The following is a 72,089-nucleotide window of genomic DNA, read 5'->3' as shown; positions in this document are numbered from 1 at the left end:
ATCATTTATTTTTTATCATCTATTTTTCATCTTGGATTTTCTCAATTTAGAATCCTTTTTTTTTTTTAAGATATTTTTTAGGCCTTTTTCAGCTTTATTGAACAGTATAGTATAGAGAGACAGGAAGAATGGGAGAGAGAGAGGGAAAGACATGCGATAAATGTCAGACGGTTGGATTCGAACCGCCGACGTCGCGGCTCGCAATGAGCATGCGGTCAGTGCTCTCCAGGCTGCGCCACCGAGACACCACAATTTAGAATACTTAACCACATTTGGAATCTTGTCTCATCAATGAAACGTGCTTCATGAATTTGAGAGTCGGGACAAGCTCACCTCCATCGGAGCTGCACAGTGATTGGGTGAGAGCCAGAGAGCCTCTCTGGGGGACACAGTGACCACTTACACTTTCTTGGTATGAACCTGCAGTGGCAAATTACATGTTTACATGACAACTGTCTTTAATGAAGCATTAACCACAGAAACCACTCAGACAGACTAGTTTTGTGGTTCTAATGTGCACAAGAGTATCCGTAGTTACAGAAGAGTACCGTAGAGATGGAGTAAATCCACCACCCAAATTCATTATGTGATTTCTGTTGCTTTGACACAGTGACAATATATTTATTTATATTTCCACCATTTACTTATGCAGAGTTGCCAACTCTCACATTTTGGCGTGAGACTCACGCCACCACGTTGTGATTTTTTACAGAGAGGGCAATGCATCTCATCTTTTAAGGGTAAGATCATAGTTTCAGACTTGGGTCAGGCAGAATCCTTTTGACCATACACTGCACACCACTGTGTCCTTTCTACAATTAACTAAAATGAATTGGAATACCATTTGATTTAACAAAACTTAAAATATTAGCAAGAACATGCCATTCAGCCCAGCATTGCTCGCAATGCTTTCTACCACTAAAGTGTACTGACTGATTAGTTTGCTTGACAGCTAAATAGTATCTAACACTGTATGAAGTCTGGTCTTGAAAACGCCCAGTGTTTTTTGCCTCCATTACATGTCCTGGTAAACTATACCACACCGTGACTACTCTCTGTGTGAAAATACTTCCTAATATCTGTGCAGAATTTATCCTTTGCCAATTTCCATTTATGCCCCCTCGTTCTGCTAACCAAACTCACCCTGAAGAATTGCCAGCAGTTCACTTTGTTAATCCTTTTATTGAATTCAAAAGCCTCAATGACATCCCCCTTAAGTCTTCTTTTACTAAGAGATTAAGTATCTTAAGTCTTTCCTCATAACTTTCATCTTTTATACATGGAATCAATCTGGTTGTCCTTCTCTGAACCTCTAGCGCCTCTATATATTTTTTATAGTGCGGTCCCCAAAACTGCACACAGTATTCGAAGTGTGGTCTAACAAGGAGATTGAAGGCAAGTATACAGTGGTGTGAAAAAGTGTTTGCCCCCTTCCTGATTTCTTATTTTTTTGCATGTTTGTCACACTTAAATGTTTCAGATCATCAAACAAATTTAAATATTAGTCAAAGACAACACAAGTAAACACAAAATGCAGGTTTTTATTAAGGGAGAAAAAAAATCCAAACCTACATGGCCCTGTGTGAAAAAGTGATTGCCCCCCCTGTTAAAACATAACTGTGGTTTATCAAACCTGACTTCAATTTCTCTAGCCACACCCAGGCCTGATTACTGCCACACCTGTTCTCAATCAAGAAATCACTTAAATAGGACCTGCCTGACAAAGTGAAGTAGACCAAATGATCCTCAAAAGCTACACATCATTCCGAGATCTAAAGAAATTCAGGAACAAATGAGAAAGAAAGTAATTGAGATCTATCAGTCTGGAAAAGGTTATAAAGCCATTTACAAAGCTTTGGGACTCCAGTGAACCACAGTGAGAGCCATTATCCACAAATGGCGAAAACATGGAACAGTGGTGAACCTTCCCAGGAGTGGCCGGCCGACCAAAATTACCCCAAGAGCGCAGCAACGACTCATCCAAGAGGTCACAAAAGACCCCACAACAACCTGGAAGACTTGCTGTGATAAATGGAACCATGAATTCTGCTGTCTACCAAAAAATCCTGAAGGAGAATGTCCGGCCATCTGTTCGTGACCTCAAGCTGAAACGAACTTGGGTTCTGCAGCAGGACAATGATCCAAAACACACCAGCAAGTCCACCTCTGTATGGCTGAAGAAAAACAAAATGAAGACTTTGGAGTGGCCTAGTCAAAGTCCTGACCTGAATCCTATTGAGATGCTGTGGCATGACCTTAAAAAGGCCGTTCATGCTCGAAAACCCTCCAATGTGGCTGAATTACAACAATTCTGCAAAGATGAGTAGGCCAAAATTCCTCCACAGCGCTGTAAGAGACTCATTGCAACTTATCGCAAACGCTTGATTGCAGTTGTTGCTGCTAAGGGTGGCCCAACCAGTTATTAGGTTTAGGGGGCAATCACTGTTTACTTGTATTGTCTTTGACTAATATTTCAATTTGTTTGATGATCTGAAACATTTAAGTGTGACAAACATGCAAAAAAATAAAAAATCAGGAAGGGGGCAAACAGTTTTTCACACCACTGTAGCTTCCTTAAATTCATACTCAATACACACGGCTATGTATCCTAGCATTCTGTTGGCTTTTTCCGCTGTGATCACACATTGACTAGACCTGAAAGGCACTGATCGACTTTACCCACGTCTGTATTCTGTTTAATTCTTTCTTGATTACTTTAGTAGATTTCAAACTCTGAGCTAAACCTCCTAGTTTTGTCTCATTGGGGGCTTGTCTGGGATATGAACCCCTCTTGCATTTGGATGAAACACCTTATTATAGAAGGCAGGAATTTGATGTTACCCTATGTAGTTACCGCCCACAGCTGGCACCTTTCACAGTCTGGATTTGTTCCGAGGCTGTGAGGGTCATCCATGTAGCATAGTGTGGTTCCTTAAACAAATCAGCAGCCACTAGCTGAACAATATTTGGCAATAGTGACAAAATCACTTATTTGCTTCTTATTGGGCAAAGATGGTTTTTCAAGGGTTCTGATTATCTGTATGTTTACACTAGGACTCAGAACTGTACTGTCCTCTCAGGTCCTCTTCGCACTTGTACTTGTGTTTGATTTGCACTTCGTTGTATGTCGCTCTGGATAAGAGCGTCTGCTAAATGCCATGTAATGTAATGTAAAAAAGAAAAGAAAAGATGTAAGCATGAAAGCACTCAGAATCAGGTACAGCACTTGTTTACCAAATTTGGTAAACATAGCATAGTGGACATAGCATTCAGGAGTTTTTGCAAAAAGTGGCATGCCCAAAACAATTGATTGACATGTCATAGACAAACGTGGTTTATGGTTTGCAGCATAAACAGTCTGCAGGTTTGCGACTTGAAAAATTTGGTGAAGATTGGAAGAAAAAAATAATGGCAGACAATTTTGGCAGGGACAATGAACATAAATATAAAACTGTTGACCACACTGTTCAGAAAACAAAAATGGTTGCGTTACTTGCGCCACTAGGTGTCATTGCAGCAATTGTATTAAATACAACTGTCAAGTTTCATATTACATTACATTTTATTCATCCAAAGCGACTAAACAAAAAGTGCATAATAAGGTTGTAGAACAAACAGAACAGGTCGGATAAGGTATAATAGCTTTTTTGCGGCAGATTCAGCTAAACTTCAATAAACATAAGAAAAACAATAGGATTGCAGCAGTTTCACTGCTTGGACCCCTAACACACAAAATAACATGAGTGTACTGGCTTACCTAAATCATCTACACAAGCAAGGAGCGTTCTGGCAGAATAAACGTAGGTCGGAGGAATTATTTATGGGGGTGCTTACGGATATTTCAATATCTGATAGCCTGTATCTGGTCTACCATTCCAGTAGGCTACACACACATTCAGTCCGAACCACCAGTAGCGGCACAAATGCAGCTAATGACCAAGTCTAATGTCATATGAGCGTTCAGTGTACAATGAATTAGTCTATACAACGCATCACGCGGACGCATAAATCATTCACTGTATTTAATCAAATATTCATCCGAAACACAGCGGATACAATACAGACTTAAAATGTGAAAACAAGAATGGGGACGAAATAGTTACAAGACCACTCTTATATCGTAAAATACCATGGCGGGTACAACTAAAATCTCAACTCACCCTGTCAGAGGCTCCATCTGTAAGCTTCAGCTGAAGGAAGCAGCATAATCTTCTCCTCATCCTTCCACTCTATGAACTTCAGCGAGGGCGCCTTTATGTAGCTGGATAAGGTTGGTATTGTGTTTTTACAGCAGGATTAGGTGAGGCTTACTTTTATGTAGCTAGCTATCTAGGAAAGTTGAATATTGCGTTTATACAACGCGTATGTGACGCTTGCTGCCCCAATGAAAACGTATCAACACAACGTATCAAACGTGTGGAAATGCAATTGCTTACAGTGCTTGAGGCCCTCAAAGTCAGAACAATCATAACATTGGTACAGCTTAATTTGAACTGGCAGAATGATGAGTGCTTATTATCCCTTGAGTTTTTGGGCGATAAACTGACAAACCGAAGGAAACTCGATAATTTGAGGTGTCATTCTCTCTATTTTCCTAACGCAAATACATTTCCCTATGTTATTGACTATTGAAGAATACTCAAGTCTTCTCCGTTTCAGTTTCTTCCAACGGTTTCGTCCAGCATAGCATACTTTCTTTGCAGAAACAGTCAGTGACGTATTTCCCAGCAAAAGGTATAGTGGGATTGAAGGGGGATTGTACCATTGCGTGATTTTTATTTTTGGAAATAGCAAGTAGGCAACACAAAAGCACAAATAGCCAGACCGATCAGGAGGAAATAAAGTGTCCGTTATCTCTGCATTCTGCGACCACAACGCATGTCTCCTATTGCTTACTGAATGCTGGACGGCACTACTATCACTTAGACATTGTAAGACCTCACCTGTGTCCCTGTATCATCTGCCTTTCAATCATCTATCTCCTGGTTGCTTACTGTGAGTAAAAACGTGTATCTTTAGCTAGTTCTTTTCGGAAGCAGTCCATTTGAGTTTTTCACCTAGTAAAAGTGGAAAACGTCCTTGCGTACACACGCATTTAAGCGAATTGGTTAGCTGGAAAAGAACAAATAGCCGTTCGCTGTTCTTACAGAAAAGTTAGCGCACATTGTGTATATGTGATGAACAAGTGATATTTTTCCGGCTAACGTTAACAAGCCATCGCTAGCTATGTTGTCTGTAATGTTAACAGTTTATGAGCTCGAACTTCTGTATTGAATTTTTCTCTCTATGTGGCGACAGCTGTGGTCAAAGCCAAAGAACAGTAAAGCCATCTTTGATGCTTTGGTGAGAGCGGAGCGCTCTCGACCACTAAACCAATGGAATTACGTTTACATTTTTTTTAGGCGGAGCCGGGAGGATTTAGGCGATGATTAGGATTAACCATTTGAACAGTAGCTAGGTTTTCTGGAATGATTCGAAATCTGTGTTCGAGAACTCCATTGCTTTCAGTAGATTACCAGTAGGGATTGTGTACATCAGCATTAAAATGTTCAGTTAAAAACATTCTAACCAAATTTGTGATCTCACACATCAATATCTAAAGCTTCATTCCATGTCTCGGCCCTTGAGTTGCTGATCCCTGCAATAGAGTTTTAGGTAGTGTTACAAAACTATTTGATACTGCTACGATACTATTTGATACGATATCTCAGCAACACTCAAATATCCAAGATGAATCAACCCCACAATATGTATGGCATACATACAGTATGTATGTATGTATGTATGTATGTACATAACAGTACAGGCTTGAATGCGTGACCCCATACAGTAGCTGTTATGCTGTAGGGTTTGGGTCCACTTAGAGGGTTGGGTCACTGCAAATCAATACCCACAATGAAATATTCTATCCAGATGGTCGCTTCCAGGATACCCCCATCCACAGGGAATGAGAATCACTGAATGGTTTGATGATCATGAGAATGTCAGTCACCAGATCTTAACCTAACTGAACACCTACGGAAGATTTCAGACTGATGTGTTGGAGTGCGCTCTCCACCACCATCACAATGGCCCAACACTTTAAAAAGACACTTTATGTTGGTTTTTCCTTTGTCACCCGTCTGTATGTGCAAAATAAAGAGCTGGTGAATACCTCTTATATATGACCTACAGTAATGGCGATTAGGCAAGTGAAAGTCTTAAGAGTAAAGCTAATCAATGCAATCTGTGTTCGCCTAGATCTCCCAGATTAATAATCTGAAAAGTGTAATTTAGGTTCCAGGGGTTTCTTACGTGGCCAAATCTCATTAAAATCTATGACGATGCATTCTACAAGTGTGTTAAATGGACATGTATTTACCAATCAACGCTGGCACCGAAAAGAAACCCTAAAAGAAAAGAAGTACCATTACTCTGGACTACAAGAGATGGATGGATTTAAAAAACCAAGAATCAATATACAATGAAATCAGTTTGTAAAACATGTATGCACATACAAATTACTCTGGAAGATATACATAAGATTAAGCTGGTGAAATCTGGATGAGGTATTCATTAGATGAACACTAAATCCACAAAACTGCTTTTGCAATCCTTTCTTATGGCCAACCAATAAAGTAAAGAAAGGCAGCATGTTGATTACTTCTTACCTATTAATTGAGTACATATTTCCTTATATGCTGATATGATTATCTGATTCACCCAATTACTGCTGTCATAATCCCTTTGTAATTCACTGAATAGACTGTTATAAATTATGTCAGTGTACTGAAACCAGAGCCCCTGCAAGGAAAACTAATGACTAATTTATCCAGGCAATCCGGACTGAAGGGAGACTGAAAACACATGAATTTGACAAGGAGTCCAGTGCTGCTGCTTGACACCAAGACTGAAAATCACTGTGTCACCCACATGTAACATGTTTCACTTTGTTACACCAAATTTCAGAAGTGTACCTGTGTACAGTTGCATCACTTGTTTACAGCAAATTTACATCAAGCACCAATGGCACGTTGCATCACTGCCAATCGGTGCGAACGCTGACGGGCTGCTACGTCACGCTATCCAAAGAATACCCTCTTCTGTCAATTCACTGCTCAAGGGTCAAAAATATTTTTAAATAAGATTTTCCTTTGCCATGTAATACCTGTGTAACTGTGTTCTTTTATGCAAAGCATTTATGGTCTGTAGCCATCACACTCCTCGGTAAACTGGAGGTGAGACATTGCCCCTGCTGGAAATTTGCCAAGCACCCCACCCTTTCTCCACTGTTCTGATTGGCCAGAGGCATGATCCCAGCAGTGCTGAAGTATCAGTGATGGGGTTTCCCTATATCTCTGTATTCCAGTCTCTGCTTCACTTCACACAGTCCATGTTCAAGCAGGACTTACCTGAGACAGCACGGATAATTTAGGACAAATTGCACCGCCTGCACTGGTAAGATTATTTTAAATGTCCTTTTTGCATGATGTTTATTTGTTATTCATTTCAATGAAAGAATATGGACCAAGAACTCAAGTTCAATGCATTGCTGTGGCTGTTAATACATTGAAAGTGTATTTGTGTACATCAAGTGCATTTGTGTAGAATAAGCCACAGCCACATTGTAAGAGTTTAAATCTACATGGGCAATTTTGTATCTATGAAGACATAACTCCTTGTAAATGGTGCTAGAACATATTGATTTTACACACTTTGGAATTCTGTCAGGAGAGGAGGTCACCATGGAGGCTTTAACATAAACGTTGTAAAACACAAAAACAGTACTTAAGAGAGACATGCCATACTGTATCATTCTAATCGCTGGTGAGCTTGGATTAAGATTAAGATACAAATGTAATTATTCTAAAAGCTAATGAGGTTATTTGAACTTTATTTAATATTAATTTTCAATTGACAGACATTGGAAGTGAACTCCCTTTAACATGGTATGAAGATAATGTTTTGAAGGCTTTGCGAATACTAATTCAGCAGATGCTCTTGTAGCCAGAGCAGTTCACTGTCGGAGAGCAGAAGTGCATTGACCTGATTCATACCTGCAGTCGTGCCAGACTTGGGAAGCAGCATTCCCAGACCAGCGATTATAGATCATAGAAAGTACAATTTCCAAGTACCTCAATGTAAATTACGACACAAATTGAATCTATAACAGTCATTCAGAGAAGAAACATAAAAACATAATAATATAACCTAAAGCCGTAAAAAGTACCATAACCTGAATTTAATAATGTTGGGACTGTGAGGGGGTAGGGATGTGTTTCTGAGATTCAGACTGAAGAAGTGGGTCTCCAGTCTGAAAATGATTCTGCTGACCACGTTTGAGCAGTTTGTTCCTCAAGGCCGCGGAACTAAGAGCTTTGGCAAGGGTATAGGGATTGAAAATTGATACAAGGAAAAGTTAACATCAGCTAGACGTGTGTAGCAGATACCGGTTTAACTTCAAACATGTTTTAAATAATTAGTCTACAATGTATTTATTAGTCTGTGCATTATCAATTTGTGTTACCACTCAAAAAATTTTCTTACCATCACCACTTAAAGTAAAACATTATCAAAAATAGAAGAATAGGTTTCAGCATCCATTAAAGCTGTCTCACCTGTACATTGTACGGATAATAAAATTTTCTGATTGGCTCAAATACATTCCAAAGACTCAAAAGTATTTTTCAGTTCTGAAGTTTCCCATTGCCTTTTGACCATGCGCTGTGCATCATCAGTTGCCCGTTGTTGCAACTTATGCCAGCAATTATTGCCCCAAATGTTGCCTTGTGTTGCATCGCCTTTATTCTCCTGTTTCTGTGAATGCTTTCCCTTCTCTCTCTGAGCAGAAGCCCCCCATTCTGCATCCCCTGGGAGCCCCATCTTCTGCCTGTTTTACCCTCATGGAGACCAGCTTCAACCCCTCCATCCACATCCATAAGCCATCGAACATCACCATTGGAGGCGGTGACGTTACCGTGTACGAAGGATGTAAGCACATGCCTGAGGTCCTGATCTTTTACTTGACCTTGCAGTTCATCAACATGTTCCTGGGGATCCCCGCTAACCTGATGGTGCTGTGGCTTCTGCACAAGAACAAGGGGGACTCCTCCACCTCCGACATCTTCATCCTCCACCTGGCCATCCTGGATATCTTCTTCTGCCTCATCCCACCCCTGGAACTGGCCAGTATAGTCTTCCTCACCACTGGCACCACCTGGTATGTACTGCGCTTCTTCTACGGAGTGAAAGACTCTTCTCCGCTCTTCCTCTCCTGCATCTGCCTGGACCGCTACATGGCCGTCCTGCACCCCATCACCTTCACCGAGCTGAAGGACCGAAGCCACCGCACGGTGTGTGTTGCTGTGGTGTGGCTGATCACCCTGGCCTACGCTTCAGCCAAGTGTGTGGGTAACATCCCCAACTTCGCAAAGGCCTTCACTGTCATGATCCTGGCAGCTTTTGCCATCATGCTCTTCTGCAATGTGGCCATCCTGCACGCACTTCGGCAATCAGGCCCTGGCCGTGATGAGATGCACCCAGTCAAGAAAAGGGCCTTCAAGATGGTGTTCATCATCCTGGGCATCATTGTCTTCAACTACTTCCCTCCTGTAGCATTGTTCCCCTTTAAGGAGTACTTCACCCCAGATGAGTTCAACTGCTATGTCTTCACTGTAGCCTTTGGCTTCATGGACATCAGCAGCAGCATTCAGCCTGTTCTCTACCTCTCCCGGGAGATTCCCAGTGTCCCTTGTTGCTGCTCTAAGGAGGTTTTTAATCAAAAATCTGGTGTGTAGCTTTGCTGTTTTATTCATTTTTGGAATGGATTTGAAGCAGTTATCTTTAATGAAGCTCCATCTAATATGAAATAAATATAACATATTTATCATGTATTGAATCAAAATGAAGGGAAATTGACTGAAATTGTAAGAGGTAACACTTACAAATGTACCAAAATCCATCAGTCTATAAATACAAGAGCAGTAACTTCATTTAGACACCTTGTTTGTTGTACAACACTTGCATTTGGGAAAATACCATTGTTTAAAACCTTTCTGGAAAGAGATGTTTAGGGTTCCACTGCAGAGTAAGGAAAACATACCAATAGCTTTTCCAAATATTGGTAACTTTTTGCCAATTTTGACACACAGATAGTACTGGCCATCCGTAACACAGACAAAAGAAATGGCATGAGTTGGTTATTTAGGGCGGAAATAATCATGTCCCAAAGTCAAACTCGTACAAACTCGTACAAACTTGGTATCTGTATCTGTATATCTGCTCATGCTTCACAATTTTGTTCAAGGACCCATACTCTCCACCTATGTAATTTAGATTTTTTGTAAATGACTTCAAAAGACAACTTCTAATGAACTGTACGTTGAATGATGCCAGATTTGCTATGTCTTGTCAAAAAAGTGATCAGACAAAAATGAGGGCAATATTCATGAAAACCAATCTACTGTCATTTGAAGTCTAATGGGTACATCGCTCTAAAATTCATGATATTCCTCCTTCATATGATCAATTATTGCTTTACCAAGCTAGAAGTTTGGATCAGCAAAGATGACAAAATAAAAGCCATTTCAATTAGTGGCTAGCAAAGAAATTCTCACTCAGCATCTGCTGAACAGCAGGAAAGAAAGTAGTTTAACTCTAAATAACTCCAGTCCATTTTCCCCACGCAGAATATGTATGTAGTTGTGTATGTATTAGGTCAGTGGTCTCCAACCCTGGTCCTGGAGAGCTACTGGGTCTGCAGGTTTTCATTTTCACCTTAAAATCAGCACCCCGTTGAGACCCAAGTAACCAGGTGAGGTGAGTTAACTGTGTAATCAACTGCTCTAATTAATTCATTAAAAGCAGAGTAGCAACGAAAACCACCAGACCCTGTAGCTCTCTAGGACCAGGGTTGGAGACCACTGTATTAGATACATTGAAGAATTTTTCATCAGTGAATGGGGATGAGGCACACCCATAGGACCCAGCTTACCAAAGCAGGTAAACATGCTGTGTAATAGATATTGCTTATGATTGTATGAATACATGTATAATAAATACACTTTAATCAAATCAGTTTCAGTCAATGTACAAATGTCAAGTCTATTTCTGCATTCTTAGCCCCACAGTTAAGCTAACATTGTACTTCCGTGAATAGTCTTAGTTATATAGCCAACAAAACATAATTCATTTCTATCATTTATTTTTCATCTTGAATTTTCTCAGTTTAGAATACTTAAGCACATTTGGAATTTTGTATCATCAATGAAACGTGCATCATGAATTTGAGCGAGTGGGGACAAGCTCACCTCCATCGGAGCCACACAGTGATTGGGTGAGAGCCAGCGGTCAGAGTGTACTGCATGTGCAGTTGGCCACTTGAACCAGAGGAATCACTCTTGCATGATTAAACAGAAAATCCAACTGACCCATAACTCCCTCTCAGGGGGACACAGTGACCACTTATACACTTTCTTGGTATGAACCTGCAGTAGCAAATTACATGTTACAAACTGTCCTTCAAGAAGCATTAACCACAGAACACAGACATTAAGACAAGCTAGTGAATTCTAATGTGCACAAGAGTATCCATAGGTACAGAAAAGTACCGTAGAGATGGAGTATCAATACAAAATGAGAACAGTATTGCTTTTGTTTGGCCAGACCATCCTGTCACTATTAAATAAATCCCTGATTCAGTATAAAAATGCATAAAACAGTATAAAACTATGTTCACATTATTTAAGCCCACAGGGTTTTAGAAATCATAGAACACTGCCAGTCATGTAATTTGGAGGTTAAAGGGTTAAGTACCAGAGTTGATTTTCCTTTGGGCCGAGATACATTAGGGTCTAGAACATTAATGAAAAAAGGCACACAACACATGCAAAACCAAAGGTCAGGGAAATGCACCTCCCAATTTCATTATGTGATTTCTGTTGCATTGACACACTGACAATTTATTTATTTGAATTGATTTCCACCATTTACTTGTGCAGAGTTGCAAACTCAAACATTTTTGGAGTGAGACTCACACTGTCAGGCACTGCCTCACGCCATCACGTTGTGATTTTTTACAGAGAGAGCAATGCATCTCACACTATTATATGATGTATTTTGGAGGGGAGCATTTCATCTCACACCAAGACAGCCCTGAAAGTTGGCAACTCTTATGTAAAGACAGGTTCTGAGAAACTTGAAAGAAATGTCTATGAGACTCAATTGGGTCAGATTGGGTTACAGGTCAGAAACCAGCCACCCTCACCAGGCACTGGTAATGTCACCCAACTGCATGGTGCTTCATGGTGAATAATTTCACTTAAATGTTTTTGTTTTGGGTCAGGCACAATCCTATACTGCGCACCACTATGTGTCCTTTCTCCAATTAATTAAAATGAATTGGGACACCATTTGATTTAACATAACATAATAATGAGAAGGGGCCATTCAGCCCAGCATTGCTTGCAATGCTTTCGACCACTAAAGTCTACTGACTGCTTAATTTGCTAAATAATATCTAACACTGCATGAAGTCTGGTCTTGAAAACCCCCAGTGTTTTTTGCCTCCATTGCATGTCCTGGCAAGCTATACAACACAGTGACCATATCTGTACAGAATTTATCCTTTGCCAATTTCCATTTATGCCCCCTCGTTCTGCAAATCAAACTCACCCTGAAGAATTGCCTGCAGTTCACTTTGTTAATCCCTTTAATGAATTTAAAAGCCTCAATAAACCCCCCCCCCCCGGAGTCTCCTTTTACTAAGCTTTAAAAGATTAAGCATTTTAAGTCTTTCCTCATAACTTTTAATATCTTTTATACATGGAATCAATCTGGTTGCCCTTCTCTGAACCTTTTCCAGTGCCACTATCTTTTTTATAGAGTGATCCCAAGAACTGCACACAGTATTCCAAGTGTGGTCTCACAAGGCTATTGTATAAAGCAAGAATAACTTCCTTAAATTTATACTCAAAACTCATGGCTACATATCCTAGCATCCTGTTGGCCTTTTTAACTGTGACCACACATTGACTAGAATCTGAAGGACATTGATGAACTATTACCCACATCTGGATTCTGTTTAAAGCTTCCTTGATTACTTTAGATTTCAAACTCTTAGCTAAACTTCCTAGTTTTGTTTCATTGGGGGCTCGTCTGGAATATGAACCCGGGACCTCTTGCATTTCGATGAAACACCTTATTATAGAAGGCAGGAATTTGAAGTTATCCTATGGAGTTATGGCCCACAGCTGGCACCTTTCACAGTCTGGATTCGATCCGAGGCTGTGAGGGATCTCCATGCACCACAGTGTGCTTCCCTAAACAAACAAGCCATTCAGCAGCCACTAGATGAACAATGTAAAGATTAGTGGAATTTCTGGCACAGGGCATTTGGAAGTACACTAGAGGGGTGCATTTCTTGAATACAATACAGAATATGATTGATGCGTGTCAGCGGACACAGTTCCTAGGCAACTGCCAAGTGATGAATCTTGACACAAGTTCAAAATGGAGTGTCAGACAAACAGTGAGTGTCATAGCAATCAGTCACACATGAAATTGAGTTACCGCCAAAATCAGTACTGTATTTCGTCACTACTGATAACCTCATATTCAATTTTCCGCAAAACGCGATATTCGCCGTGTTACACTGTCCTGTTTACTCCCTTTTTTTCCAAACCGCGACAAACGCCAGTCCCCATGGATTTATTGCATTTTCGGAAAAAAATAATCTGTTAAATAATCTTAAATAATAATCTTAAAATAAATCTTTAAATATAAAAATCTGGATTTGAATTTTTTATGTTATAATAACCTCAAGATGCTATATGAAAGTTTGAAACAGAAAATGGTGGTTTTCATCATACCACTTTCTTGGTTAAGAAAACACATTTTTACTCAAATTAATCAAAATTGATTTATAGTGTTTTGGAACCAAACTCTTCATATATATATATATATATATATATATATATATATATATATATATACAGTGGGAGCAATAATTATTTGATCCCTTGCTGATTTTGTAGGTTTGCCCACTTACAAAGAATGGAACTGTGTAGAATTTTAATCATAGGTACACTTTAACATTGAGACAGAATATCACAAAATAATCCACAATGACAACATCATATAAATTTTATAAATTTATTATCATATTTTTGCATGAAATAAGTATTTGATCCATAGAACAATAGGCCTTAATACTTGGTGGAAAAACCTTTGTTGGCAAGCACGGAGGTCAGATGTTTGTTGTAGTTTTTCACCAGGTTTGCACAGATCTTGGGAGGGATTTTGGTCAATTTACAATGTAAAGATATAGGCTGGTGTGAAAAAATGCTGTAAAGTCAGGGATTTTGCAGGCATATAATCAGGTGTGTGATTAACCAATTATACCAAACAGGAGCTAATGATCATCAATTTAATATGTAGGTTGAAACACAATCATTAACTGAAACAGAAACAGCTGTGGAGGAGGGTTAAAACTGGGTGAGGAACAGCCAAACTCTGCTTCCAAGGTGAGGTTGCTGAAGACCGTTTGTCAGAAGTCATACACCATCGCAAGACTGAGCACACAAGCAACAAGACACAAGGTAGTTAAACTGCATCAGCAAGGTCTCTCCTAGGCAGAAATTTCAAGGGAGACAGAGGTTTCCAGATGTGCTGTCCAAGCTCTGTTGAAGAAGCACAAAGAAATGGGCAACGTTGAGGGCCGTAGTCGGCCAAGGAAACTTTGTGCAGCAGATGAAAGACACATCATGCTTACTTCCCTTCGCAATCGGAAGATATCCAGCAGTACCATCAGCTCAGAATTGGCAGAAACCAGTGGGATCCAGGTACACCCATCTACTGTGGGTGTAACGGGGCGGCCTGTAGTGTAGTGGTTAAGGTAAATGACCGGGACACGCAATGTCGGTGGCTCTAATCCTGGTGTAGCCACAATATGATCCGCACAGCCGTTGGGCCCTTGAGCAAGGCCCTTAACCCTGCATTGCTCCAGGGGAGGATTGTCTCCTGCTTAGTCTAATCAACTGTATGTCGCTCTGGATAAGAACGTCTGCCAAATGCCAATAATGTAATGTAATGTACTGTGGAGAGAGGTCTGGTCAGAAGTGGTCTTCATGGAAGAATTGTGGCCAAAAAGCCTTACCTCCGAAGTGGAAACAAGGCCAAGTGACTCAACTATGCACGAAAACACAGGAACTGGGGTGCAGAAAAATGGAAGCACGTTCTCTGGACTGATGAGTCAAAATTTTTTATATTTGGCTGTAGCAGAAGGCAGTTTGTTCACCTGAAGGGCTAGAGAGAGGTACAAGAATGAGTGTCTGCAGGCAACAGTGAAACATGGTGGAGGTTCCTTGCAAGTTTGGGGCTGCATTTCTGCAAATGGGGATTTCTGCAAATGGGGATTTCTGCAAATTGGGGATTTGGTCAGAATGAATGGTCTCCTCAATACTGAGAAGTACAGGCAGATACTTATCCATCATGCAATACCATCAGGGAGGCATCTGATTGGCCCCAAATTTATTCTGCAGCAGGACAATGACCCCAAACATATAGCCAATGTCATGTGAACTATCTTCAGCATAAAAAAGAACAAGGAGTCCTGGAAGTGATGGTATGGCCCCCACAGAGCCCTGATCTCAACATTATCGAGTCTGTCTGGGACTACCTGAAGAGACAGAAGCATTTGAGGCTGCCTAATTCCACAGAAGAACTGTGCCTAGTTCTCCAAGATGTTTGGAACCTGGGATGTGAGTTCCTTCAAAAACTGCCTACAAGTATACCTAGAAGAATTGATGCTGTTTTGAAGGCAAAGAGTGATCACACCGAATATTGATTTGATTTAGATTTTTCTTCAGTTCATTCACTTCTTCTGTTCATGCATTTTGTTAAAAATAAACAATTAAAATGTCAATTTTTTAAAGCATTCTTATTTTACAGCATTTTTTCACACTTGCCTAAAACTTTTGCACAGTACTGTATATATAACTGTACGTCGCTCTGGATAAGAGCCAAATGCCATTAATGTAATGTAATTTAGTGGTACTACTGAGGGGTCTGCCATCAGACCCCTACAACTGATCCAGAATGCTGCAGCCCGTCTGGTATTCAATGTTCCCAGACATTCACATGTCACCCCCCTGCTCAGCACCTTATGGCTTGCATCAAATTTAAAACTTTGGTGCTCGCGTACCAGGCAGTTAAGGGATCAGCCCCTGTATATATTCAATCACTTATCAAGACCTATACACCAGCAAGACCCCTCCGTTCTGCCACTTCGTGCCGTCTGACGCCTCCCCCTCGCCACACCTGCACTTCTTGCTCACGACTGCTGTCTGTCCTGGTCCCACGGTGGTGGAATGACCTCTTTCAAGCGCAGACTGAAGACTCATCTCTTCAGGCTACACCTTTCCCTCCCTAACTCACCACCATGATTAGCCTTATATATGCCATAGACTGTCATGGCACTTATATAGTTGTATATATTGTTTTTTGTATTAGCTATTGTATTGTACTGTGGTATGCTAGTGTGGAAGTTGATGTATTCTTCAAGGGTTCCGATTGTATCTGTATGGTTACACTAGGACTAGGAACTACACTGTCCTCTAAGGTCCTCTTCGTACTTGTACTTGTGTTTGATCTGCACTTCGTTGTACGTCGCTCTGGATAAGAGTGTCTGCTAAATGCCTTGTAATGTAATGTAATGTAATGGGTCAAACAGTTGATGAATTATAGGCATTCAAATTATTTGCTTCTTATTGGGCAAAGATGTACGCATGTAAGCATTCTCAAAATCAGGCACAGCACTTGTTGACCAAATTTGGTTAAGATTAGGCATTCAGGAGTTTTTGCCACCCCCAAAATAATTGATTGACATGTCATGGAGGACAAACATGGTCTATGATTCGCAGCACAGTCTCCTTGAAAAATTTGGTGAGGATTGGATTTTTTTTTAAAAAAATTTTAAGGCATAATGGCAGACAATTTTGGCAGGGACAATGAATATGGGGGAAATATAAAACTGTTGACCCGGTTCAGGAGTTACGGGACAAAACAAAAATGGTTGCGTTACAGTGCTACCATGCGCCACTAGTTGTCATCGTCATTACCGTATTACAATAGGTACAAAGGTACAATCGGTAATTTCGGACTACTAACGGTCAAAAAAGGAATTGCAAGAACAGACAACCTCAGACCACAACACCGTTTAAGCTTCCCACAGTCTATGAATATAACGCGTAATTCATGCATTCATGCATTCATTCATTCATTCATTACCCTAACCCGCTTATCCTGAACAGTGTCACAGGGGGGCTGGAGCCTATCCCAGCATACATTGGGCGAAAGGCAAGAATACACCCTGGACAGGTCGCCAGTCCATCGCAGGGCACACACACCATTCACTCACACACTCATACCTATGGGCAATTTAGACTCTCCAATCAGCTTAACCTGCATGTCTTTGGACTGTGGGAGGAAACCGGAGTACCCGGAGGAAACCCACGGGGAGAACATGCAAACACCACACAGAGAGGCACCGGACCCCAGGACCTCCTTGCTGTGAGGCGTCCGTAATGGCGCGTAATATAAATCGTTATTACACAGTTGTGTTCTCGTGCACTGTTTTGGAAAGCTGACAGTGACAAACGAAACAGAGCCTGCCGTCTTTTCGTAGTGTTCTAGTAAGAAAATGTTCGCGGTGACTTTATGAGCTCTTGACTGAGCAACTGGTGTGCTACATAACACTATTCATCGTTTTCACTTTAGCTAACCAACTACATTGTGAGTAAGCAACTTATTTGGCTGCGTAACTAGCTGTATATATAACTAAGATATGATAGTCTACCACAAACGATGCAACTGCAATTTACAGTTTTAGAGAAATAAAGGTTGATGAACAGGTAAAGAGACCAAAGGAACGTGTACCTGCCAAATTGTACTCCAGACAAGCGATCACTGAAACTCTGTATACTATTGCTTATCTAGTTCGCTATAACAAGCAAATTAGCGATGACTAGTTAGCTTCCAGAATGTACAAATATCCACCTGAAGCACAACGCTTGTGTAATCGCTACTATGTTCGTACTGCCTATATTTTATCGTAAGTGGATATTTGTTAATTCGTCAAGCTAACTATAGCTAATTTGCTTGTTGCACATGAGTGTACTGGCTTACATGAATCATCTGCAGAAACAAGGAGCGTTCGCGCTGAATAAACATAGGTCGGGGTAATTATTTCTGGGGGGTGACGACGAATATTTGATAGCCTGTAACTGGTCGACCATTCCTAAACTTGATGCCCTTGTATGTCTTGAAAAAGAGATTTGATGATCCGATACAAGGACAGTAGGCTACACAGTCCGAACCACCAGTAGTTGCCAAAATGCAGCCTATGACCTAGGACTAATATCATATGAGCTTTCAGTGTACAATAAATTAGTCTATACAACGCATCACGCGGACGCATAAATCCTTCAAAGTATTTAATCAAATACTCAACCGAAACATACAGCGGGTGCAATAATACAGACTCAAAACGTGAACTCAACAATGGGGACGAAATACTTACAAGACCACACTTTTATCCTAAAATACCATGGCGGGTACAAGTAAAATCTCAGCTCACCCTGCCGAGGCTCCATCTGTATGCTACAGCTGAAGGAAGCAGCCTTATCTTCTCACCTCATCCTTCCACTCATCTATGAACTTCAGCGAGCTCACCTTTTGGTAGCTGTTTGTACAGCCGGATATGGTGAGCCTTGCATTTATGTAGCTTGCTGGAAAAGTTGGATCTTGCGTTTAAACAACGCGTCTGTGCCGCTTGCTTCCCCAATGAAAACGTTCGTGAGGGTGGAAATGCAATTCCTTACGGTGCTTGAGGCCCCCAAAATCAAGTAGTTTGTCAGAACAATCATAACGTTGGTGCAGACTGGTGAACTAGCAGACTGATGAGTGTGTGCTTGTTATTTCGGCGATAAACTGACAAATCGAAGGAAACTCCTCTAAGCTTTCCTAACGCAAACAAATTTCCTTATGTAAGTGTTTACAAAAGAATACTCAAGTCTTCTCCTTTCCAGTTTCTTCCAACGGTTTCCTCAAGCATAGCCGACTGTTGCGTGCGCCTTCTCTCAGAGTCTCACTGTTTCTTAGCACGAACAGTCACTGACGTATTTTCAAGGTGTAGTGGGTTTTTATTTTATTTAGTTCTTAAAGGAGAAATCGGACATCAGGGTAACCAGAATGCATGTATTTCACATTCTATCTGATTGGAAATAACATGTAGGCCACATAAAAGCACAAATAGCCAGACAGATCAGGAGGAAATAAAGTGTCCGTTATCTCTGCACTCGAATACGCGAATACAATGCATATCTCCTATTGCTTACCGAATGCTGGGCGGAACTGCTATAATCACTTAAGACATTGTTAGACCTCACCTATGTCCCTTCATCATCTGCCCCTAGCTTTCAATCATCTATCTCCTGGTTGCTTACTGTGATTTAAAACATGTATCTTTAGCTAGTTATTTTCGGAAGCAGTCTATTTGAATTATCAGTAGGCTATAGTAAACGTGGAATAGCGCGCACACGCATAAGCGAATCGTCGTTACAGTAAAGTTGACCGACAGTGTGTATATTTGCTGAACAAGTGGCATCTTTTTTCTGGCTAAGGTTAAATAGCTACAACTAGATATGTTGCCGTTGCATTGTGTTTACGAACTAAAACTTCTGTGCTGACTTTTTCTTTCGATGTGGCGACCGCTGCTATCAAAGTCAAAGAACAATAAACTCATGTTTGATGCTTTGGTGAGAGGAGACCCCTCTCAAGCGCTTAACCAATGGAATTACGTTTAGGATTTTTTTTGGGAGGAGCCGGGATGATTTAGACTATGATCAGAATTAACCCTTTCAAGAACAGCTAGGTTTTCTGTAATGATTTGAAGTCGGTGTTCCAGAACGCCATTCCTTTCAATTATCAGTAGTGATTGTGTAGATCAGCATTAGCATTAGAAATATTCTAATCACATATTTGTGTTAAGGGTTAAGGGTTAAGATTTAGATCCACATCCAGCCTTGGTATTTTTTTCTCCCAGGTAAAATATACTCCTAATTGGCCAGACTGTGCTCACACTCACACAGGTAAAAAGAGGGTGGAAAACAAGCAGGTCTTGGCCCTTGAGGACTGCAAGTTGCTGATCCCTGCACTAAAACTTTAGGTTGGTGTCAGAGCTATTGAATTCGGCAAATATTTTTGTGATGATTTAATATTTTCAAATCAATTAACTTTGTCCACACAATTAAAATATGACAGATTGTTTCTTTCACCTGTCAGTTTGCCATTTGAATAGCTCTGAGCTACGCATTTATAGGTTATTGCCATTTTCGGGGGCATTTGTTCTACTTATAATGATGAAAACAATTTATCTGGTGTGCTACACAGTACTGCAACATTGTAAGGAATTAGTGATACAAACCATGTGATGTGGCTTCAGATAAGCAATCTCGACAATGATATCTCGACAATCAATCAACCCTGCAATGTGTGTGGCATACACCAAGATCACAGTACAGGCCTGAATGATTGAACGACCCATGGTCAAGAAGTCTTTTATCAATTAATATTTAAGTGAACAGAAGTGAACGTGACCTCTAAATGGTGCCACATTAAACATGATACATTTATTCAAATTTTAAAGCAAGATTACGTTTACATTTTTTACAGTTTCAAAATAAAAAAAACATGAAAAAGGCCCTGTGCAAAGGTTTGGGAACCCTGTAAGTTAGTACTTTGTAACTCCTCCTCAGGCAACTAAAACAGCTTGTAAACGCTTCCTGTAGCCAGCCTTTCAATTTTTGCTTTTGGAATTTTTCCCCATTCTTCCTGGCAGAACACATTCTTCCTACCTCAGAATTATTCTTCAGCCTCCTTGTATGTATGGCACATTTGAGATCGCTCCACAGATTTTCAATAAAGTCTGGTGACTGTGGTGGCCAATTCCAAAACCTTCACCCGTCTTTCCTGGAGGTACTTCATGGTTGAGTTTGAGGTATGCTTTGGATCAGTGTCTTGCTGGAATACCCAACCCCTCTTCAACTTCAATGTCTGGACTGACCTTTGAACATTAGCCTCAAGAATTTCTTGATATTTGGTGGAATCCATTCTTCCTTCCACTCACATAATATTTCCTGTGCCCCCAGCTGCCACACAACCCCAAATCATAATGGCTCCACATCCATGCTTAACAGATGGCAAAGTGTTCTTCTCTTCAAAGACTTCACCCCTTTTTCTCCAAACATACCTTCTTTGGTGCTGGCCAAAAAGTTCTGTTTTGATTTTGTTTTTGCAGTGATGTGTGGGTTCTTCTGAGCATTTATCACCAGGTCTCAGGCCATTCGATCAGAAATCTTTCTTGGTCTTCCAGACCGTGTCTTGACTTCAACTGTTTCATTTATCTTCCATTTTCTAATAATGTTTTGGACAGTGAAAATGTGTACTTTCAGAGTTTTTGTAGCCTTATCCTTCTTGGTAGAAAGGAACCATCTTCATTCTGAAATCCTTGGACAACTGGTAGAGGAACCCATGGTTGTTAACACCAGACAAAACAGCCATTGGAGTTACTTTAGAAAGCCTTAGTAATAATCTTTCTGAAAAGTCACAAATAATCCACTTTTGCACAGTGTCCTTTTTTTAAAATAATTTATGAACAGTAAAAAATGAAAATAAAAAGCAATCTCTTTAGGGGCTCTACCAATTAAGAGTTCAGGTTTGCTTTCAATCACATACAGATTCATTGTAACAGACCAGACGTGCCCAAAGTTTTGCACCCCACTGTACAGTAATGGAGATTGGGCAAGTGAAAGTCTTGGAGTCATGCTAAGTAGTGCAAACTGTGTTAGCCCAGATCTCCTAGATTAACAATCTGAGACAAGTGTAATTTAGGTTCCAGGGGTTTCTTACATGGCCAACCCTCATTAAAATCATCAACATGAACATTGGCACCTAAAAGAAACCCCATAAGTACCTACTCTGCACAAAATGAAATTGTGTCTTAAACTGTGCACTGAGGAGGTGTACGTCTGTTCAAGAGTAAAATCACATATTTTCATAGAATATGAAATAAGTTTCAGGACTACAGAGATGGATGGATCATAAAACCCAGAATCAATATGCCAACCATTAAAGATAAAAAAAAGGCAGTGTGTCGATTATTCTTACCTCAAAATTGAGTACATATTTCCTTATACGCTGATATGACTGCTTTCATAATCCTTTTGTAATTCACTGAATGGACTATGTTATAAATGTCAGTGTACTGAATCCAGAGCCTCTGCAAGGGGAAAAAAATAAAAATAATTCCAGGCTATCTGGACTGAAGGAAAACTGAAAACACATGAATCTGACAAGAAAGGAGTCCATTGCTGCTGACACCAAGACTGAAAATCACTGTGTCACCCACATGTAACATGTTTCACTTTGTTACACCAAATTTCAGAAGTGTACCCGTGTACTGTTGCATCACTTGTTTACAGCAAATTTACATCAAGCACCAATGGCACATTGCATCACTGACAATCGGTGCCATTGCTACTACGACATGCTTTCCAAAGAATACCCTCTTCTGTCAATTCACTGCTCAAGGGTCAAAAATATTTTTAAATAAGATTTTCCTTTGCCATGTAATACATGTGTAACTGTGTTATTTTATGCAGTGTTTGTCAGGGTCTGTGGCCATCACACTCCTCGGTAAACTGGAGGCGAGACATTGCCCCTGTTGGAAATGTGCCAAGTACCCCACCCTTTCTCCACTGTTCTGATTGGCCAGAGGCATGATCCCAGCAGTGCTGAAGTATCAGTGATGGGGTTTCCCTATATCTCTGTATTCCAGTCTCTGCTTCACTTCACACAGTCCAGACAGGGGTTCATGCAGGACTTACCTGAGACAGCACGGATAATTAAAGACAAATTGCACCACCTGTACTGGTAAGATTATTCTAAACTTCATTTGTGTAGGGGAATGTGGTCTCCCTTTTGCAGATTTTTTTTTGTCAATGTAAACATATTGAATTTTAACTTTCAATGCCTTGTTTGATTGTTAATAAAATCAAAGTGTATTTGCATATATAATGTGCATTTGTACATACTAATCCACAAACACTCTAAGAGTTTTGATCATTATTTACAATTCTGGATCTACATAGACATGTCTCCTTGTAAATGGTGCTATGAACATACTGCTTCACACTTTGAGTGAAATACACTCAGTTGGATAGGTCAACATGGGGAATTTAATATAAATGCTGTGAAATACAAAGTGCTAAGGAGAGACATACCATAATTGAAGCATAATTATGGATGTATAATTAATACAATTTAATCACTGCATTACTGGTGTGAAAAAGTAATTGAGTTGAAAGCTTCTCATGTAATCAGGTTTCATTAACACTTAATTTAAAAGGAAGTTTTCTTTGGACATACATATATATAGAAATAGAAGTGCATTCACCTGATTTATATCAGCAATAGTGCCAGACCTGGCCCACAATATTCCCAGTGAATATAGATTCAATACCACAAAGCAAAGCATTAGTGCAATTTGCTATGATAACCTAGAACCTGCATACAAATAATGATACAGTTAAACCCATTAACAATCCTGCACAGGAGACCCATGAACAAAACATAAAAATACCATAACCTGAATTAATGCAAAAGGTGGAAATGCTAGGGGATAGGGATGGGTTTCCAAGATGCAGACTGAAGAAGTGGGTCTTCAGTCTCTGCCAGAAAATGGCCAAAAATTCTGCTGTCCTGACTACTTTGGGCAGTTTGTTCCTCCACTGGGGGGCCAGTGTAGACCGAAATTGTGACAGGGTGAAGTGACCATGCAGGGAGGGGAGTGCCAGTCATCTGGCTGCAAAACCGAGAGCTCTGGTCGGGGTGTAGGACCTGAAGATTGGTTGGAGGACAGGCAAAGCTGTTCCTTGAACTGCCCTGTAGGCTGGTATTTTAAACCTGACGTGACAGTGAAGGAAGGGTGTGATGTGAGCATACTTAGGAAGGTATTAGACATGTTGTGAGGATGTTTTCTGTATTAATATGGAGGGTAACTGAAAAACTTCAACTGGAAATCAACATAAATATTGTTGATAAACAGACAGATTTCACTGAACATTCCATTGTTTACATTTATGGGGTTTGAGTTAAATAACAATGGCTCAAACTGGTTAATTTCAAACTAATTTATGGCAATTGGTGCCTGCCTTATAACATAAGTCCCAGCTGAATAGTTTAAATGGATTTTGATAATATACATCTCAGTCTCCAGTCATGTTAATGACTATGAATGTTATTAGCAACCTGAACTTTGCAGCATCAATGTTAAATCTTTCTAATTGAACATTTACATTGCAACTGTACACTCAGATCATATAGCTCCACTCAATGTGGCCAAGAGAAATTGATGGCGATGCAGAAAATATATAGCTTTTAAGGATCCTATTATGGGACTTCTGCCATTCATTGAAGGTGCGACAAAAGTTTTTTGGTGCCGTTGAACGTCATTGAATGCTTTCATTTTCATTGTTCGATGACCAAGTGCTATTAAACAACTAATTTTATGGGTTAGCACTTATGTCTTGGATGTTTTATCACCACTGGTGTGAAGTTTTTACTTTCTTCACGGCCCAAGCCCAATAGGAAGTAAATGGTAAATGGTTGGCATTGATGCAATTGATGCTTCTCATTCACTCATTCATACACACACCGACAGTGATTAGCTGCCATGCAAGGCCCCAAACAGCTTGTCAGGAGCATTTGGGGGTTAGGTGTCTTGCTGAGGGACACTTTGACCCAACCAGGGTGGGATCGAACCGGCAATACAATGAAATGGCTCCACCCAAATCCCAAGGGGTTTTTCTTGCTTTGGTAGAGAAAATTAAATAAGTTGAAAAAATGTATTATGGTTTTAATAGGGGCTCAAAACAATAGTATAGCCGTCATTTTGATTTGCTCTGTGCCATATAGCATGCTTGGGACTGAAAGGGTTAATTATGAATGTAGCCCTGTTATTCTCATGTTATTCTGAATCCTTTTCTTTCTCTGTCTGAGCAGAAACCCCCCCAACCGGCATCTTGTTGGAGCCCCATCTCCTGCCTATTTAACCCCGATGGAGGTCTTGAACTTCAACTCCTCCATCCTCTACATCCATAAGCCGTCAAACAACAGCATTGAGGGCGGTGACATTACTGTGTACGAGCGGTGTAAGGACATGCCTGCTGCTGTGATCTTTTATGTGATCCTGCAGTTCATCAACTTCTTCCTGGGGGTCCCTGCTAACCTAATGGTGCTGTGGCTCCTGCACAAGAACAAGGGGGACTCCTCCACCTCCGACATCTTCATCCTTCACCTGGCCATCCTGGATACCTTCTTCTGCCTCCTCCCACCCCTGGAGCTGGCCACCATCTTCTTCATCACCATCAGTGGCACCTGGTATGTACTGCGCTTCTTCTACGCGGTGAAAGACTGTTCACTGCTCTTCCTCTCCTGCATCTGCCTGGACCGCTACATGGCCGTCCTGCACCCCATCACCTTCACCGAGCTGAAGGACCGAAGCCACCGCACAGTGTGCGTTGCCGTGGTGTGGCTGGTCACCTTGGCCCATGGGACGGCCAAGTGTGTGGACAACATCCCCAACATTGAGAAGGCCTTCACTGTCATGATCCTGACATCTTTTACCATCATGCTGATCTGCAACGTGGCCATCCTGAGAGCTCTTCACCAGTCAGGCCCCGGCCGCGATGAGATGCACCCTGTCAAGAAGAGGGCCTTCAAGGTGGTCCTCATCATCCTGGCCATCATCGTCTTCAACTACTTCCCACCTGTAGCGCTTGTACCCTTTCAGGACCAGTTCTCCCAAGATGTGTTCTTCTGCTACATTGAATTTGCAGCCTTTGGCTTCATGGACATCAGCAGCAGCATTCAGCCTGTTCTCTACCTCTCCCGGGAGAAGATTCCCCAGGTCCTTCGTTGCTGTCGTAAGGATGGAGACTCAGGAGACTCCACTGATCCTAGCTAAACTTTTCAAATATTAATCAGCTAGATTTATTTTTGTAGGATTTTTCAGTTTCCAGTCAAGGAATTGAAGCGCCATTTTCACTCCAAGCTTCATACATCTCCTATTCTGAAAACCTATTTTGAATCCTTTTTTAGAAAAGCATATTTAGAATCTTGAATCAATCAAGAAAGAAAAAGAAACTGTTTAGGATCACAAGGCATTGCTACAACTTTCATTGAACTCTCTGCATCCTCACTGACCATGTCCACCATACACATTCCCAAACCACCCTGATACACTAGTGATGAACCACCAAGATGTGTTGGTTCAACCAATCACAGCAACTGGACAGACATGCACAATGTCAAGCGGAGACACAATCCTTGCATTAAAGGTTCTGAAGTAGCACAAATTGAGAGTATATATCTGCATATTTATTTCTATAGATATTTCTGCTTATTTATTTCATTTCCATTTTTGAGAGGAGTGTTGATTGGGCAGTTTGCTTGCCCTCTTGCATGGCCCAGTTTGTACTTCAGACTGGCTAGATTTGGGCTTACTTCGGAGATTTTGCCGTGAGGCTCGCACTCTGTTTCCTCCACACCAAATGTTCCAAGTTACAAATATTGATGATCTCCCTTTGCTTTGGGTTTCTGTATTTTAGTCTCCCTTGCATTACAACTCCTAGTGGGTATGCTCTGGGGTACCTTCCTTTTTTCTTTTCTTTCTCGTATTTTGTTTTTGTGATGTTTTTGTTCAGTGATCATTCTAAGAATTCTAAGAAGGTAGTGGATTGCAATTTTGCATGTGCCTGACTATGTCTGTTTTATCAATAAATGATTCAACAACATTGTAAGGAATTAGTGGTGTGATGCCACTTTAGATAAGTGATGATATCTTGGCAACGACTCCATGACAAATTACATTCTAAGCCGACTTTGGACAAAATTTGATCCATTTAGGTACACATTTCTCTATGACCTATAGTAATGTGGATATGGCAGCTTGAAATCATAGCCCAAACTTAGCCCATACCCCCCAGGTCCACAACGAGTCTAAATTTGGTTCCAGAGGTTTCGATTAGACCAAATAGTCATGCCAAAACTCATTAAAATCGCTGCTGATACAGTCAAAAACTGTGTTGGATTCACCAACTCTAACCCAAACAGGAAATCATGCATTGTACTGTAAGATTGAATTCTGAGTGGTTTGATTTGTTGTCAAATTGTCAAATCTATTAATTGCAGGATCCCAATGGATAAGCTGGCTTTGTACTTAGGGTTCAAAGCATGCAGGTGCTGGAACACTATTGTTTTCGCTAGAATTCTTTCTTCCCTTTTCTCCAATAAAAGCATCTGTTGCTCTGAAACTGTAGGTCCCATAGTGTCCAAATTCGACAGGTGGGTCGCACTACTCAGTGAAGGTACCACACACATATTGGCCAGCTGACGACAAATGTCAGACATTCAGACATTCCAGTGCTACAACTGGGACAACCCATATCCACCATCTCAACATATCACCTTAATGCTGTTTGTGGTTTTCATAAAAGTTGGTAAACAGCTTCAGAAATGCGATAAACAAATGTCCTATAAACCAATCCAACTGATTAAAAAAAACAGTACAAATTATATACAGAACAGAAATGCATAATTTTCCAGAATTACTTGAAAGTACAAACATCATGTTAACCTCTATGGTTAAACGGTCAATGGTTAAGTCAAGTGTTTTTATGCAGCTTTCCTGAAACTCAAACAACCAACAGGCATGACTCAACACCAAGTAGATTTATAAAACTGTGATTGGTCAAAAGGTGACACGATTATTGCCTTCCACACTGAAAATTGAATATAGATAAAATGGGTTTAAATCTGATGATCAGGATGATACTTATGATCCCACACATGGAAATTCTAAATATGATTCTGTGACAAAGTTGTTGGAAAACAGATTTTTGATATCCTCAAAACATGTCAATAGGTCAAAGCCTAACACAATATTAGCCATAACTCAAGAACCTTTGCTTTTCTATCATGCCTATTTAATAATGTTTTTCCTGTATTTACGCGCTGTGTGCTTGGAACCCTAATTGCTACTTACAGGTATAATCATGGTTAGTCCTAGATATTAACCATTATGGACCAATCGTTTCAGACTTGGGGCAGGCAGAATGTTGTCGACAGAACCCCCTCTATTCTTGACTACACTATTCTAGACTATTCTTTATAGTTTTGCATTGCACTGTGGTTCCGGGCCACTATATTTCTACACTTGACTACACTATTGTTGACTATTCATTATAGTTTTGCATTGCACTGTGGTTCCGGGCCACTATATTTCCTTAATTTTCCTCACACCTGTAATGCGAAGGATGACAATAAACTTACACTTGAAACTTATTGACCACTGTCAATGATCCAATGATGGTTACCAGCTCTTGGAGAATCATTTCAGTTAAGTCTAATATTAAAAGAGAAACAATCATCTGTGTTCATTAAAAAGCCATGTGTCTGAAATTAGAGACAGTGGAATCCCCATGACAAAATACCCTCAATTCCCCGCTGCACTGTAAATTGTTTCCAAGATGTAAATGACATTGCTGCCCCCTAGTGCCTATAGTAATGATCCAATATAGTTTCAGTCCCATTCCACAGGTTTATAGAAGAGGCACATTTATTGTCTCAATCAACAATAAAAGTTATGAATGTTTCCTCTTAGTTTTAGTCTTGAGGTTTGCCTGTGAAGGATGCATTTGTGTTAGAAAAGATAAACCAACATGAAGAACAGAAAGTTGTCTTTGGGAGAAAAGCAAGCCATTTCGATGCTTAAAAAGAGGGTAAATCCATTGGGGATAGCTTGTAGAGCAACTTGGAATGTCCTAAAAAAGAAAGAAACTGCTGGCATACTGAACACACATCGAAGAGTTTGACGAAGAAACAGCAGATGATTACAGAAACACTGTGAGAGTTGCAAAGAAAAATTACAAAACATCAGGCAATAACATGTCAAACAATCTCCACAGGGAAGGGGTGAAGGTATTTCAATCAACCGTTCGAACACAACAGCAATATGGGGGCTATACCGCAAGCAGTAGTAAGAATCGGAAGGCAAGGTTACAATTTGCAAAGAAGTACAGAGATGAGCCACAAAAGCTCTGGAACAAAGTTTTATGGACTGATAAGACCAAGATTAACCACTACCAACGTGATGGAAAGGTCAAAGTGTGGAGAAAGAAGGGATCTGCTCATGATCAAAAACATACAAGCTTATCTGTGAAGCATGGTGGAGGAAGTGTCATGGCTAAAGCTTGCATGGCTGCTTCTAGAATGGGCTCACTTTATTGAAGATGTAACTCATGATGGTAGCAGAATAATTAATTCAGAAGTCTACAAAAACATTCTGTCTGCCAACTTACGGAGAAATGCATCCAAACTAATTGAGAGGCACTTTTTTCATCATGCAACAAGAAACTGGCCAAAAATAGACTGTGAACACAGCAAAGGACTTCATTAGGGAGAAAAGGTGGAAGGTTTTAGACTTTAACGGAATTGAGCATGCATTTCACCTCTTGAAGAGGAGATTGTAGGGAAAACCACTAAAATAAAAGAACGAGGCTGCAGTAAAAGCCTGGAAAAGCATCACAAATGAAGAATACAACAGTTTAGTGATGTCAATGGTTTGATGCAGGCTTGATGCAGTTATTGCAAGCAAGGAATATGCTACCAAATATTAAGTGTTTTTTTACTTTCATTAATTTATTTTACTTAAATACCAATAGTTTTGCTCATGTAAAAATTGGGTGGTCTGATACCAAAGGTGCTATGTTCTAAGTAGTTTAACACATCTAGGTGTAAATTCCAGGAAATAAAAGAAATTCTAAACTTCTCATGTTCATCTTTTAATCTCAACCTCAAATGTATTCAGTCTATTGCAAAAACAAATGAATTGGCCTGACTGTTCCAATACTTCTCGAGGAGACTGTCGGTCGAGGGAATTATTTATGTGGGGTGATGACGGATATTTCAATATTTGATGGCCAGTAACGGGTCTACAATTCGTCAAAAAACCTTGATGCCATTGTATGCCTTGAAAGAGATATGATCCGATACAAGAAGGACAGTAGGCTACACACACACCGAAGCACCAGTAGCGGCACAAATGCAGCCTATGTCATAGGTCTAATGTCATACGAGCTTTCAGTGCACAATAAATTAGTCCACACAACGCATTACGCGGACGCATAAATCATTCACTGTATTAAATGAAATATTCAACCGAAACCTACAGCAGGTGCAAGAATACAGACTTACAACGTGAACACCACAACGGGGGTAAAATACTTGCAAGACCACATTTACAAATAAAAATGAACTCACCCTGTCTGAGGCCCCACCTGTATGCTTCAGCTGAAGGTCGCTAATCTTCTCACCTCATTACTGCAGGTTATGGTGAGTCTTGCTTTTATGTACCTAGCTAGTTGGAAAAGTTGGGTCTCGAGTTTATAGAACGCGTCGATGCCGCTTACTGCCCAAATTAAAACATTCGTGAGGGTGGAAATACAATTCCTTACGGTATTCCTTACGGCCCCCAAAGTCAAGGTGTCAGAACAATCGTAACGTTGGTACAGCTTCATATGAACTGGTAGTGTGAATATTATCCCATATTATCGCGATAATTTGAGGTGTCATCCTCTATGCTTTCCAAACGCAAATACATTTCCCTATGTAAGTGCCTATTAAAGAATACTCCATCTTCTCCGTTCCAGTTTCTTCCAACGGTTTCCTCCAGCATAGCATACATTATTTGCACTAACCGTGATTTTTATTCTTTTGGAAATAGTAAGTAGGTTAAATAAAAGCACAAATAGCCAGACAGATCAGGAGGAAATAAGGTGTCCGTTATCTCTGCGCTCTGCGACCACAATGCATATCGCCTATTGCTTACTGATTGCTGGATTGCACTGCCATAAACACGAAGACATTGCAAGACCTCACCTGTGTCCCTGTATCACCTGCCTCTACCGTTCAATCATCTGCTGGTGGCTTACTTTGTCTCAACGACATATCTTTAGCTAGTTGTTTTCGGAAGCAGTCTATTTGAGTTTTTCACCTAGTAAAAGTGAGATAACGTCCTTGCGCACACATGCATTTAAGCGAATTGGTTAGCTGAAAAATAACAAATAGACTTTGCCGTTGCTGTTGTTACAGAGACGTTAGCCGACTTTGTGTATATGTGCTGAACAAGTGACTTTTTTTTACGGCTAACGTCAACAAGCTATCGCTAGCTATGTTGTCTTATGTTAAGAGTTTATGAACTCAAACTTCTGTATTGAGTTTTTCTCTCTATGTGGCGACCGCTGCTGTAAAAGCAAAATAATAGTAAATTCATCTTTGACGCTGTGGTGAGAGCTGAGCGCTCTCGACCACTAAATCGAATTACGCTTACGATTTATTTAGGCGGAGCCGGGAAGATTTAAGCTATGGTTAGGATTAACCCTTTGAGGAGTAGCTAGGTTTTGTGGAATGATTCGAAGTCGGTGTTCTTGAACTCCATTGCTTTCAATTACCAGAAGCGACTGTACATCAGCATTAAAATGTTCAGTTAAAAACATTCTAACCACATATTTGTGATCTCACACCTCAAGCATGAAGATTTAGATCCGTAGCACTAATAACTTAACTTAGTATTCACAGCAGCGTAGATGTAACACTAACATAAGGTCCGAAAACATTCTAACCACATATTTGTGATCTCACACCTTAAGCATTAAGATTTAGAGCCATATTTAAAGCTTTACTGCATGTCTCGGCCCTGGAGTTGCTGATCCCTGCAATAGAGTCATCGGTTGGTGTCAGAGCTATCGAAATATTTTGCGATAATTCGAGATTTTAAATCAAATTTGTCCACACAATTAAAATATGTCAGATTGTCTTTCATCTGCCAATTTGGCATGTGAATGGTTCTGAGCTACACATTTGTTGGGGGGCATTTGTTCTACTTCTAATGATAAACACAATGTATCTGGTGTGCTACACAGAAGAGCAACATAAGGAATTAGTGATACAAAACCATTTGATGCTGCTTCAGATAAGCAATGATATCTCAGCCAATCACTCAAATATCCAAGATCAATCAACCCCACAATATGTATGACATACACCAAAATAACAGTACAGGCCTGAATGTGTGACCCTTAAGAAGACACTTTATGTTGGTTTTTCCTTTGTCACCCGTCTGTATGTGCAAAATAAAGAGCTGGTGAATACCTATTATATATGACCTACAGTAATGGAGATTAGGCAAATAAAAGTATTAGAGTCATGCTAATTAGTGCAAACTGTGTTAGCCTAGATCTCCCAGAGTAATAATCTGAGACAAGTGTAATTTAGGTTCCAGGGGTTTCTCGTGGCCAAATCTCATTAAAATCTATGACGATGCACTCTACAAGTGTGTTGAATGGACATGGATTTACCGATCAACACTGGAACTGAAAAAAAACCCTAAAAGAAGTACCATTACTCTGGTCTACAGAGATGGATGGATTTTAAAAACCAAGAATCAATATACAATGAAATCAGTTTGTATATATGCACATATAAATTACTCTGGAAGATAAAGATGATGGTGAAATCCGGATTAGGTATTAATTATATGAACACTAAATCCACAAAACTGCTTTTGCAATACTTTCTTATGGCCAACCAATAAAGAGAAGTAAAGGAAGGCAGTGTGTTGATTTCTTCTTACCTAGTAATTCAGTAGATTTCCTTATATGCTGATATGAGTATTTTGTTGTACGTCGCTCTGGATAAGAGCGTCTGCCAAATGCCAATAATGTAATGTAATGTAATGTAATGAATCACTCAATTACTGTTGTCATAATCCTTTTGTAATTCACTGAACAGAGTATGTTATAAATTATGTGTACTGAAACCAGAGCTCTTGCAAGGAAAACTATTCACTAATTTTTCCAGGCTATTTGCACTGAAGGGAGACTGAAAACATATGAATTTGACAAGGAGTCCAGTGCTGCCGCCTTAACACCAAGACTGAAAATCACTGTGTCACCCACATGTAACATGTTTCACTTTGTTACACCAAATTTCAGAAGTGTACCTGTGTACTGTTGCATCACTTGTTTACAGCAAATTTACATCAAGCACCAATGGCACATTGCATCACTGCCAATCGGTGCGGACGCTGACGGGCTGCTACGTCACGCTATCCAAAGAATACCCTCTTCTGTCAATTCACTGCTCAAGGGTCAAACATATTTTTAAATAATATTTTATGCAATTTGCTTGTAATACCTGTGTAACTGTGTTCTTTCACGCAAAGCATTTGAGGTCTGTGGCCATCACACTCCTCGGTAAACTGGAGGCGACACATTGCCCCTGCTGGAAATTTGCCAAGCACCCCACCCTTTCTCCACTGTTCTGATTGGCCAGAGGCATGATCCCAGCAGTGCTGAAGTATCAGTGATGGGGTTTCCCTATATCTCTGTATTCCAGTCTCTGCTTCACTTCACACAGTCCAAACAGGGGTTCATGCAGGACTTACAGCACAGATAATTAAGGACAAATTGCACCATCTGCACTGGTAAGATTATTCTAAACTTCATTTGTGTAGGGGAATGTGGTCTCCATTTTGCATATATTTTTAGCATTTTAGTTCTGTTGATGAAAAAATACTAAGTAAAATTTTCCTCAAACAATTTCAATGCATTGTTTGAGACAAAACAAGGGAGTTTCATTCAGTTTCCCAATGGCTGTTAATACAATCAATGCATATATCAAGTGCATTTGTGCATAATAATCCACAAACACACTGTAAGAGTTTAGAGCATTATTTACAATTCTGGATCTACATAGGCATGTCTCCTTGTAAATGGTGCTATGAATATACTGCTTCACACTGAGTGAAATACGGTCAGTGGGGTAGGTCACCATGGGGGATTTAACATAAATGCTACGAAATACACAGTGCTGAAGAGAGACATGCTGTATAATTATATATGTATCATTTTTACGATCTAATCACTGCATAACTGGCGTGAACTCAACTAATTGAGTTGAAAGCTTCTCACGTAATCACATTTCATTAAAACTTAATGTAAAAGGATGTTTTCTTTAGACAGAAATGATATATTATCAGCAAATTCACACCACCATAATGATGAAAATAATGTGGTTACGTTTCTCATCCATTTTTGAAGGTTTGATACGGTGCTTGCACCATTTGCATGTCAAATAATATTAAACTAATTTGACAGTAACTTACTTGTTGGAGAAACAGACGTGCATTGACCTGATTTATATCACTAATAATGGCCCTAATATTCCCAGTGAATAAAGATTAGTGCAATATGCTACGATAACCTAGGACCTGCAAAGAAATAGTAATACAGTTAAACCCATTAACAATCCCTCAGATGAGAACCATGAACAAAACATAAAAATGCCATAACCTGAATTAATGCAAAAGGTGGAAATGCTAGGGATAGGTATGGGTTTCCAAGATGCAGACTGAGGAACTGGGTCTTCTGCCTGAGTCAGAAAAAGGGTAATGTTTCTGCTGTCCTGACTACTTTGGGCAGTTTTCTCCTCCACTGGGGGGGTAGTATGTACAAGTGATGTGAGAGGATGAAGTGACCATGTAGGGAGGGGAGTGTCTGGCTGAGGAACTGAGAGCTCTGGCCAGGGTGTAGGACCTGAAGATTGGTTGGAGGACAGGCAAAGCTGTTCCATGAACTGCCCTGTAGGCTGGTATTTTAAACCTGATGTGAGCAGTGTCAGGTAGGCAGTGATGGAAGGGTGTGATGTTAGCGTATTTGGGAAGGTACTAGACATGTTATGAGGATGTGTTCTGTATTAATATGGAGGGCAACTGAAAAATGTATTTCCGGAAATCAACATGAACATTGTGATGAAAATATTGGTTTAAACTTAAATTCATGTATTGTTGACAATAATTGTACTTATGTGTAATAAAATAAACCAACAGTTTTTGTGGCTTTAAAACACGCATTTTTCAACATTTCACCAATAATAAGAGCCAATGGCACCAAAAAAAACGATTTCACATAACATTCCATGGTTTGCATTTATGGGGTTTGGGAACAATTACGTGACCATATCTCAATGACTCACTGGTTGATTTTACCCTCATTTATGGCAATTGGTGGTAGTTTGAACTCCCAGAATTCTGCCTTATACCCAGGTCGATAATTTTCTCTAGACACTTGATATAACCCACCTTATAACTTAAAAGTCCCAGCTAGTGAATAGTTTAAATGGATTTTGATAATATACATCTCAGGCTCCAATCATGTTAATGACTACGAATGTTATTTGCTACCTAAACTTTACAGCATCAATGTTAAATCTTTACTGCACATTCAGATCGTACAAGAGAAAGTGATTAAGAAAATATATAGCTTTTAAGGATCGTATTGTGGGACTTTTGCCTTTCATTGAACGTGCGACAGAAATGTTTTGGTGCAGTTGAATGTAATTGAATGCTTCAATTTTAATTGTTCGACTGACCAAGTCCCGTCAAATAACTACCCATAAAAGTAGTTATCTTGTGTTTTTTCACCACTGGTGTGAAGTAAAAAAGTATGTTTTCTTTATGTTTTACATTCTAAAGCTTCATTTCACCCTGTCAGTCCCAAGCCCAATAGGAAGTAGCTATGCCTAAATCTCAAGGGGTTTTGGTCGAGAAAATGATGAAAATTTAGTCGAGTAGTCGAGAGTGCCATATAGCATGCTTGTTAGCATGTTAATGACATTGGTTCAGGCGGTAAGAGCAGTTGTCAGGCAGTGGGAGGGCTGCTGGTTCGATCCCGCCATGGGTGTGTCGAAGTATCCCAGAGCGAGACACTTAACCCCTAAAAAAACACTCCTGACGAGCTGGTTGGTGCCTTGCATAGCAGCCAATTGCTGTTGGTGTGTGCGTGTGTGTATGAATGGGTGAATGAAAAGCATCAATTATACAGCACTTTAGATAAAGCCGCTATATAAATGCCAGCCATTTTACCATTTACGTTTGAGTACCACATGGCACTCATGGGACTGAAAGGGTTAATGCAGCCCTGTTATTCTCATGTTATTGTCAATGCTTTTCTTTCTCTGTCTGAACAGAAACCCCCCAACCTGCATCCTGTTGGAGCCCCATCTCCTGCCACCATCTCCCCCCATGGAGGTCTTCAACTTCAACTCCTCCATCCTTGACATCCAAAAGCTGTCAAATAGCAGCGTTGAGCAATCCCGTGGAAATACAGTGTACGAGCGGTGTAAGGACATGCCTGCTGCCCTGATCTTTTATGTGACCCTGCAGTTGATCAACATGTTCCTGGGGGTCCCTGCTAACCTAATGGTGCTGTGGCTCCTGCACAAGAACAAGGGGGACTCCTCCACCTCCGACATCTTCATCCTCCACCTGGCCATCCTGGATACCTTCTTCTGCCTCCTCCCACCCCTGGAGCTGGCCAACATCTTCTACCCTGCCGTCAGGGGCACCTGGTATGTACTACGCTTCTCCTACGCGGTGAAAGACTGTTCTCTGCTCTTCCTCTCCTGCATCTGTCTGGACCGCTACATGGCCGTCCTGCACCCCATCACCTTCACCGAGCTGAAGGACCGAAGCCACCGCACAGTGTGCGTTGCTGTGGTGTGGCTGGTCACACTGGCCTACGCGGCAGCCAAGTCTGTCGGCAAAATCCCCAACATCGAGAAGGCCTTCACTGTCATGATCCTGACATCTTTTACCATCATGCTGATCTGCAATGTGGCCATCCTGAGAGCTCTTCGCCAGTCAGGGCCCGGCCGTGATGAGATGCACCCCGTCAAGAAGAGGGCCTTCAAGATGGTGCTCATCATCCTGGCCCTCATCGTCTTCAACTACTTCCCACCTGTAGCGCTTGTCCCCTTTCAGGACCAGTTCTCCCGCGGTGTGTACTACTGCTACATTACCTATGTGGCCTTTGGCTTCATGGACATCAGCAGCAGCATTCAGCCTGTTCTCTACCTCTCCCGGGAGAAGATTCCCCAGGTCCTTAGTTGCTGTCGTAAGGATGGAGGCTCAGGAGACTCCACTGATCCCAGCTGAAGGTTTTGATCAAATATTAATCAGCTATATTTATTTTTGAAGCATTTTTCCGTTTCCAGTGATGTAATTGAAGCGCCAATTACATGAAGAATATATTAGAAACGCATATTTAGAATCCTGAATCATAATCAAGAAAGAAGAAACAGAAACTGTTTCGAATCACATTGTCTTGCTATAACTGCCAGTGAACTCTCTGCATCCTCATGGACCATGTCCACCCTACACATTCCCAAACCACCCTGATACATTTGGGATGAACCACCAAGATGTGCTGGTTCAACCAATCACAGCAACTGCGCACAATGTCAAGCAGAGACACAATCCTTGCATTAAAGGCTCTGAAGGAGCACAAATTGAGAGTATATTTCTGAATATATATTTCTATATATGTGTCATATATGTATATATATATATATATATATATATATATATATATATATATATATATACATATACATACATTTCTGTTTATTTCATCTTCATTTTGGAGAGGAGTGTTGGTTGGGCAGTTTGCTTGCCCTCTCTCTGTTTGGAGAGTGGGGTGCATTATGCTTCTTCATTTGGTTTGCACTGGCCCAGTTTATACTTCAGACTCAGCTCACACTCTGTTTCCTCCACACCAAATGTTCCAAGTTACAAATATTGATGATCTCCCTTTGCTTTGGGTTTCTGTCTTTGTTGCATTGCAACTCCTTGTGCGTATCCTCTGGGGTACCTTTTTACCTTTCTTTCTCCTATTTTGTTTTTGTTCAGTGGCAATTTTTTGTGAGTTCCTTATGATCCTTTGTTTATGTGTGGAGGAACATAACAATATACGGTGATTCTTAACTTTAAGGTAGGGCCCATGAAGAAGGTAGTGGATTGTAATTTTACATGTGCCTGACTATGTCTGTTTTATCAATAAATGATTCAACAACATTGTATGATGCTTCTTCTGGTTTGCATTGGCCCAGTTTGGAGATTTTGCTTTGAGGCTAATATTCCAAATTACAAATATTGATGATCTCGCTTTGCTTTGGGTTTCTGCATTTCAGTCTTCGTTGCATTGCGACTCCTAGTGCGTATCCTCTGGGGTACCCTCCTTTTTATTTTTATTTTTCCTATTTTGTTTTGGATGTTTTTCTTCAGTGGTAATTTTTTGTGAGGTCCTTGTGATTCTTTGTTTTTGTCTATGGTCTATAGCAATGTAGATGTAGCAGCTCAAAGTCATAGCCCAAACTTAGCCCATACCACCCCCCCAGTCTGAAACTAGTGTAAATTTGGTTCCAGAGGTTTCTATAAGACCAAATCAGATTTCCAAATCTCATTAAAATTGGTGATGATACAGCCAAAAACTGTGTTGGATGAGCCTACTCTAACCCAAACAGGAAATAATGCATTGTACTGTAAGAAGATACCTGCTATGTGTTAAATGTATGATTTTTTTTATTCATTGTCAAAATGTCAAATCTATTAATTGCAGGATCCCAAAGGATAAGCTGGCTTTGTACTTAGGGTTCAAAGCATGCAGGTGATGGAACAATATTGTTTTCGCTAGAATTCTTTCTTCCTTTTTCTCCAATAAAAGCATCTGTTGCCCAGAGTATCCAAATTCGACAGGTGGGTTGCTATGGCCCTGCACTACTCAGTGAAGGTACCACACACATATTGGCCAGCGGACGAGGCTATAATCCATATATTTATGTTTTGGTCCACAACCATCATACCACAAGTCCAACGGTTGTCAAACTTCAGACATTCGGCCATTCCAGAACTACAACTACAACAAACACACTTTCATTTAAACCATCAATAGTCAAGTTGAAACTCACACAACCAACACCAAGTAGATTTATAAAACTGTGATTGGTCAAAAGCTGACACTATTATTGCCTTCCAAACTCAAAATTGTATGTTAAAATTCATAAAATCATATAAATTAATTATTATATTTATATGATGTATTATTTATATTTGTATATTAATAAAATGATAATATTGATATAATGATAATCGATCTTCAACTAAAGTCTTATGACTTTGCAGACTCTCAATGTCATGATCTGGGACTGAACTCTTGTATCATTGTTTATTATCTTTATTTTTTGTAACTTATTTTTCATGTCTGTATCATTTGTATGGATTTGCCTGTGTTTGTCTGCCCTGCCATTTGCTTGTGTTTTCTTTGTCCTGAACCCCGCCCTCACCTGCCTCTGTTAGCCACGCCCCCTTCTGCTCATTTGCATACTCATTGTTTTGATTGATTCCTCGTTGTCTCCTGCCCATTAGTGGCCTCCCTCTGTTATTTAAGTTCTTCCTTTTTGTTCAGCCCTTGCCAGATTGTGCCTGAAATGTTTTGTGAGATTCTACCCGTTTTTGCTCTGTTCCCATGTACGCTTGATAGATCTTCTCTTTTGGCATTTTTAGAGTTTTGGGTTTTTGAGAATTTGTTCTGTCTTTTTCTGAGTTTGAATTTTTGATTTTTGAATTCTGAGTGACTGCCTTGTCTGATCCTGGTGGAAATAAATTATTCTCTTTTTGCCTACTACATCCGGTCTGCATCTGGGTCCTTGTCTGCGAGTTCTGACACACAAGCCATTTTTAAGGCCCTAATAAATCATATTCTTTCTTAGGTTGTCAGTATAGCTTGGACTGTTGTGACATTGGAATGTTACAACCCCAATCAACAGCAGACTAAGCAGGATGGTGTTTGTCAGTAAAAAAATTTTGAGGTTGATGGTTAATGGAGAGGAAATTTCTTGATCTCATACATAAATGGCCAAACTTGATTAATGGTATTGTCCTCCTCCTGAGCAAACCGTACACAGAAGATTGGTCCATTGAACTGACAAGGTGAAAATTACAATAGCTTGTTCAAAATTCTAAACAAATGTCTGGACTCTCAAGATGATGTATTTAAAGCCATGTTTAAATTGACTGATGGAAGGGAACAATAAATATATTATAGGTTATTCTTTCTTAGGCATTCAACATAAGTGTTGACTATCATGACAGAACCCCATGCACCTTCTATTCCAACACACTATACTGGGGAGCGGCCTTATGGACAAGGTCTGTGCAGCACGAAGTTGTTGGTTCGAATCCCAAAGATGCCATCTCCAAGACATGAGCAAACCGCTAACAAGAAGCTGCGTGTAATCAGGAAATTCTAAACATGATTCTGTGACAAAGTTGCTGGGAAATAAGATTTTTTTTATATCCTTAATCAAAAAACACATCAATAGGTCAAGGCCTAACACCAAATTAGCCATAACTTACCAACTGCCTTTGCTTATCTCTCAGGCTGTCTACCATGCCTATTTCATAATTCTTTCATAATGTATGCTTGGAACCATCTACTTGCTGCTTGCAGGTTTAGTCCTAGATATTAAACATTATGGACCAATCGTTTAAGACTTCTGACAGGCAGAATGCTCTCGACAGAACCCCTCCATTCCTGGCTATACTGCACACCAGGAATATAGATTTTTTTCCTCAACCCATGAAGTAGTGTCTTCAGGTGTCAAAATACGTGTTATATAACCCTGACTTATATTATCATAATGCTGCTCCATTGTTTTATCCATTCTGTAGGTTCATTTTATTACAAATGTTTTGTTTATATTGCTGCCTTCTCGCTTTTAGTATCCATTAGTTCCCTTTTATAGTTTTGCATTGCACTATGGTTCCGAGCCATTATATTTCCTTCTTTTTCCTGTAATGGGAAGAATGACAATAAACTTAAACTTGAAACTTATTGACCACAGAAATACATTGTCAGCTGTTTCTACCAGCTCCTGGAGAATAATTTCAGTTAAGTCTAACATTAAAAGAAAAACAATCATCTGTGTTAATTAAGGAGCCATTAGGGCTGGTGGAATCCCCTTGACAAAATCCCCTCAATTCCCCGCTGCACTGTAAATTGTTTCTTGGTGTAAATGACAATGGTGCCCCCTCGTGCCCACTGTAGACATCCCACACAGTTACAGTCCCATTCCACAGGCTTTGGAAGAGGAAGCTATGAAAGAGGAAGGCAGCAATATTATAACTTAGCAAGTGTCAGACTGGGCTACAAAGATGCAGCTTGGCCATGAGGACAAGCCTGACAGCAAAAAGTATCTGGATACTGCAAGTAATACTGTTGCCGCAGCCTTCATACCAGGGACACTAAACACTGAAAATGTGCTTCCAAATTCTTCCTCACATTTATCCTGTTGACAAGATTCAACACAGTTGTCTCAACACAGACTACACTACAGCACAAGTATACTGCAGACCTGTGTGAAACACTGCAGAGGCTTGCTAAGGTAGCACTGGGTGGCTATTGTCCGTGTGTAGGATGTGGTTGCAACGGCACGGGTAAACACTCTCAGGTTGTAATAGGTGGTTGAAGGGGCCTCACTAGGTGGTTGCTAGCATGTTCCTTGGTGTTACTTGATGCTTGCTTGGGTCTTGAGTCCATTAAGGATTCATGTATTTAGACTGACCTACCCACTATCAGAAATTTGCTGTTAGCAGGCACAACATGAAAACTTCCGAAGAAGTGTCTAACCTATAACATATTGCATTAAGTTACATAAAAAAGAGGAGTTAATGCATTTTTGCTTATTAAGGTTTAATAAAATTTTAAAAAACCCCACCAAATTTGCATATTTATTTCGGACCAAAGGTATTGAAATTATGGGCAACCATAAGCTTGTAAGCTTTCTGATAATAAGATAATCATACTGTTATGTTTATTTTTTAAGAAGGTTTGTGTCTTTATGTAGGGCAGGGGTCCAATATGGGCCAACTTTGAGGGACACTGTCTCCTGAATGGTTGATCATTCTGGTAAATGAAAGTTAAACCACATTCTCACACATGTTCACCTTCATTCAATCTAAATCTAAAATGGTGTGGTCAGAAAGTGATGATTCCTGACAGAATGCCCCAATACACAACTTAAAACAACACCTGAGCAAATGGTCCAAAAAAACACTTTTATGCTAAAATATAATTGGGTGTACAAATAAAATATGTTAACTCACCCTAACTGAGGTTCCATCTGAAGGCAACAGCTGAAGGTGGCGTTTTTGGATTAGTATCCTGATCTCCTCACATCGCTGAACTTCAACGAGACTCACCTTTCTGAAGCTGGGTAAGGTGAGTCGTAGCGGCATCATGCACGTCTTAGGCTATATGGTTGTATAAGGTGAGCCTTCCATTTATTTAACTGGATACGTTGGATAGTCTGTACAATGCCTCTATGTCGCTTGCTGACCCCATGAAAACGTTCATGAGGGTGGGTATACATGAGGTGTCCCATCTTCCCAAGCTTCCAAAACGCAAATCCCATTTCCCCATGTAGCTAGCCTACTTTTATAAGAATACCCTAACAACCGCTGAAGCTCAGTCTTCTTTTTTCCGTTTCTTCGAACGGTTTCTTCCACCGAAACGTCCGTATGTCCATCTTTACATTTTTCGGACATATAATCTATTTGAGTTCTTCGCCGAGTATAAGTAAAATAAATTATAATATTAAAACGTGTACACACGCATAACTTACTCACACAGGTTAGTAGCGAAGTGGTTAGCTGAAAACTTATAAATACAATGTTGTTGCTACAGCAACCTTAGCTGACATTATTTTCACAGAAATGTGCCGAATAAGGGACGTCTTTCCCGCTAACGTAACTAGCTATCGTCCGCTATCAAAGACACCTGCAAAAGTAAAACAGTGATAATACCCATAAGAACCATGTCAATTGAGCTATGACCGCTTTAAGATGTGGTACGAGCGTACTAGCTAACTTACTCTGACTGTGGAGACGATTATTTTCTCTCGATGTGGTGACCACTGCTGTTACAGAACAGTAAACGTTGTCTTTGATGGCTTGAGGGCTCGCTCCAGCGATTAGCCAATTAAATTAGCCCACTGGGTTTGTTTTTTTTGTCTTTGCCGGTTTGCTTTTGTGGATCGGATAAAATAAAGTCTTGTTTTCACATTTAAAACTTGGAAATGCAATCATGGTATGACGAGTGTCATACATTCCCATAGCAATACGGCGCCCATGATAAATTCAAATTATTGCTTGCATCAAGAATCAAAGTTTATAAAGACCTTATGAAAGGGCGAAGGTCGGTTTTCTAGAATCGCTTGAGCAGCTGAATTAGTTTATCCTTAGAAATGTCAGTTTACCCTGATGAATGAAACAGCTGGTAGCTGATATTTCATGCTGGTCAGCTGGACTTTACACATACACTTTCTACTATACCCTATGACAACAGCATATAACATGACACTAATATTAATTAGAAGCCAACATATTTAGCTGAATACTGGAGGGTATAGGTGGTTACAATACAAACGACGGTACCCTTTCTCCCTGGGAGGTGCTACGGCTGATCATACATCACCCTGGGGCCACTGGCAGCACTGACCATGGGGCACATTAGCACAGGGAGGAACACACAACCCCACAGCTCCATTCAGTTTTATTTTATGTGTACTGGCGCCATACCTCTACCTCTCATTGAAAACAGTCTGATGATATTCAAATGCTCGACACCACCCAGCATTCCCACTAAGCCTTTAGTAAAGGGTTATGTGTTTAGCCTCTGCTGGGCTTGGTGATGCGACAACACCCTGAATTGTGTCTTAAATTGTGCACTGAGGAGGTTACTGAGGAAAATTTCCGATTTTCATCAAATTGTTTCTGGGATAAAAATTTGGATGGATTTTACAAATAGATAAATTATATACAGTGAAATGTTTTTTTTTATGTCATGAATGCACATCTAATACACAAATTGGTGCAATCTGGATTTAGTGTTGATTACATGAACACAATATTTTTACTGCGTTTTGTGACACCTTTTACGGTCATCCAATGAAGAGAAGTAAATAAAGGCAGCGTGTTGAGTACTTATTACTTCGTGCTCAAGTGCATATTGTTTCTGTATAGGCTGATGACTGTCATTTCTGCTGCCACAATCAAACTATAACTGTAACTCATTGAATAGATTGTGTTACATGATGTCAGTGCTCTGACACCAGAGCCTTTGGAAGGAAATTTAATTTATCCAGGCCCTCTGGACTGGGGAAAAACATTAATTTAACAAAAAAAGGAAATTGGTTGATTTCCAGAGCTGCTGCTTGACACAAAAACTGAAAATCACTGTGTCACCCACATGCAACATGTTTCACTTTGTTACACCAAATTTCAGGTGTGTACCCGTGTACTGTTGCATCACTTGTTTACCACAAATTTACATCAAGCACCAATGGCACATTGCATCACTGCCAATCGCTGTGAATGCTGATGGGCTGCTACGACACGCTATCCAAAGAATACCCTCTTCAGTCAATTCACTACTCAAGGGTCAAAATGTTTTTTAAATAAATGTTTTCTTTGCAGTCTAAACCTGCATTTACTTGTGTAACTATGTTCTTTTATTCAAAGTATTTGTGGTCTGTGGCCATCACACTCCTCGGTAAACTGGAGGTGAGACATGGCCCCTGCTGGAAATTTGCCAAGCACCCCACCCTTTCCCCACTGTTCTGATTGGCCAGAGGCATGATCCCAGCAGTGCTGAAGTATCAGTGATGGGGTTTCCCTATATCTCTGTATTCCAGTCTCTGCTTCACTTCACACAGTCCAAACAGGGGTTCATGCAGGACTTACCTGAGAAAGTAGGGATCACAGCAGCACTGAGGTTATTAAGGACAACTTGCACCACCTGCACAAGTAAGATTATTCTAAACTTCCTTTGTTTAGGGGACCGTGGTCTCCATTTGGAATAATTTGTATTTCATTATGTTTGTCGATGCGAAGAAATATGGACTATTAACTCAAACACTGTCAATGTATTTTTCAAGACTACGCAAGCAGCTTTAGTTAATTTTGCCTACTTGCTAATACATTGAATGTGCATTTGTGCACTGCCACATTGTAACCATATAAAAGCTTTTTGACAATTATATCTATGTATGTCTATATATCTATGTATGCATATCTCCTTGTAAACAGCACAATATATTTACTCGTATTGTTGGCAGTTTGAGTGAAGTAAGGTTAGGAGGGAAGGTCGCCATAGGAGCTTTAGCATCAGAGACATGCCTTATAACTGATGCCATCTAATCACAACATCAGTGGTGAGCTTCACTGAAAATTCTCATATCTAAAAGCTTTAAATATCATTCTATTTAAAATTGATTGAAATAATAATCTAGGTTTAAATAAGAGTTTAAGTTTTCCATGGATAGACATATCTGCTGGTTTATTTCACTTAACACACCTCAATGATGAAAACAATATAGTTACTATTTCTCTGTTTTTGAAGGGTTTGATAGGATGCTTGCACCATTTCCATGTCACATAATATTACATTAAACAATAGTGCCAGACCTGGCTCACATTCACTAAAGCATTAGTGCAATTTCATCATGAAATTAATACAAATTAATACAAAAGGCGGAAATAGCATGGGGTGGGGGTGGATTAGCAAGATTTACAATATACTATAAAAGGTTTTAAACCTGATGTGAGCAGTGACAGGCAGCCAGTGGAGGAAGGGGTGATGTGAACACACTTGGGGTGGTAGCAGACATGTTGTGAGGATGTTTTTTGCATTAATGCAGAATGCAGCCCTGTTATGCCTCATGTTATTGTGAATGCTTTCTTTTCTCTCTGTCTGAGCAGGAAACCCTGTTGAAGCCCCATCTCCTGCCTGATTAACCCCCATGGAGGTCTTCAACTTCAACTCCACCATCCTCTACATCCATAAGCCATCAAACATCAGCGTTGGGGGCGGTGACATTACCGTGTACGAAGGATGTAAGGACATGCCCGAGGTCTTGATCTTTTATCTGATCCTGCAGTTCATCAACATGTTCCTGGGGATCCCTGCTAACCTGATGGTGCTGTGGCTCCTGCACAAGAACAAGGGGGACTCATCAAGCTCCGACATCTTCATCCTCCACCTGGCCATCCTGGATACCTTCTTCTGCCTCATCCCACCCCTGGAATTTGCAAACATAGTCTTCCTCACCACTGACACCACCTGGTATGTACTGCGCTTCTTCTACGGGGTGAAAGACTCTTCTCCACTCTTCCTCTCCTGCATCTGCCTGGACCGCTACATGGCTGTCCTGCACCCCATCACCTTCACCGAGCTGAAGGACCGAAGCCACCGCACAGTGTGCATTGCCGTGGTGTGGCTGGTCACCCTGATTTACGCTGCAGCCAAATGCGTGGGCAACATCCCCAACTTCGAGAAGGTCTTCACCGTCTTGATCCTTGCAGCTTTTGCCTTCATGCTCTTCTGCAACGTGTCCATCCTGCACGCACTGCGGCAGTCAGGCCCTGGCCGTGATGAGATGCACCCTGTCAAGAAGAGGGCCTTCAAAATAGTGTTCATTATCCTGGCCCTCATCGTCTTCAACTACTTCCCCCCTGTAGCCCTGTTCCCCTTTCAGGAGTACTTCTCCCATGATGAGTTCTACTGTTATGTCCACCCGATAGCCTTTGGCTTCATGGACATCAGCAGCAGCATTCAGCCCGTTCTCTACCTCTCCCGGGAAATTCCCAATGTCCTTTGCTGCTGCCCTAAGGATCAAAACTCAGGAAGCTCCAATGATCCTCACTGAAATTTATTAGCTAAAATGGTGTAGATTTACAGTTATATTCATTTTTGGAATGGAACTGAAGCAGTTATTTGTATTGTATTCTATATAATTTTAAATAAATGAATATGCATCATGTATTGAATCCAATTAAAGGGACACTGACTGAAACTTAATCCATTAGATATATTTAATGTCTATACATATAATGTATAATTATTATATATGTATATATATATATAATTCTCAGTAATAATACTTGAACAGCCTTTTAGTAAGAACTACTGTACACAGTCTAAAGTTTTCAACATATCCATTTTGAATTTAGTCGGATATTTAGAAAAAGATATTTAGAACAGCAAGAAAGGTCGTTTAACTCTTAAACTCAAGTAGATGTGAAAGGCAGTTGTGTATATATTCGATTACTCTGTTTAATCGGTGAATGGGGATGAGGCAGTACAGTATGGCACACCTTTAGAAACCATCTTATCTTAGGAAACAAGGAATTAAGCAGGTAAACATGTAATATACTGTAATATTATGCTTACTGTCCATGTGTCCATGTTAAATTAATGACAAAATGCATAATAAATATGTTTTATTCAAACCTGTACCTTTATTCATGGTATACATGACAAATTGCCTTTGCCTATTTCTGGATTCATCACTGGAGCCCCATGGTTAAGCCAATGTAATACTTACATAAATTGTTAGTTATTGACACTTCTCCAGCCTACAAAACTGTTTTCAATAACTGTACATACCATTACATTATTATTACATGGTCAGTATTATTTATGCGTGATTGGATTTTATCATTTTAGAACACCTAACCACATTTATAATCTTAAAATTACGGAACCCACTGTACATAATATGTTCACCCCAAAATGAAAGGTAACAGATTGATGGGCAAAAAATTATTTTTAAATATTTTTAAATGAATAAAATTTTCAATTTCCATCTCCAGAAAATTCACTCTTGGATATTTGAGTAATTGCTGAGATATCCTTACTTATCTGACGTAGCATCACATTAGTTTTGTATGACTAATTCCTTACAATGTCGCTGTACTGTGTTGCACACCACATTCATTATTATAACAAATAGCCCAAAAAAACATGTGTAGATGAGGGCTATGTAATTGACTGTACTAGATCAAAAGATGCCATCCAAAATATATGTGCTTTCTCGGACAACAGCCAAATGCTTTTTTTTTTGCAGGGATCAGCAACTCCCTGAGACCCAGCAGTTACAGCACCTGGGAGTCTGGCCAATCACCCGGGAGAAAGAAAAAACAGGGCTGGATTTGAATTTGAGGCCCTTAACCCCACATTGCTTCAGGGGAGGATTATCGCCTGCTTAGTCTGATCAACTCTACGTCGCTGGATAAGAGCGTCTGCCAAAATGCCATTAATGTAATGTAATTTGAGGCCATAGTTGTCACATGATCCTTAGAAAATGATCTGAAATGCTCCTGGAAAAGGTGCCCCCCCCCTCATAAAATATTGATTGAGGACCACTGGTTGAAGTTTTTGTCAAATACTCAACCCCCATCAATATATCAAAACACAATTTCACATGCCTTGTATTATGTATTATTCAAAAGCAGGCCTACGTTACTCCTTATTTATCAGTGGACTGAAGAATAAAATATTTTAAAAATGTATTTTGATGCTCACCGATACATAAAATGTAGTCAAGTCACTGAAAATGCCCTCTGCTGTTTTCACCATCCTCAGAATTATTCATTCAGCCGATTAATTTCCAAGGCCTCTAAATGAGTCTTCCATTTCTGGGTGTGGCGTTCAGCATACACTGGGTTCATGATGTGGTGACTATATTGGTACTGGGCTCAGGGCAAAGTGAATCCATTGGGAGAATTCCAAAAATGTTCATTTCTAAGTTGTGACTATTCTTCATGCAAGTTGACCAGCCTGCACTGTACAGCTACCACTGGCTGTCAGCTGCTGATAGGGTCAGATTTCAGTGTCCTGATAGCCGCTTCCTACCTACAGGATATAATTCTCTGCTGCCGGGCTCTTGAGCAAGGCCAGCTGGACAGCTCCTAGGGCTTTACCCCAGTTCTCTCGCTCGCTCTCCCCTACTGCTAGGACGGCCTGTAGTGTAGTGGTTAAGGTAAATGACTGGGACCCACAAGATTGGTGGTTCTAATCCCGGTGTAGCCACAATAAGATCCGCACAGCCGTTGGGCCCTTGAGCAAGGCCCTTAACCTTGCATTGCTCCAGGGGAGGATTGTCTCCTGCTTAGTCTAATCAACTGTATGTTGCTCTGGATAAGAGCGTCTGCCAAATGCCAGTAATGTAATACGCTATTTCTGCCATTTTCTCAATAAACCTCCCCTAGTTAAATAAAGGATGGAAAAAAAACGAAACAATAATAAATGAACCCTACATGTGAACTGCGACTTGCACTTTCTGTCATCGATGCAAGTGACTCTTGCTCGTCCTGTGGAGCTTCTCTACCCTTGCTTTCTAGTGGTGGAACAACCTCCCAGTCACAGTCATGCACTCACCACCTAAGCCCTATTTGAAGCCATGGAAAGCAGTTTTGATGTTGTTCCTCTTCATCATACATCTTGTAATGAAGCCACATGTCAGTTTATGACTTTCCATAACTTCATGATTTTGGAAAAATGTCCAAACCTCCACACCTCCAGCCAGTCTAACCTGCAAACACGTCCAGCTTTCAAAACAGCACCTAAACAGCTCACATTCCTGTGTTTAAACATTCTCCCCAGTGAAGTAAAAACCTGAAAAGATCTGAAAAATAATATATATATTCCTGGCCAGTGGCGGTAACCATCTTGCAATTTTTATATTTTTGACTTATTCTGTTGGACCAATGTTTTCCACTGAAGTTTCACTTCAGTAAGCCCTTTGGTTTCTAAATAAAGTTAGTCAGTGATTCAGATGTGAAGCTAGGAGTCTAGTGCCATCGTGTGGCCATTATGTTTAAAGTGTACCAAGGACACTAAGAGACACCTGAGCTCACTATTGCCAACTGCTTTTCAAGAACAATCCTGCAACAAGCCTTAGAACATGATGCATTTCCCCAGCTCTACTGTTCTGCTACTCTGCTGGACCCTGACCCTGATTTCCAGCATGAAAAAAAGGTAATGTTTTGAAAGTTCTAGAAAGGCTGGAAATGTTATGGTAATATTCAAACCTTTGTTTTCTTGCGCCAGATGGTAAATCACTGTACTGTACACATCCACCCATGGGGCAAACATTCATGAGGAACAAATAGGAGGATCCTTGTGTAATTGCCTTCAGCCTGTGATTGGGTGATGCAGGGTTATAGAGCACATTTCCAAGCTGGTCTTTATGGCTGCAGGCTGAACGCTGATTTGATCTCCTTTAGTTGTTACTACTGTACAGAGGTATTTTACTGAGGGAAACTTGCCTCTTCAATTTGACTCTGAGCAACACCAAAGACAATTGGTTTGGCGAAGAACAGTTCAAACAGGTAATTTAGAGGCACCTGCCTCTATGGACAGGTGTGCTTAAAGCAACAGTAGCAGGTCAGCAGAGCAGAACAGAGAAGGGAACAGGGGGGTCGTCACACACTCATTTACACACTCCTTCCACTCTCCTTCTTTCCCCATCTGTAAATTATGTCCCACTATTGCTGTAAATAACAATAATAAAGTGCCACATTTGGCTCTAAATTTCCACCTTCTGAGCACGCTAGCCTCGCAAATTATCTTACATGTCTCATTTGTAAACATCCAGCCCTGTATTCATGATCAAATTCTAGCAGTCAAACTGTTTAGTATATAAATAGTTTAAATATAAGCACAATTAAATGGCCGTAGACCTCATGGGACTGGTAAAGTACATCAACCAGTTCACCCAATAAACTGTGATTTAAACCCACAATTATAATCTGCCAACATAATCCAGCAATTTAACAGCCCGGTTGTTGTTCCAGAAGTCAGAAGCACGCGAAAACAGCAGGAACAACATTTTACATATAAGAACTACATTTTTAAGTTACATAGAACTGTACAGATCATGGTCGGCATCATGAACATATGCGCATTAAGTACATCTGTGAGGAGCGCTTTGGAAAACCGCTAAATAAACGTGGGAGCAAGGGTGATGATTAATATTTCAATATTTTAATCGACTGTAACTTTTCATCTCCATTGTTTGCCTGCCAAAACTCCCCATATTATTAAATGCCATGATCAAAACAAGTGATCAATACAAAACAGTATGTTACGAACACACACACGCACGATTAACCTAAAAAAAATACTGTTAGTCAAAACACCACTGCGGGTCCAAATAAAACATTTCAACTCACCTCGAGACTTCTTCTGTGGCTGAATGCGGCGCTTTTCTGGAAGGAATCTTCCAACTGTATCCTCCCACTCATCTCTGAACCTGTTTCGTAGAGCCTCGTCTTCATTTGGCTACAAGGATAGTGTGAGTCCTGCGTTTATCGCTGGATAAGTCTGGTCTTGCGTCTACACAACTGTATAATGTGAGCCTCGCGTTTATGCCGCTAGATGAGGCGAGGTGAATTTCCGTCTGTGCCGCACGCACGCGGTTTGCTTTTTGTCGTCGTTTTGGTGATTTTGGTCCGTTTCCCGTCGTTTTGGTGATTTTATTCTCAAATATTCCGAGAAACTGACAAATCACGGAAACTCCGGTTAACGTCCATTTCCCCCGGTTGCTGATTCTAGAATACCCACAAATTTCTGAAACCTTTTATTCCAACAGTTTATTTCACCACTGATGACAATGCTCTTGCTTGGCCCAGGACCTGCCAGTTTGGTTGGTGGCAATACCAAAGTGAACTTGTTCCACTCCATACGCTCAACTCCCGAATCAGCTCGACGCAACTGAGCAATTTACCGCGCACCCAATCGCCCCGTCCCAATTCACCCCCGAATCACCCCGCCTCCGTTCTGACTGAGTTACGTGTCACTAACGTACAGTAAGGGCCACTCACAATCCTCAGCAGGCATCGATATGGAGAATAAAAAGCATTTAGGTGTGCAACACACTTTTGTATGATATGGCAGTCAAATTACATTGAAATGTGGTCAGCTCTGCAAAGCTTCAATGGCATGGGTACAAGGGCAGTTCACTGTCTATCCAAATGTTTTAGCTGAAATGTGTTGCATTTGCTGTGGTTTACCCTGGTAAAGCCTGTGTCTTTCGAAGTGTCAAGAATTTTTATAAAAAATAAATAAATAAATAAAAACGGTAGCCTTTCTTTCCAGTGGTAGTGGATGCCATGCTGATGAATGATATGGCCAAAAGGAAGCATACATAGTGAAAATAAAATTGGTCCCAGAATTGAACCTTGAGGTACACTTATTGGAATGGGAGGAAGTATAATAGTTTAATTGACACAAATAATTTCCTAGTAAACAAGTAGGAAGACAACCACTGTAAAGCACACCCTGAGGGAAGAACTGGGTTTACAAAGTGATCCACATACGCAAAATAGAAATTGGGGATTATACTTATTAGTAGAGATGCAGCTTGAACTGTATTATTGTGAAGTTCCTTCAAATACAGATAGTGGACCTCAAGCCTGGGTTCCACCTGCATTAATCTTTTCTGTATTCCCTTTTACAGCAGCAAATGTTGACATTTATCCAAGCAGAGGGGATAGTGTAAGATTTAGCCTGAGGTGCTATAATAAAATATTGAAAATATTATTAAAACTGCATACTAGGTCATGGTACGAGAGGGATCTGCCAGATAACTGCTAAAATCAAAAAACAAATTGCAAAATTTAGAGGAACTATGTTCATTAAAGGTGCGGTACTTGGCATGTCCAATGATTTTTGATGGCTTGGAGAGCAGTACTAAAGGTAATGCAATCGTGATCATAAACATTAATATCTTCTACAATGCGGGATGATGAGTCCAAATCCAGGGTGAAAATGAAATCTAAAGTCGGGGAGAAACAGTGGTAGAGACTGTATTCGTAGTGGACCTTGTTTCTTCCAGGACCCATCTTGGATTCATTCTGACCGCTTTCAACCATTCCGATTGACCTAAAACATTTCAATGATATGCGAATAACCTACCTAAAATGCTGTAAAATATGTTGCACAGTGAAACATTTTTTGCAGTGAAAAGTCAGTGAAATACAGTCTAGGTTTTCAGGTTCAGCTGTTTTCACGGCTACATTAAGTTGAAAAGTGAAAGGTTCCTAACTGACTAGAACACGGCTAGGATATATGAAAATTTGAACCTTACAGAGAAAGCTGTGAAACAGCTGAACAGTTCATCTGAAGGGAGTGTCCTCATTTATTATATTTATAAATATTTTTAGTATATCAATGGATTTATGCAAACCCTAAATCCATTTTTCAATTACTTTCTTTTTACAGTATTCTAATAAAGAGTAGAAAGGCAATGTGTCAAGTGTCATTATTTCCTATTCTGATATGACTGTTTGAATCACCCGATTATTGCTGCCATAATCCTTCTGCAATTCACCGAATAGACCATTATATGGTCAGTCTATTATCAGTGTTCTGAAACCAGAGGCCTTAATGACCAATTTCCCAAGGCCCTCTGGACTGGAGGTATATTGAAAGCACAGAAATTTCACAAAAAAAGGAGACTGGTTGTTTTTCAGTGCTGCTGCTGAAGACTGAAAATCACTGTCACCCACATGTAACACGTTTCGCTTTGTTACACCAAATTTCAGAAGTGTACCTGTGTACTGTTGCATCACTTGTTTACAGCAAATTTACATCAAGCACCAATGGCACATTGCATCACGGCCAATCGGTGTGAATGCTGACGGGCTGCCACAATACACTTTCCAAACAAATACCCTCTTCTGCTCAAGGATCAAATGTTTTATATTTATTTCTTTTTAATAGGATTTTCCTTTGCCATCCTTTGCAAAAAAGTATTGCTGTTCTTTTATGCAAAGCTTTTATGGTCTGTAGCCATCACACTCCTCGGTAAACTGGAGGTGAGACATGGCCCCTGTTGGAAATGTGCCAAGCACCCCACCCTTTCTCCACTGTTCTGATTGGCCAGAGGCATGATCCCAGCAGTGCTGAAGTATCAGTGATGGGGTTTCCCTATATCTCTGTATTCCAGTCTCTGCTTCACTTCACACAGTCCAGACAGGGGTTCATGCAGGACTTACCTGAGACAGCACGGATAATTAAGGACAAATTGCACCATCTGCACTGGTAAGATTATTCTAAATGTCCTTTTTTTAGGGGAATGTCTCCCTTTTGCATAATTTCTATTTTACTTACAATGCATTGTTCTACATTCCCTGTGGATGTTAATACATTGAATATGTATTTGTTCAGAATGAGCCACAGCCAAATTGTAACAGTTTGAAACCATACAAATTCCATATTTATGTAGCCATATCTCCTTGTAAGTGCTGCTGGAACATATTGCGTTACACTGTTTTTAGTTTCAGTGAAATAAGGTCAGGAGGGTAGGTCACCACGGGACTTTAATAAATGCTGTGAAACACAAAGAGTGCTGTAGAGAGGCATGCCAAAATAATTACTGCAATCTAACCAATTAAGATTCTCATCTGTGAAAAGTAATTACATGAGATTAGGTTTCACATGAATCACTTTATTTGAACTTGGATGTGAGATTTCTATGGACAGGCTTATGTGCAGGTTAACTCCAATTAACAGAAAAACAATATCTTGAAGTGTTTTGCATCGATTCAGCAGGTGTTCATATAGCTAGAGCAGCTTACAATGTAGGAGAAACAGATTAATTCATTCAGAAAAGCATTCATACCAGCAATAGTGTGAGACCAGGCAAACAACATTCCCAGATCTGACATAAAAGCAATGCTATACAAGAAGCTGAATACCATTCTGATACTGATTGAATTCATACCATACTAATCCATCAATTAAGGTGGAGTCTTGTCTGGGTCGGATGGAGGTGTAGTCTTGTTGGAGAAACATAAAATCCATAATCATATCACCTAAAACAATGAAAATACCATAACCTGAATTTTGTAATACAAAAGGTGGAAATGCTAGGGGATGAGGATGAGATGCAGACTGAACAAGTCTGTCCAAGGTCTGTCCAAAATGGCCAAGAATTCTGCTGTCCTGACCACTTTGGGCAGTATGTTCCACTTCTGGGGGGGGCATTGACATTGTGTCAGAATGAAGTGACCATGCAGTGAGGGGAGTGGTCAGTCATGTCAGGCTGTAGAACCAAGAACTCTGGCCGGGGTGTTGGGATTGAAGATTGGGTGGTTGAAGGAAAGGTGAAGATGTTCACTGCGCTGTGTGCTGCTACCAAGGTTTTAAACCTGATGTCAGCAGTGATGTGTTTTGTATTAATGCAGAATGCAGCCCTGTTATTGTGAATGCTCTTCTTTCTCTCTGTCTGAGCAGAAACCCCCCCAACCTGCATCCTGTTGAAGCCCCATCTCCTGCCTGTTTAACCCCCATGGAGATCTTCAACTTCAACTCCTCCATCCTCTACATCCAAAAGCCATCAAACAGTAATATTGAGGGTGGTGCCATTACTGTGTATGAGGGATGTAAGGACATGCCCGAGGTCCTGATCTTTCATATGACTCTGCAGTTCATCAACCTGTTCTTGGGGATCCCCGCTAACCTGATGGTGCTGTGGCTCCTGCACAAGAACAAGGGGGACTCTACCTCTACCTCTGACATCTTCATCCTCCACCTGGCCATCCTGGATACCTTCTTCTGCCTCATCCCACCACTACAGCTGGCCAGCATAGTCTTCCTCACCACCAGCAGCACCTGGTATGTACTGCGCTTCTTCTATGGGGTCAAAGACTCTTCGCCACTGTTCCTCTCCTGCATCTGTCTGGACCGCTACATGGCCGTCCTGCACCCCATCACCTTCACCGAGCTGAAGGACCGAAGCCACCGCATGGTGTGCGTTGCTGTGGTGTGGCTGGTCATCCTGGCCTATGCTGCAGCCAAGTGTGTGGGCAACATCCCCAACTTCGAGAAGGCCTTCGTCGTCATGCTCGTGGCAGCTTTTGCCTTCATGCTCTTCTGCAATGTGTCCATCCTGCATGCACTGCGGCAGTCGGGCCCTGCCCGTGACGAGATGCACCCTGTCAAGAAAAGGGCCTTCAAAATGGTGTCCATCATCCTGGCCATCATCATCTTCAACTATTTTCCTCCTGTTGCACTTTTCCCCTTTCAAGAGTACTTCTCCCCAGACGAGTTTGACTGCTATGTCCACCCTGTGGCCTTTGGCTTCATGGACGTCAGCAGCAGCATTCAGCCCGTTCTCTACCTCTCCCGGGAGAAGATTCCCAGTGTATTTTGCTGCTGCCCTAAGGATCGAGGCCCGGGGAGCACCACCAAACCACACTGAACTACTTGATACAAATTTATAGTGTGTAGAATTGCAGTTATATAAAATAATTTATGGAATTGAAAGCGCTTCATTACAAATAACGGTATCTATTTTTTAAAGAGTCCAAATAAAAGGACATTGATTGATATTTTAAGAGCCAACATTTATAAATCCTCAAATACAAGAGCATTAACTTGATTTGGATTTGTTTGTGAACTTGATTACTTTGTTTATTTTCTTGGATTTCTAAAAAGTTCTGGAAAGATGCCCAGAGCATCTTACGGAGCGCCTCCAGTGGGGTGCCAAACACCAGGTTTGGAACCACTGCCATATAAAAACAAGTTGTCTAAAAGTTGAATAATCCCGTCACTCCATTGTTATGTAGGTTAAGCTTTTGCACTTTAAGGCACTTTAAATTTTTAATTCTACATAATTCTTTCCATTGTAGACAGGCTGAAGTTGTGAGAGGTAGTTGTGTATGTATTACAGATGACAGAATTTCAGTGAATGGGGATAAGGAATAGCATATGCTGACATACCCTTGGAAACAGCTTATCCTAGCAGGTAAACATGAAGTGTACTGTAAGATAATGTTTACCTTCCATGCCTTAAGTACATGAAAAAAAATGCTAATAAATACACTTTAATCAAACCAGTTTCATTCATTGTAAAAATGTCAAATCTAGTTGTGGATTCATCACAGGAGTCACAAGGCTAAGCAGATGTTGTACTTATGTAAACAGGATTAGATCTTGATACTTCTCAATCCTACAAAACAGTTTATATAAGCACTATAATATACTATAATTACTACATGGTTATTATTATTTCTTTACAGGCAGGTAACATTAGCTCAGGAGGCAAGAGCAGTCGTCTGGCAGTCGGAAGGTTGCCTTTTTGATCCTCCAACCTGGGTGTGGCCATAAGCAGGACATCTAATTTTCTAATTTTAGAAAACCTAAGCAGAAAACCCAGCTCCCTTTCAAAGAAAATAGCAAAGAAAATGGCACTTTGCTATAGTGATGCAAATTGCAAGGGTTTAACATTGGTGAAGGAAGGAATGCATTCTACTACTGCAGGATAACAGTGCGGAATCAATGTGTGACAGAATGTGTACGTGTGTAACAGGCATTCCTGCCCATATTAACTTGAGAACATACCGAGTGACTGTCTGTTAACTCGCTCAATGCCCCCATTGGCCTAGTATGAGAGGTTGGTATGGGGGTGATATCTCCAAATTCAAATTACCCACCCATTATAGTTTTTTTAAATGAGAAAGTGTAGAGGTGAATGTCATCATTAAGTAAATCTCAATCAAATTTGCATTTCTTGCTGCTGATATTTCTGTGGAAAGCCACATGGAAACTTAATCATGTTTCTGTTAAATGAGGTCAATATTCTGTAATGGAATATATCCTCAATAAAGGCAAAATGACAGATATATAAAGGACCATATTTCAGCTAAAAAGAGCTTTCTTTACTCAGTGTGAAAGTGCTCTCAGATGTCTCTCATTTACAAATAAAATAACACAAACAATAGCTTTACTTTCGGGGATATGATCACCCGAAATTTGTCCCCAGTGAAAGAAAGTGCATTTTCTAGGGCCAAATTTCCAAAAGGAAAGCAAATATGTTTTTGGATAAATTAATTCTGCTTACAGAATTACCACTAGATAAAATCTATAAAAGTTATGGAGCTCTAAGGATTATCTACCAACACACAGAAAATGAAAAAAATAAAAAATAAAATCTATATAATAATTAAAATTAATTGTGTCATTTAGACATTTGTTTTGTAACCATCATCCGCTTCTGGAGCATTTTAAGGCCTGCTGGAAATGACTTTTTAGGCGGTATATGCATGGCTAGTTTCCCTACTGAATATCTCCCTCTGTAAAGTAAAATCAGCTTGCTGCTTCGTGAACTGAAAACATTAATTCCTGGGCAAGGGTAATTACTGTATTTATATAGCGCTTTACTCACCAGCCTGCAACTCAAAGCGCTTTATAGTGATGAGGGGAAAACTCACCTCAACCACCACCAATGGGTGAGGACACAGCAGTATGGCTAAACTCAAAGGCCTTCCATTTCTTTATCTTTTTGATTACTCTGTTGATGGAATGTTTTCCAATGAAATTTCACTACTGTTTTACTTCTCACTTTGTTTCACTTTCACCTCACCTCCCCCTCCATTTGGTTACTCAATAAAAAAAGTCAGTTGTTCAAATGTGAAACAAGTGCTTGGCATCTGGTGCCCTCTTGTGGTCATTACACCTCTCTCATGTGATTGGATTGCACATAAAAATAAAAATGCACCCAAGACACATCGAGGACAGATTGTGAACCAATAGCCCACACCACCTCTGGAGGTGGTCAGGGACTCATTGTGACCACATTGAACACAAGTGTAAATGCATAATCTCCAAGCTTGTGTACGTCTACCTGGATGACATTCTGATTTTCTCTGCCTCTCTGGAAGATCATGTATGCCATGTCCACCTAGTCTTGCAAAGCCTGCTTGAAAATCGTTTGTTTGTCAAGGCAGAGAAATGTGATTTTAATCGCTCTACGGTCCAGTTTCTCGGCTTCATAGTTTCCTGAGGCCAACTAGGGACGGACCCAGAAAAGACCATGGCTGTCATCAGTCGGCCCACTCCTACCAACCGCAAGGAGCTGCAGAGGTTCCTGGGCGTTGCCAACTTTTACCGGCGATTCATAAGGAACTACAGCTGTCACCACCCCGCTCACAGCCCTCACATCCAGTAAGACCAGCTTCCACTGGTCCCTTGAACCTCAAGAGGCTTTCCTAGGGCTCAAGAAGTGCTCCTCCTCTGCTTCTGTCCCGACCATGCCCGATCCAGAGTAGCAGTTCACCCTTGAGGTGGACGCCTCCAACAACAGTGTCAGATCAGTACTCTCCCAAAGAGCTCCTGATAATAAGATGCATCCCTGCGCTGTCTTCTCTCGCTGCCTCACTGCTACAGAGAGAAATTACTGCATTGGCGACCATGAACTCACCATCAAGTTGGCCTTCAAATGGCGCCACCTGCTGGAAGGTACCCCTGTCCCATTCGTAGGGTGGACCACTGCAACTTGGAGTACCTGAAATCTGCCAAAAGACTCAACCCATGCCAAACCTGCTTGTCCTTCTTCTTCATCCGCTTCAACTTCTGTCTCACCTACCGACCCGGTTCCAAGAACATCAAACCGGATGCACTCTCCTATTAATTATACTCACCACCCAAGGCCGACGAAGGTCTAGCCACTATCCTGCCTCCTGGTACCCTGTTTGCCACTACCCAATTGGATCTTTGTGTGCACAGGGGAACACCAGCAGTCAGTGACCTCAGGAGCTACTCCAGCCACTATCTGTCATGCATCGTCTCTGGTCACATGTCGCCCTGGACTTCGTCACCGGGTTAGCGGTCTCTAAAGGCATGTCTGTGGTCCTAACTGTCGGCAACAGATTTTCCACTTTGTGGTGCTCCTCAAGCTACCCTCATCTAAAGAGACATCTGAACGTCTCTTTTTCCATGTCTGCACGGCCTGCCCCTGATGTTGGGGCGGCCTGTAGCGTAGTGGTTAAGGTAAATGACTGGGAAATGCAAGGTCGGTGGTTTGAATCCCCTGTGTAGCCACAATAAGATCCAAGGCCCTTAACCTTGCATTGCTCCAGGGGAGGATTGTCTCCTGCTAAGTCTAATCAACTGTACGTCACTCTGGATAAGAGCGTCTGCCAAATGCCAATAATGTAATGTTACCACGGACCAGGGGTCACAGTTCTCGAATCGATTCTAGACGGTCTTCCGCTTGCTCATTGGAGTGAAGGCACAGCTGTCTTCTGGGTTCCATCCACAGACCAATGGTAAAACTGAGCGTATGAACCAGGTACTAGAAAATACCTTATGCTGCCTGGTGTTTCCCCTGTGTTCATTCTTTTTCATTAATATGTTTTACCTGTCTTCATTTCCTGATTATCGTGCACACCTGATTATCATTTCCCCCGTTATCCGTCTATTTAAACCTGTCTGTTTTGTTAGTTAGTTGTTGCCAGATTGTAATGTGCTCCTGACATTCTCTTCAGCCTTTTCTCTGTCTGCTCTGTTCCTGTACCAACCGGTTTTGTGACCCCCAACCACATTCCTGGATTATGCTTCTGTCTGATTCTGACTCCTGTTAACAAACTCTCACCTGCCCTATCGGCTATGTTTGGATTATCCCCTCTGTGTCCGTTTCCCCCGGTCACAAACCTTTGCCTGGACTTATCTCTGACATTCCCGTTTGCCCGTATTGGACCATTGCTTGTTTGATGTGCCCATCTACCAATAAAAATCCTTATTGGAAATACAAGAACCAGAAGTCAATTGGTTGTATTTCAAAACATGACACTCGAGCTCACTACCACCAACTACCTTTGAAAGAACAGTCGTTCAACATGCCTTGGAACACAGTGCATTTCCCCAGCTCCACTCTTCTGCTAGTCAGACCTAATTTAAGGTCTTATTACCTTCAACAGTAGCAGTTTGTGGCAAGTCCTGAGATCTATCACTTGCTGAATATAGATCTATCACGTATGCATGGTTCATAAAACTGAACATGTGTAGTTGAATGGGAATGCATTTCAGCAAATCTTATTACTGATAATCCCTGGTGTGGGTGTGCAGGATAGCTTTATCTGACATCATGTCCACATACACACATCTGGTAGCAGCGGTTCATTGAAAATACATGAGAGCCACATTCCAATTTAATGATTTGTTTCTTTGGAAAAAAAATTAAATGTTTGGAAGTTCTAGAAAGGCTGAAAATGTCACACAGTAATACTTAAACCTTTGCTTACTTGCCCCAGAGGGCAAATCATTGCACCACACACATCCATCCCCAACCAACACCCATGGGGCAAATATTCATGAGGAAAAACTAGGAGGATGACATCATCCTTGTTTAATTGCCTTCAGCCTGTGATTGGGTGATGCAGGGTTATAGAGCACATTTCCAAGCTAGTCTTTATGGCTGCAGGCTGACTGAACACCGATTTGGTTTCTTTTAGTCTTTATTGCCATATTCCACATGCTGCACAGGTGGCTCTGTACACAGGTGTGTTACTGGGCTCTGAGAGGTCCATGATGGGGGGTTTAGCAGAGTGGTCTCTCAGGATGGCTCAGGCAACAAACACCATGGGGGACAGAGGCTGATCTCACAGCTGTGTCAATGGACTGTAGTCCTAGGAGACCGATTTATTTTAGCCTTTACTTAACCAGGAGATCTCCTATTATTCCAGGGAGACCTGATCAAGACAGCAGCCATCATAATTAAAATACAATTCATGTTTAGTTTCCACAGACATGCATACGCTGTTACCTCACTGGTCTCTGTTGGTTTTAAACCAAGGAAATGTTAAGATGGTAAAAACAGAACTACTAGTGATTCTAGGAAATCATCATTGCAAATGTTATACCATTAACCAGAAGGAGCTGAATACTACTGAATATGTCCAACTACAGCTGTAACACAGTGAGCAAAAGATGGAAACTAGACCGATCTAGAAGAGGGCTGGAAATGTGGATTCGAGAGATATTTTGACCAACTAGCTAATTTAACCCCAATTTAGCTTAGGTTTGACCTGGCTAGATACCCAGGCTATATCAAAGTGAAATTAGTTAAATTAGTTGGTGACAAAACGTCTCTCAATCCCAGTTTTCCAGCCCTCTAGACTTCGACATTCTGTCTTTTGCTCACTGGGAAATAACAGGAATAAAATACCATCTTTAGCTCTAAATTTTGGAGTGGTTTTTCACGGACTGCTTTGGACCTTCATGCTGCACTCACCTTGCGCATTGCATGTCTCATTTTTGATCATGCAGCCCTGGATTCATAAAAATCATGAAATCATTGCAGTTGTGAAACTGTTTAGCAAATCTGTGAGCAATCAAGCACAATCAAGTACAAGCACAATCGTTCAGCTCAACTACTGTGATTACAGCCAATATAGTTCTGCAATTTAACAGCCCAATGGGTAGTCGAGAAGTCAGAACCACGCATACACAGCAGATAGATCCGTTTTATATTTAGAACATTTTAGGTAAAACATAATTATACTATAATATTATAATTATACAGAGCATTGCCGGCATCAAACAGGTGCACATTACTGTAAATGACATCCGCACAAATGAGGAGCGCCTCAGCTGAAGAAACATAATACATCTAAATACCATGGGCTTCTAAAACGAGCTTCTTCATAGGATTAAATACCAATACAAGTAAGAAGGACAGCTACACACATTCTACTATGAACCAGCAGCGACACAAGTAGGCTACAGTAGATCAAACGTTGTGTGCTTTTACTGAGCAGTAAACGTGTCACGGCGGACGCATCCATCACGGTATTTAACCAAAACATCAACTGAAGTCCACATAGGATACAAGAGCCATTAATACAATGGACGTAAAACGTATCGAACATCACAGCGGGTGCATAGACTTATAAAATAACTTTTATTCTAAAACACCACGGCGGGCGTAAATAAAACAGCATAACTCACCCTGACTGCGGCTCCGTTTGCATAACTGGAAGGCGGTGCTTTCGTGGAATTTCTCAACCAATTCTTCCTTTCAGTCATCTCTGAACGTAATTACTGAAGGTAAGCCTGGACTTCATGGACCATAATAACAGATGGATAAAACGTGCCTTGGGTTTTTAAAAACTTGAGAGCTATGCTGCGCGTGTGCCGCAAATTAAACACATTCTTGAGTGTACTAGTTCGCAGTTGAGCCACCCAACGTTTCCCATCAGGGCGCCAGCTTCAAGTGAACTTTGCAGAGGGATGACCAGTCTGCTATCTGTCAGCTGCGGGCGATTTTATTCCAGGTTTTGGCAAAAAAACTGACAAACCGCAGGAAACTCCGATTACCATCACTTTTCCAGGCGCTGATTCTAGAATACCGTAACAAAACAAAAAAAACTCCCTTCTTTTCTTCCAACTGTTCTTTCACCATATTACTAGTATCGACTATGTCTTCTCTTTCTTGCCTCAGGGACTTTGGTTTGGTTGGTGGCAATACTAAAGTGAACTCTGTCTCCGTGCTGATCTGTTCCACTCATTCAGGCACTCCCGAGTGCAATCAGCTAAAGGCAGTCAATATGAACTTACACAAAAAAAAAAAAAACTATGTGGGCTGCTCATAGGTCGGAGGCACCTTACAATCTTACCCGTTTTAATATTGTTTTACTAATTTCATATGTGACAGCTGCAGTGGACATTAATGAATGGGATGTAATATAAATATAAATTTGAAAATCTGTATCAAAGAAAAAACATTTCAACACAAAAAGCACAAGCAATGGAATCCCCTACTAGGTCAAGTTTGGTAGGTCTGGGTCAAAAACTAGGATTAGTTGCAGAAAGAAATTCTACCTGTAAAATTCTACCAGATGTTTGAAAATATAGTTTGGGCTGTTTTTTTCAGCAGGGCTAACTAAGTAATTTAAATAAGAAAAAAATGAGATTCTGGCCAAGATGGATTTGACATCAAATTATAAGAATTATGCCCATAGATGTTGTAAGCTGTTACATTTTGTTCAGAGTCAATGGTACACAGATGCACAGGGCAGGGCAGGGCATGACGGTTAAGGAGATGGTGGGTTCTTCATGCTAGAGGGACAGGGGCTACAAGATGTGATTATATTAAGTTCATATTTTGATATACTTGGCCCATGTATATGCAAAACCCATAAAGGGAGGGAAAAAATTGGTTGTCAAGCTTACAAATGGGCAAACGTCTAGATTCTTAATTTGATTGAGCGGATGAATTCCTTTATGTTTAGGTATGTTTAGCTAACCAAAATTGAGGAGTCCTGTTGATGGTAGCTATGATTTGTGGTTCCACCATGCACTCCACCATCTAAAGCTCAACCCAGGTAAGACTGAAATGATATTCATCCCTGCTAAGACCTCTCCCCATCTGGATCTCTCCATTTCTCTCGGGGATACCACACTCACGCCATCACCCAGTGCAAGGAACCTCGGCGTGGTGATGGACAGCAGACTGTCCCTTTCCGAGAACACTGCGGCCGTGACCCGGTCATGCAGGTTCTTCCTATACAACATACGGAGAATCCGCCCCTTTCTCACCCCCTACTCGACCCAGCTCCTGGTCCAAGCGATGGTTCTGTCCCGCCTGGACTACTGCAATTCCCTCTTGGCTGGCCTCCCAGCGTCCGCCATCAGACCCCTCCAATTTATCCAGAATGCAGCAGCTCGTCTGGTCTTCAACCTTCCCAAATACTCACACGTCACCCCCCTGCTTACTTCCCTCCACTGGCTGCCTGTCATGGCTCGCATCAAATTCAAAACATTGGTGCTAGCCTTCCAAGCAATTAAGGGGTCTTCCCCAGCTTACCTACAAAAAAATCATCAGACCCTACACCCCTGCCAGACCTCTTCGTTCAGCCTCCACAGGCCGCTTGGTACCTCCCCCTCTCCGAACCTCCACCTCACGCTCACGACTACTGTCTGTTCTGGCTCCACGGTGGTGGAACGAACTCCCCGTTGTGAACCTTAATTGTTGTCTTTGTGATTTACGTTGTGTTTCGGTATTTTTTAGTTGGCTAGGTAATTAGTATTTGGATAGTTAAGTTTGGTCACTTTTGCTTTGTTGTTTGTTTATTTGTTGTTAAAAATAAAAAAATAAAAAAATAGGCCCTGGTCCTTATCTTTGTTGTACGGGTAGCAATTGAAATTGTACTCCCCTCTAGGGTCTTTCAGCGCACTTATCCCTGGTTATGGGTATGCACTTTGTTGTACGTCGCTCTGGATAAGATGCCAATAATGTAATGTAATGTAATGCTTAAAATCTACAGCTCTGCCCTATGAAAATAGTCTATACCATTACACTGACCTAAATAATACATATTTTAGTAAAATTGTCCTGAATACTGGAGGGGGTACAGGAGTTTCAAGCTCTGAGCACTAGGCTTGTTACTGACCTTTCATTCAGGATACTCCCAGCCAACTGAAACCCTTCCTCCCTGGGCTACACCACGGCTGATTATACATCAACAGTAACACTGGCTGAGTGTGTCATAAACTGTACATTGTGTAGGTGTACCTCTATTCAAAGCAAAAGCACTAATTTTCAAATAACCTAATAAAATTAGGTAAATATAGTCCAATGCAGATTTAGTGTTGATGAACACTAAGTCCATTATTAACTAGCTTTTGCGATTCTCTTCTTCTTCTGGTTATCCAACAAAGAAGTAGATACAGGCAATGTGTCAAGTACTTGCCATATTATTACTTAAATGGCAATATGACTGTTTGAATCACCCAATTACTGCTGCCGTAATCTTTCTATACCTGAATGAATATGTGTTATATGATGTCAGTATTCTGAAACCAGAGAAACAACCAACTTAACAACCAATTTATCTAGACCCCCTGGACTGGAGATTAAAACATGAATTTGGCAAAAAAGGAGACTGGTTGATTTTCAGTGCTGCTGCTCGACACCAAGACTGACATTCACTATCATGTAACATGTTTCAAATTGTTACACCAAATTTCAGAAGTGTGTACTGTTGCATCAGTTGTTTACAGCAAATTTACATCAAGCACCAATGGCAGATTGCATCACCACCAATCGGTGCGAACACACTGATGGGCTGCCACAACATGCGTTTCTAAATGAATGCTCTCTTCAGCTGATTTTGTTTAAGGGTAAAATATGTTAATATATTTTCTTATGCCATCCAAATAAGCATTTACCTACGTTGGCTATTTAAGGTGCTGATTTATGCAAAGAGTTTGTGTTCTGTGGCCATCACACCCCACAATAAACTGGAGGTGAGACATGGTCCCTGCTGGAAATGTGCCAAGCACCCCACCCTTTCTCCACTGTTCTGATTGGTCAGAGGCATGATCCCAGCAGTGCTGAAGTATCAGTGATGGGGTTTCCCTATATCTCTGTATTCCAGTCTCTGCTTCACTTCACACAGTCCAAACAGGGGTTCATGAAGGACTTACTTGAGACAGCACGGATAATTAAGGACAAATTTCACAACCTGCACTGGTAAGATCATTCTTCATTTCTTCATTTGTGTTGGGGAATGTCGTCTGGCTGTTGCATATTTTCTTTATTTTGTTAATGCACAAATTTGGAGTATTAACTCAAACACTCTCAATCCATTGTTCTGGTCAAAGCAACTTTCATTAATTTCCTCTGTGGCTGTTAATATATTGAATGTGTATTTCTGTACATTAAGTGCATTTGTGCAAAATAAGCCATTGCCACATTGAGTTTAAATCATTTTAACAATTGTATATCGATGCAGGCATACCTCTTTGTTAATAGTGCTATAAAACAGTGCTTTACACTGTTTGCAGTTTTAGTGAAATAAGATCAGGTCACCATGCTTTAATAAATGGTATGAAACACAAAGAATGCTGTAGAGAGACATGCTGAATAATGAATGCAATCTAATCACTGATGAGCTTCAATTCTCATCTGTAAAAGGTTATTAATCTAAAAGCTAATCTCATATAGTCAGTTTATTCTAACTTTATTTGATGCAAGTTTTCCATGGACAGACATATTTGATGTTGATTCCATTTAACATAATGAAGAAAGTAAACGTTCTGAAGGCTTTGCTCACATGAATTCAGCAGGTAATTCATATATAGCCAGAGCACCTTACAAAGAAACAGAAGTGATTCACCTGAATTATACCAGAAATAGTGAACCAGACCTGGCTTACAACATTCCCAGACCAGCAAGCATCCTGAAAGCACATGTGTATAACCATGTGCATCACCAAGAACTGGAATACAAATTCTTAAACAGATTAAATGCATACCAATCCCTCAGAGGAGCAATACAAAAAAAAAACAATGATATAACCCACAACCATACTAATACTGTAAGCTGAATCGAATACAGACTGGAAATGGAGGTTGGGGACATGTTACCAACCTTCAAACTGTGGGTCTTCATTCAATGTTAGGCAGTTTGTTCCTCCACTGGGGAGCCAATACAGACAGATACTGTTAGAGGGTGAAGTGACCATGCACAGAGGGGAGTGTCAGTCATCTCAAGGCTGCAAAACCAAGAGCTCTGGCCAGGGTGTAGGGATTAAAGATTGGGTTTAAAGACTGTTCCATTCACTGCCCGGTAGACAGGTGCCAAGGTTTTAAACCTGATCTGAGCAGTGACAGGCAGCCAGTGAAGGACAGGTGTGAGCAGACTTGGGAAGGTAGTAGACGTGTTGTGAGGGTGTGTTCTGTATTAATGCAGAATGCCACCCTGTTATTCTCATGTTATTGTGAATGCTCTCCTTTCTCTCTGTCTGAACAGAAGCCCCCCAACCTGCATCCTGTTGGAGCCCCATCTCCTCCCTGTTTTACTCGATGGAGATCTTCAACTCCTCCATCCTCTACATCCATAAGCCATCAAACAGCAACATTGGGGCTGGTGACCTTACCCCATATGAAATATGTAAAGACATGCCTGCTGCCCTGATCTTTTATCTGATCCTGCAGTTCATCAACTTGTTCCTGGGGATCCCTGCTAACCTGATGGTGCTGTGGCTCCTGCACAAGAACAAGGGGGACTCCTCCACCTCTGACATCTTCATCCTCCACCTGGCTGTCCTGGATACCTTCTTCTGCCTCATTCCACCCCTGGAATTTGCCAACAAAGTCTTCCTCACCATCAGCAGCACCTGGTATGTACTGCGCTTCTTCTATGGGGTCAAAGACTCTTCGCCACTGTTCCTCTCCTGCATCTGCCTGGACCGCTACATGGCTGTCCTGCACCCCATCACCTTCACCGAGCTGAAGGACCGAAGCCACCGCACGGTGTGTACTGCCGTGGTGTGGCTGTTCACCCTAGCCTATGCAGTGGCCAAATGTGTGGACAACATCCCCAACTTTGAGAAGGCCTTTGTCGTCATGCTTCTGTCAGCGTTTGCCTTCATGCTCTTCTGCAACGTGGCCATCCTGCACGCACTGCGCCAGTCGGGGCCCGGCCGAGATGAGATGCACCCCGTCAAGAAGAGGGCCTTCAAAATGGTGCTCATTATCCTGGCCATCATCGTCTTCAACTACTTCCCATCTGTAGCACTCTTTCCCTTCCAGGAGCGTTTCTCCCAGGATGAGTTTGTCTGTTTTGTCTACCCTATAGCCTTTGCCTTCTTGGACATCAGCAGCAGCATTCAGCCCATTCTCTACCTGTCCCGGGAGAAAATTCCTGATGTATTTTGTTGCTGCCCCAAGGATCAAGGCTCAGGAAACGCGACCAATCCAAGCTGAACTTTTTGGTAGATTTGTAGTGATTTATCTCATCAGGATTTTTCCTTCTCCAGTAATAGAATTGAAGCATTTCTTAGTAATTAAGCTGTATCTAATTTGCATAGTTGAATCATGTACTGAGTCCAAATAAAGGGACATTGACCAGAACTGTAAGAGGCAACACTTATAATATACAGTGCAGTCTGTAAGTATTTGGACGGTGGCAAAATGTCTCGTATTTTTGCTCTGTACTCCAGCATATTGGATTTGAAATGAAACAATGAATAATGATGTTAAAGTGCAGACTGTCACCATTAAATTAATTTCAGGGTATTTACAGCCATATCAGGTAATCTGTGAAGGAATGACATCCCTTTTTATACATAGTCCCCCCATTTTAGGGGACCAAAAGTAATTGGCCAGTTGGCCTCTCAGCTATTTCTGATTAGTCAGGAGCATTCAATCACTTCCTTAGTGCATGTATAAGAAATCTTTCAGTATCTCGTCCTGATTCTAGTCGTTCAATTGCCTTTGGATTCTCTTATTGGCTTTTTTCAACATGAGGACGAGAGTTGTCAATGAAAGTCAAGGAAGCCATTATGAAGCTGAGAAATAAGAATAAAACTGAAACAGAGACATAGGCTAAATAGGCTGTTGGAAATGTGTGGAACATCATTAGGAAGAGAGCATTGGTGTATGTTTGGGATCAGTACCTTGTTGTGGGATGAAGCACCGTCCAATGAGTTTGGAAGCATTCGAGTGAACTTGAGCAGATAAGATGTTTCTGTACACTTCAGAATTATTTCTGCTGCTGCTATCAACAGTTACATTATCAACGAAGGCAAGTGAGCCAGCACCTGTCTTGCCATCACTCTGCACTCTGATACAAGTCAACCTTGGTCTCATCTGTCCAGAATACCTTCTTTTTCCAGAACTCTGCAGGCTCTTTTCAGTCTTACTTATCAAACTGTAACCTGGCCATCTTTTTCATGCAGCTAAAGAGTGGTTTGCATCTTGCAGTGTAGCCTCTGTAGATCTGTTGGTGTAGTGTTCTCTGGAGAGCAGGCACTAACACATCTATGCCTGCAACCTGAAGTGTAATGGTGTGTAATGATGTCGGTTTTGGGGTTTTTATTCATTATGATGAGAAGTGTTCAGTCATCAAAAGTCTTCCTTGGCCTTCCAGTCCGGTCGCAATTGCTGAGTTCACCAGTGGTCTTTTTCAACTTAATGATGTTCCAAACAGTTGATTTTGGAAGCCTATTGTGTGGCCTATGTCTCTGTCTGTTTTTTTTGTCAGCTTCATAATTGCTTTTTTGACTGTGACTGGCACAGTTAGCAACTGACAAATACAAATAGCAGACTCCATCAAAGAATCCTAAAATCAAGACTAGATACTGAAAGCTTTCTAATACCGGCACCAAGTAAGTGACTAAATACACCTGTCTAATCAGAAACAGCCGAGAAGTCAACTGTCCAATTACATTTGGTCCCCTAAAATGGAGGGACTATGTATAAAAAGGGATGTAATTCCTACACAGATCATCCAATATGTATGTAAATACCCTCAAATTAAAGGTGACAGTCTGTTTGACCTTATTGTCATTGTTTCGTTTCAAATCCAATGTATTGGAACACAGAGCCAAAGGAACAGAAACTGTACCACTGTCCAAATACTTATGGACTGCATTGTATATCTGCCTATCCAATACAGCAGCTGTAACTTGACTTTGACACCTTGTCATACCAGGCTTTGTATAACACACAAGGAACGTGATATTTCTGCTTTTCATTGAAGAAACTATATATATTTTTCATTGTGACATTTATGCAAGATGTAAATGTACTTAGATATAAACACATTTATAGAGGTACAGTGTATAGATATTAGTCTCAAATAATTACTGATATATTATAATTGTATATATTTTTTGTATAAATATGAATGATATTGACAATATGGGCTCTATTTTCTGGAATCAATGGCACAATGCAGCAGTCTGCAGGGGCTCACTGGGTGTATTTTAGTGACCAGAGGTTAAGGAGAGCACAGGTCAAAATATGGGACGTTTAAGCTTAAAATGGGCCAAATTAAACTGAATATAATATTGTGTTGCCGCTGAATTCAACCATAGGCACTCAAACTTTAGAGGGGGAAAAGTATAAGCCTTTGGGGGTTTGGAGGGCAGTTGGCAGTAGCTAATACTTACAAAAAGTACTCCAGAGGTGCGGGGGCATTTTTATAGGCTACACACAGATAACATGACATACACAGACTAATTACATTTTTGCACTATGAAAAGGTATACCCTTGACAAAACAATAACACTGCTTGTTGTTTATCAGTCTCTTTGATATTGAGCGCTACCAGGTGATGATAAATTAGCCTGGGAGGGGACAACTAATGCATTTAATGTATGTAGCTTGCATACACTGTAGCAATAATTATACACACAGTTAATTCTGTGACTGTAGTTTATAATTAAACTACCGTCACACAATTAAAATGAGCAGATTAACAATAAAAATGCAATTTCTCATTACAGATTACAGGATACCACCAGGACCATAGCGCAGTATAAGAATGGCCAAAAACAACAATTGACATACAGAAAAAAAGATAATGAGCTATAACTAAAGCAAGTCAAATTGGACAGCACATAAGCCTGAATAACAGTTGACTGACTTTTGAATAGGTTCTGATAACGTGTGTGTTGATTGGGCACTGGAATTAGCTAGGTGAAACTCGTGCCAAAGACAGGGTCGGAATAGGGGGGCAGCACAGGCGTGATCGCAGCGCACTGCTTGATCTTCACTGACACAGCCCCAAAACAGTGCCTCTGCTCCCACTGCAGCGCACAGCGTGAGCCCAAATTAACAAATGTGCTCAAATGCGTCAAAATCTGTGAGGAAAAGGCCACCTCATCAGGGAAGTGGCTCACAACATGCACTGGCTGGGGAATAGAGCCTTGTTAATGAGACAGGTTTGAGGAGAAGGCCCAGACTGGTCAAAGCTGAAAGACCAATAAGCCTAAAAAATGTGTGTAAAAAATACCTAATAAAGTGCTCACTGAGTGTACACTACCGTTCAAAAGTTTTGGGTCATCTTGTCTTTTTCTGCTTTTTCTGATTTTATATTTAGTTTTCTCTGTTTGTAATCAAGCAATTCATACATGATCAAAGCGATTCAGCTTTAAATTATGCTGATACAGAATGGAACACATTTGTTGGCTAAATGGCTTTAAGCCGTGAAGGATCCAAGGTATCAAATGAGCCTCAAGCCATCATGCTGCTGCCAGACATGCAGTAGATACTACAAGAATTGTTTCTCCTGATAAATGTTACATAAACTCAAATGAAATAAATATTATTCTAGTATATACTGCATATCTGACAGTAGCACAGTGTTTTTAGGCTCATTTGATACCTTAGGCTAAATTTCTGCATGCTTCTTCTCCTAGAACTTTTAAGCTTGACACACCATTCCAACTTTATAATATTCAGCTTGGCTCAGCTTAATTTGTTTGTATAAACCTTTTTTAAATTCTGAGGAAAAATTGCCATAGAGTAAAATGGGGAATGAAAAATAAAATGGGATAAAATTACACTGTTGAGACCTGTGATGCTCTTTCAGCCAGTATAATACAAAGAAAGATTATGCCTATTCTTGCTATATTCCACATTGCAGACACATGACCTATTGGGGCGACATGGCTCAGG

The 72,089-nt window shown here is 40.7% G+C and overlaps 6 protein-coding genes across 6 annotated transcripts; all 6 read left to right on the top strand.

Annotated features, from left to right (window-relative positions):
* The first annotated feature begins 8,882 nt into the window (after positions 1-8,882).
* Positions 8,883-9,776, top strand: LOC133141479 (proteinase-activated receptor 3-like). Its single transcript, XM_061262050.1, has one exon. The coding sequence runs from the start codon at positions 8,883-8,885 to the stop codon at positions 9,774-9,776; it is 894 nt and encodes a 297-aa protein (XP_061118034.1).
* A 15,377-nt stretch (positions 9,777-25,153) lies between these two features.
* LOC133141478 (G-protein coupled receptor 15-like) lies at positions 25,154-26,062 on the top strand. The gene has a single exon (XM_061262049.1). The coding sequence runs from the start codon at positions 25,154-25,156 to the stop codon at positions 26,060-26,062; it is 909 nt and encodes a 302-aa protein (XP_061118033.1).
* An 8,497-nt stretch (positions 26,063-34,559) lies between these two features.
* Positions 34,560-37,150, top strand: LOC133141476 (G-protein coupled receptor 15-like). The gene is made up of 2 exons (XM_061262048.1): positions 34,560-34,603; positions 36,184-37,150. Exons 1-2 carry the CDS (start codon positions 34,560-34,562, stop codon positions 37,148-37,150), a joined length of 1,011 nt encoding a protein of 336 aa, XP_061118032.1.
* Positions 37,151-45,852: 8,702 nt separating this feature from the next.
* Positions 45,853-46,758, top strand: LOC133141475 (proteinase-activated receptor 3-like). The gene has a single exon (XM_061262047.1). The coding sequence runs from the start codon at positions 45,853-45,855 to the stop codon at positions 46,756-46,758; it is 906 nt and encodes a 301-aa protein (XP_061118031.1).
* An 8,005-nt stretch (positions 46,759-54,763) lies between these two features.
* LOC133141474 (proteinase-activated receptor 3-like) lies at positions 54,764-57,343 on the top strand. The gene is made up of 3 exons (XM_061262046.1): positions 54,764-54,810; positions 55,134-56,057; positions 57,316-57,343. Exons 1-3 carry the CDS (start codon positions 54,764-54,766, stop codon positions 57,341-57,343), a joined length of 999 nt encoding a protein of 332 aa, XP_061118030.1.
* Positions 57,344-67,487: 10,144 nt separating this feature from the next.
* Positions 67,488-68,390, top strand: LOC133141473 (proteinase-activated receptor 3-like). Its single transcript, XM_061262045.1, has one exon. The coding sequence runs from the start codon at positions 67,488-67,490 to the stop codon at positions 68,388-68,390; it is 903 nt and encodes a 300-aa protein (XP_061118029.1).
* Positions 68,391-72,089: the final 3,699 nt, after the last annotated feature.

This window comes from Conger conger, chromosome 12, assembly GCF_963514075.1.
Source record: "Conger conger chromosome 12, fConCon1.1, whole genome shotgun sequence".
NCBI classification, from domain to species: Eukaryota; Metazoa; Chordata; class Actinopteri; order Anguilliformes; family Congridae; genus Conger; species Conger conger.
The sequence above is the reverse complement of the archived record's forward strand: the minus strand, read 5'-3'. Positions and strand labels throughout refer to the sequence as shown.

Coding starts and splice junctions, on each gene's coding strand:
- LOC133141479 (XM_061262050.1), top strand. CDS start 8,883: ATGGAGACCAGCTTCAACCCCTCCATCCACATCCATAAGCCATCGAAC.
- LOC133141478 (XM_061262049.1), top strand. CDS start 25,154: ATGGAGGTCTTGAACTTCAACTCCTCCATCCTCTACATCCATAAGCCG.
- LOC133141476 (XM_061262048.1), top strand. CDS start 34,560: ATGCAGACTGAGGAACTGGGTCTTCTGCCTGAGTCAGAAAAAGG. Junction 34,604..36,183: donor CTGCCTGAGTCAGAAAAAGG/GTAATGTTTCTG, acceptor CTGTCTGAACAG/AAACCCCCCAACCTGCATCC.
- LOC133141475 (XM_061262047.1), top strand. CDS start 45,853: ATGGAGGTCTTCAACTTCAACTCCACCATCCTCTACATCCATAAGCCA.
- LOC133141474 (XM_061262046.1), top strand. CDS start 54,764: ATGCTAGGGGATGAGGATGAGATGCAGACTGAACAAGTCTGTCCAAG. Junction 54,811..55,133: donor ACTGAACAAGTCTGTCCAAG/GTCTGTCCAAAA, acceptor CTGTCTGAGCAG/AAACCCCCCCAACCTGCATC. Junction 56,058..57,315: donor CCCAGTGTATTTTGCTGCTG/CCCTAAGGATCG, acceptor GGGGTGATATCT/CCAAATTCAAATTACCCACC.
- LOC133141473 (XM_061262045.1), top strand. CDS start 67,488: ATGGAGATCTTCAACTCCTCCATCCTCTACATCCATAAGCCATCAAAC.